Source organism: Sorghum bicolor, chromosome 3 (assembly GCF_000003195.3).
Source record: "Sorghum bicolor cultivar BTx623 chromosome 3, Sorghum_bicolor_NCBIv3, whole genome shotgun sequence".
Taxonomy (NCBI): Eukaryota; Viridiplantae; Streptophyta; class Magnoliopsida; order Poales; family Poaceae; genus Sorghum; species Sorghum bicolor.
This window is the reverse complement of record NC_012872.2, coordinates 71,605,310-71,665,275: the sequence shown is the minus strand read 5'-3', so window position 1 is coordinate 71,665,275 and position 59,966 is coordinate 71,605,310. Positions and strand designations below refer to the sequence as shown.

At 42.3% G+C, this 59,966-nt stretch overlaps 6 protein-coding genes and 1 pseudogene across 8 annotated transcripts in view; 2 read left to right on the top strand and 5 right to left on the bottom strand.

Annotated features, from left to right (window-relative positions):
* Positions 3,176–4,030, top strand: LOC8079823 (auxin-responsive protein SAUR50). Its single transcript, XM_002458962.2, has one exon. The coding sequence runs from the start codon at positions 3,261–3,263 to the stop codon at positions 3,735–3,737; it is 477 nt and encodes a 158-aa protein (XP_002459007.1). The 5' UTR covers positions 3,176–3,260; the 3' UTR covers positions 3,738–4,030.
* On the bottom strand, positions 9,350–11,096 carry LOC8059378 (omega-hydroxypalmitate O-feruloyl transferase). The gene is made up of 2 exons (XM_021456873.1): positions 10,940–11,096; positions 9,350–10,835 (listed from the first exon to the last, which is right to left on the bottom strand). The coding sequence occupies exons 1-2, from the start codon at positions 10,940–10,942 to the stop codon at positions 9,537–9,539; spliced, it is 1,302 nt and encodes a 433-aa protein (XP_021312548.1). The 5' UTR covers positions 10,943–11,096; the 3' UTR covers positions 9,350–9,536.
* Positions 11,789–18,260, bottom strand: LOC8079820 (protein DEK). Its single transcript, XM_002456828.2, has 11 exons — positions 17,770–18,260; positions 17,454–17,487; positions 16,014–16,093; positions 15,875–15,934; positions 15,400–15,507; positions 15,243–15,320; positions 14,996–15,055; positions 13,089–13,563; positions 12,632–12,729; positions 12,518–12,548; positions 11,789–12,389 (listed from the first exon to the last, which is right to left on the bottom strand). Exons 1-11 carry the CDS (start codon positions 18,091–18,093, stop codon positions 12,214–12,216), a joined length of 1,524 nt encoding a protein of 507 aa, XP_002456873.1. The 5' UTR covers positions 18,094–18,260; the 3' UTR covers positions 11,789–12,213.
* On the bottom strand, positions 21,478–22,049 carry LOC110433409 (annotated as a pseudogene).
* LOC8079822 lies at positions 25,307–32,160 on the top strand. 3 transcript variants are annotated; one of them, XM_002458959.2, is made up of 9 exons: positions 25,310–25,660; positions 25,812–25,883; positions 26,169–26,239; positions 26,349–27,206; positions 27,293–27,386; positions 27,510–28,361; positions 28,471–30,625; positions 31,040–31,179; positions 31,509–32,160. In XM_002458959.2, exons 1-9 carry the CDS (start codon positions 25,618–25,620, stop codon positions 31,826–31,828), a joined length of 4,605 nt encoding a protein of 1,534 aa, XP_002459004.2. In that variant the 5' UTR covers positions 25,310–25,617; the 3' UTR covers positions 31,829–32,160. The 3 variants fall into 3 exon arrangements, with proteins under 3 accessions (XP_021312972.1, XP_002459004.2, XP_021312971.1); XM_021457296.1 differs by having other exon boundaries at positions 28,474–30,625; positions 31,509–31,989; XM_021457297.1 differs by lacking the exon at positions 31,509–32,160 and having other exon boundaries at positions 25,307–25,660; positions 31,032–31,167.
* On the bottom strand, positions 32,663–37,869 carry LOC8079821 (beclin-1-like protein). Its single transcript, XM_002456829.2, has 10 exons — positions 37,502–37,869; positions 36,436–36,794; positions 36,053–36,223; positions 35,517–35,641; positions 35,274–35,322; positions 34,680–34,838; positions 34,518–34,603; positions 34,280–34,351; positions 33,948–34,097; positions 32,663–32,984 (listed from the first exon to the last, which is right to left on the bottom strand). The coding sequence occupies exons 1-10, from the start codon at positions 37,644–37,646 to the stop codon at positions 32,798–32,800; spliced, it is 1,503 nt and encodes a 500-aa protein (XP_002456874.1). The 5' UTR covers positions 37,647–37,869; the 3' UTR covers positions 32,663–32,797.
* The window catches only part of LOC8059375 (transcription factor TCP20), a 2,367-nt gene continuing 104 nt past the window's right edge, over positions 57,704–59,966 (bottom strand). Inside the window, exons 1-2 of the mRNA XM_002456827.2 lie at positions 58,011–59,966; positions 57,704–57,903 (exon numbers count right to left, since the gene is read on the bottom strand). The exon at positions 58,011–59,966 is cut by the window's right edge and continues 104 nt beyond it. Coding sequence (XP_002456872.1) covers positions 58,294–59,271 — 978 coding nt within the window. The 5' untranslated portion in view covers positions 59,272–59,966 and the 3' untranslated portion in view covers positions 57,704–57,903; positions 58,011–58,293. The remainder of the gene's footprint in view (positions 57,904–58,010) is intronic.

Here is a 59,966-nt window from a genome sequence, read left to right as displayed (position 1 = left end):
GCCTGCGCCAACGCCATTATTGAAAGTTGCTGACCTGGACTACTGTGGGTCGATGCATGGGTCAACGGTCATCATGGGCGCACACGCGTTGGCCCTCCAGCTCCGGCCGGCGACCCCACCGTGACCGTGGTGTGCCAGTGGACAGCAGGTCAAAGCTCATGCGCCACTTTTGGTGGACAACACACGCGCGTCAAGTCTAGCACAAGGAATTCTACTGTTCACGAGAAGAGCAGCACCCTCTGACTGTGGTCGTGGTTCCGATAGGGAGGCAAGACACGGTGAACCGTGCATTATTATTATATAATATACGTACATGCACACGCACATACTAGTAGTATGTTTTTTTCCGAGTAATACGTAATTGAATGCTTGCTTGGTTGATTTCTTTATTATACAATGTAATGTTATGTACGGTGGTTAGACCTCTTTGGAAGAGTATTCCGTGGCTTTTAGGTTTTTTGGTTGGGTTGAAGAGAAAAAAATCTCTTGCTATAGTGCAAAGCAATATTATTATTATTATTATTATATTTTGTAGAGAAAGGTAAATCTGTTGTGAGCGATGAGCTGCACAAAAGAAGGCTTCAATATAGAGGTACATATCAAAGTAAAGAGCAGTGGTTGCCTTTATTTTTCCTTCTTACTTTTGTTTTTAAGAAAATGTGAGGTAGTTCGTAGGCATACATGAGTCCGGACAAATTGAGATGCAAGCGCCAACCTTTTCAGTTAATGCATTCAGATAGTTCATCCCAATCATGTAGCTGCTTCGAAGAAGAAACCTCAGATGCTTTAATTCGGTTCTTATTCAAATTAACTTTGGATACATGTTCTCGAGCTCCTAATCTATGGTATACATGATCATCTCGAGCTCCTACTCTAAGGTTGTACTTTCAAGCTATAGATGCCTAGCTACCATGTCGACTTAGCACAGAAAATAGATAAATTAAATTAAATCCTTCTAACTTTGACCATGATTAACATCTACCATAATAAAAAAAAAACTTGACGCCCACGAGGTAAGACAACTCTCGAGCATTTCTGTTTCAGATAGAAGGTAATCATCTCACATAGATCCTGTCATTCTCCACACAGAAAGACAACTCTCGTTTGATTAAGAAAAAGTGTGTTATGCAAAACGTCAAACGAGAGTAAGCACTTGAAGAGTGCAATTTCAATTACCACAAAAGGTTAATTATTTTGCCTAGATTTTCTGGTGTTGCATATTGCAATAGCTCAACGTTGGATTATTTGCCTGTTTTAAAATAAATGTTTCACTGTTTGCCATTTATATGTCCATAAGGCCGTACCGAAATACCCAGCTCATCCTCTTAAATCTTAATGCAAAGATACTGAATATTCATTTCTTGTATTCTTGAAAAGATATATTAATTTGCACAATGATTTAAACTAGCACTTTGTGCGGATCTCAGAACTATATCTGGAATCTGGAATATATTAAGAGAATATTTTTATGGAAGAATGGATACTGTGAGTTTTCTAAATATGGGTTTTGTACGTGTTGTTTGTATGGTCGAGTAAACTGTGGTACTATAAAATAATTAATTGTCATTTCGATTCTTCAACAACCAAGATAACGGTGACATCTATCTATGAATCTATCAGTGTACGTCCAACTGCAATCAGTGTCCTCTTTCTGTCTCTAGAACAATTCAACACAAGGATAGACAAAGTGCATGCACCCAGAGCAGAGCTTTACTGGAACATAATAGCTTTATTATTGCACCCAGAGCAGAGCTTTACTGGAACATAATAGCTTTATTATTTTTCATCCTCCGTACGTTCCGATTTGCCCCATAGTATTTGAATTTGACTTTACTGTCATACCCGACGCAAATTCAAAGACGACGACGAGAATGCACACACAGTCACACACGCATGTATAGTACGATTCAAATCTACTAACTATTCAGCAGTATTTTTTTATAATAAATCAACTAACAGTATTTTCTAATTTATATACCAAACGAACAAGGCAGCCCTGCTGTCTACAGTTATACGGACGCATTATTCAACAGCTGTACGGACGCATTATTCAACAGTTGTACGTGCGCATTATTCAACGCAGGCCCTGCCTGCAAAGTACCAGCAGCTCTGCATGGCTAGCTTGAAAGTACCTATTCGCTGGTGTAAAAAATCGTAGCTAAAAATATTATTGATTTATTGGAAGAGAAAAATACTGTTGACTGAAAAAAAAAAAATAGACTTGCAAGCGAAAGGACCTGGCCGCCGCCAACTGCATCACCCTTCAAGAAGAAGAGCAAGGCTGATAGATGAACCCAATTCATCCACGCTGCCCGGCCGTTGGCATTCTCCAGTTTCCACAGGCCTCAACAAGTACAGTATACTTACAGTATTTAAATAAATTTCCAATAGGGGTTTTAACCCCTTCTATTTCATAAAAAAATATAATGGTTGCATTATACGCGATGGAGACACGCGGAGAAAACCTAGCAAATTACATACAGAATGCAGCGAGCTCTACAACTATTCCGAGAAATGATGGAGGGTCATGTCATTTTCTGGTCCTAATAAAAGGTCATGAATACGATCGAGGTTCTTATTCTGTCTTAATATATACACTGAATCTTTGAAAAGGCGGCTGATCCTATTCCTATTGCTAATGATCCCCTATACTATATAGATCCCCTGCTCATTCAAACTGAAAGCGAGGGGGAAGGAACTAATTAACCTAAAAATATGTTACATCTATAGCTTTTCATTCGCAATTTCTTACATGTATATACCGGCACTATACCGGTTCGTTTGTCTTATAAGCAGTACTTTTTCTGTCAGTCAACAGTTTTCTTATAATAAATAAGCGAACAGTATTTTTAGTCATTATTTTTCAAACCAGTAAACAGGCTTGCAAGTTAACCATTGTTTTCTTGGCGTACATCTGCCTTAATTTCATTCATCATACGGTCTCTCGTGTTTAATTTGTCCTTCGATTCTCTCTCATGTCGCTGGACTATCCTTCTTTCTTGCTCTCGTCGCAGCAGAGCTCACCATAACAGATGACACGTTGTGCTCCCAAGAAGTCAAGAAAAATCTGCGTCGATCCAGGACCATACAGGCTACCCTATAGAGATAGGCAGACAACCTAGATATACCTGTTGCTAACGGCTCCCTTATAATAACATGCATGGTCCTCGTCTGGGCTCAGCTCAGCTCTGTTCGAAGCAGCGGCAGCTTTTTGTTGCACTGTTCCATATAAGGGAGAAAAAGGTAGCTAGCTAGAGCCCATGGCGACGGTGGCCACGACGTCGATAGGCAAGGTCGGGAGGAAGAGCGGCCTGATTTTAAGAACCCTGCAGCGGTGCAAGTCCGGGCTGAGCGCCGGCGCCTCATCCGGCCGGTCGCCGTCGTCGCCGCCGGGGTGCTTCTCGGTGTACGTGGGCCCCGAGCGGGAGCGGTTCGTGGTGCGCGCCGAGTGCGCCAACCACCCGCTGTTCCGGCGCCTCCTGGACGATGCGGAGCGCGAGTACGGGTACGCGACGCAGGGCCCGCTCGCGCTGCCCGGCTGCGACGTCGACGCCTTCCTCGACGTGCTGTGGCAGATGGAGCGCGGCGACGACGCCGACGAAGGCGGCCACCAGCAAGTCGCCGGCTCTGCCTCCTCGCCGATATGCGGTCTGCACAGCGGCAGCAAGGGCCGCGCGGCCGGGTACAGGATGCTAAGCCCGCGGTCGTCGTCGCCGATAGTTGGCAGGAGGAGGTGAGCGAGAGAGCATGCACAAAGAAAAGATTAATCGATCGAGCTTTCATGAACTAATGATGATTAGCGAGCTAATGGTGTCATTCATAGCAGAGACTCGTTGGCTTTCTTCTGGCCATATAGACTTTCTTTCTTTGTTTGTTTTTGAACTTATATGTACAGTAATACCCATTTTCAGTGGTTAGCTTTTAGCTAGGCTAACTGGCGTCCTCAAAATATGCATGTGCATGTCCAGTTGGATCCATCTACTCTGTCGATCGTGTATATATAAAAAAATTGCTCGTTGTTTTAGTTTCAAGTAATTAATTAATACATGTTATTGTAGGTCAGAGCTTGATTTATTCTATCTCGAAAAAGTTTTAACTCTGTGTAGTACCATGCATGAAGAGAATCGACTTAGGTGCTGTTTAGATCCAAGGAGAATAGTTAGCTGATAATAATTACCTTTTTAGATCAAAACATGTCTAGCTAATACTTTAGTTAAGTATTAATTGAGTACATCACTAATAAATATTTGGTCATCCCCAACCATTTGGCAAATAGGCTTTGTATTTATGTATTTACAAAAAAATCTGAAAAACACCTATTCAACGGTTTGGCAATTGGGCTTTGCAATTTTTGTTAACTTGGCAAATATAGTGAAAGGATTCGCATATATATGCCAAGTTCCTCCGCGCTTGGCATCGCGTCCCTCGTACGAAATATGTCACCCCTGCACATGGTCACGTGATGACTACTCCCTCCTCTCGCAGCCAGATTTTCTTTTTTGCCAAGTGATTAATATCAAACCATTGAATATTACCTCTTTTCACTTTTGCCATATTTATTTGGACTTGGCAAACTTACTCATTTGTCAAACGAACTATGCAAAACGGTGAGGATGCTCAGCTAATATTGGCTGTAGAACAACGGTAATGTCTTTATCTATTAACTGAGTACACAACTAATAAATCTGAATCATTGATTTACCTTTTTTTTTAGTATTTTAGAGTGAATTCAGCGCATAGTTCCTTCCTTTTCATGCACACGCCATACGGCTCTTTCCTTTGGCTCAACGTGAATAGCCAGCTACTCTCTTTGTTTCTAAATAAATATAAATATATTTCTAGAGTTATATTATATAAAAAAATTAAACTTTGACAAAATTTTGAAAAAAAAAACTATCAAGATTTATGACAATAAATTAGTATCCTTAGATATATCATAGAATATATTTATAAAATATGTTCATTTTTGTTATAGATGTTGTTACACTTTTCCTATAAAGTTAGTCAAACTTAAAATAGTTTGACTTGCATGTATTTTAGGAAGTGATTTATTTAGGTACGGAGTGAGTATTTTAGTTTTGTTTTTTCTTCTAGTGTATGGATGATGTTATTTTTGTATATTCTATCTTATTTTGATATTTTGTCTTAAAATTGGTTGTTTTATAACTAGCAAACATGCTTGTGCATTGCAACGGAATCCAATACGTAGTGGAGTAAGATATTATATCATTATTGAACGAAAATGAGTTGTAGCATGGGTCATGTGTACGAGTCAAAAATTAAATTAACTTAGTGACAACAAATTTTTTGTTTCCTACGGACCCAAAAATTAAAGTACTGTGGTCTCTTATTTATTATTTGTTTTTACTCTTATTATACTTATTATGGAACAGAAAAACCCAGGTGGAGAAAAACATGAAAAAAAATAAAAAGAAAATCAGAAAAGTCGAGCAAGTGCCAAAAACAATCAGGAGAAGACAATCTGAACATACTCGAAGTCAAGTAGAAAACAATCATTGAAAATAGCCATGGAAAAAAATCAGAACATATTTGGAGCCAAGTGAAAAGCTTCCAAATCAGAACCTAGAGCTACATGTACTCGGAGCAAGTAAAAACGAACAAACCAGAAAAAAAAAGTGAAAAAAGAACATAAAAGAAACGAAACAAACAAATTCTACCCTTCTTTCTTGTTTTTAAGATTTCTATTCTTATAATTTTGCATTTGGATTAAGATTCCTATTCTAGTTACTCGGAGTCAAAGAGATCTGATTGGATTAAGATTCGTAGCTGGCCATATTATTATATTTTTTCTATTTGGGTTAAGATTCCTATTCATTCGAAATCGGAGAGATCTAATTGAATAAGGGTTCCTAGTTATATAAAGAGAAGGGCTGTAGGTGTTTTCCACGTTCACAAAATTAGTTATAGGATGGCCGGATCAAAAAAATTAGTGAAGAGAAATTTTACCTCTTTAATATTAGATATTGATATATAATGAGTTATGTTAAAACTCTACATGTTATATACTTAGTTTAAAAAAATATGTTCATAGATGAATAATTTTAACACATAATCCCTCAGTTCTAAATAGAGTGTGTTGTGACTTTTAAAATTTGTATTGAAATGCAATACAATCTACATAATGACCGTGTTTTGATTTTGCAAGGTTTGTTAAAAAGGAACCATGATTTAAGGAGAAACTCTATAATAATTGGAATAATGTATGGATACATGTGTCATTTGATTATTTTCTTAAGTCATCTTCAAAATTTTAAAACGCACTATATTACAGAGGGAGTAATTAACACATGAATCAAGCCGTGAACTTCGACAGTCTAAAATATGTTATTGTTTAATTAACTAAAGTTTTTTTTGGGAAAGTTTAATTAACTAAAGTTGTGTTTATCCAGTAATACTTGTTTTTACAGAGGAACTATACATGTACACCAAAAGATGTAGTCAACTGTTTCGCGGGAGGAGGGCAGGGTATGGTGGGCAAAAAGTAATGAGAGTTTCGTAATATCGTTGCTTCCTGTGGAGTCACCCCGCCCTTCGTATTCTTGTTTTGTGATATACTCTCTTTGTACCCAAAGTTCCTGACGTGTTTTAGGCAATATTGTCGTTTTTAATTACAAAGATTAACGTTTTGGGCTCCAGAGAAGAAAATTTGACACAATTGCCATCGAGAGTCAAGAATTTCGAATATGGAAAGACTATTCACGTAAAATCACGTCTGCTTGTGTTCCCGTATTCGGAGGTTATACCCATCCCTTCATATTCATCGACGGCCATCGGGCGTCCGAGATTGAGCCATTGAGGCACTTACTGACGGACGGTCGGCTGGCGAGCAGCAGCCACCCTGCATGCATGCATGCGACCGCGCGCCGCCGCCAATGCCATGACGTTCTTGACAGTAGTATATGGTCGTGGCATGACCACTGCTGCTAGCTTCCTTTTATTAATTTGTCAAAGATAGATGCTGCCCCAATTAACACGACTTGCGATCGAGCTCACTTTTCAGATGCGTGGACGCCATCATCATTAGTTGATATTATGATGCATGATGGTCAGCGTTTTCATTCAACGCTCATATACACATGCGGCTCCAGCTGCTGCCAGCATCGATCTCATGATGTCATACGAAAATTTGACGCGGAGAGCATGGAAATGAAATATAAATGTTTTTAAACATCACGTTCACCGGACTTGAAACTAGCGTATGGAGACAACCCCGCGACTTTCATTTATTGCACAAAAAAATGTTCCTGCAATTTTTCATTTTTGAAAAGAGGCAGAGTTATATCCATAACTTTAAAATATACTCCCTCGCTACTAGTGTTTTTTAAGCAGTAGTAAAACACTACCACTAGTATAGCACATGGGAATCTCACTAGGAGACATTTACTAGGAAAAATTTATACTAAATTTTGAATGTTAAAACATTAGAAAAAGTCCATCTCACTAAGAGAATTGAAAAAATCTGGTAGTGCTCTGTCAAGTGTCGTTTTTTTACTTTCAAAATTTTTATTTGATCGTTCATTTGATTTATTTTTTATACAAATAGTAAAATAAATAAATTATTGGTAAATATTTTAATTGGTAAAACAAGTCATAACAAAATAAATAATATTTATACAAAAATTGAATAAGACAAATGGTCAAATAAAAAGTCTAAAAGTAAAAAATGACATGGCGGAGGGAGTAATATTTTGCAAGACATAACTTATCACCATAATTTCTAATTATAATTTTTAAAATGTTTTTATAAAAATTTACCGACATCTTATCTTGACAACTTTTCAGTATGACCTTTGGAACCCAATGTTTCTGCAGCTATTTAGCGCCTGTGCTATCTGATTTGATAGTCCATCCTGTTTTCTCATTCTTTTACCCCTTTAATTTTTTATTTCCTTCCTTTCTCTTTTTTTATTTTTTATACTAACCTACCCATTTTTCTTTTATATACTATGGCCTTGTTTAGATCCAAAAACTTTTTGAATTTTGACATTGTAGCATTTTCGTTTTTATTTAGCAAACATTGTCCAATTATAGAGTAACTAGGCTTAAAAGATTCGTCTCGCGATTTACAAGCAAACTGTGCAATAAGTTTTTGTTTTCATCTATATTTAATGCTCCATGCATGTGCCGTAAGATTCGATGTGACAGGTTGAAAAGTTTTTGGTTTTTGAGGTGAACTAAACAAGGCCTATGAACAAATATTTTAGGTGGAGAAGTTATCCAAAACAAATTGTGTAAAAAAATGTGCTGCATAAATTGTGTATAATTTTTTTGAAAACAACAAAAAAAAGTTATGTATATAAGTTATGGTATTTGTAAAAATTATAATATAAAAGTATAGCTAGAGAATTTATATTCAGAAAATGGTAAATTCATCCGCTTGCAAAGGCCACGTAGAAATGTTGTCATGATAAGTTGCCTATAAAATTACATAAAAAATATATTCAAAATGTTATAAGAAGAGGTTGTGGTGATAAATTTTGTCTAGCAAAAAGTTATGCGCAAGAGTTATGAGTAAACTTTGTAACTTTCTAAAAATAAAAAGTTATGGAAACCCTTTTTCGAACAAAAAAAAAGGGGGGGCGGGCATAGAGCATACTATGATTTTGAATCTAGCGAATATTCGCTGATTAGTGGAGTCAGGCTGCATTGATGCACGAACCAACGAAACCGGCAACAGTCCCAACCTAAAAAGCATCTCATCACCGATCAACTGCGGAAGTTCTGCGAGAATCGACGGAAGCTCCGCATTCTTTCTAACTCGCTGCATAGGCCTTGTCTGATCCTTTCCGATCATTATTATCAAAAGATACTAAACTCAGAGGACCTGGTTATGCAACATCACCCATTCTACTGTCTATGCCATGAAATACAAGGTGTCCAAGGTTCAAACTTTGTCCTAAATTATAAGATGCTTTAGATTGCTCAACCTCATCCCATTCATATATGCCTTTTAAACCTCATCCATACATGCAAAATGAGTACTATAATTGATATCATTGATATGCATGACCTTTTAAAACTATGTGTTACTAGGAAATTAAGCAAGTTCAAAACCAAACTAACTAATTAGTGATGGACAAGTTTTTTTTTTTCAGTTTGGACTCTTTTCTTTGAGGCAGACTGCGGATTCGTCTCTCCTAAAAAACCAACTTCTTTGAGTTTGGATTCTTTTCTTTGTAGTATCTTTTATGGGCAATTTCTTCCTTCTCTTCCAAATCTTTTTGAACTGACTTCTCACCCATGATTGGCCTCTCGAAAGCAGGCAGGCCTAGGCCCTTAATCCATTTATGTTATGTAGCTCACAGAAGCTCCAAGCCCAATCGGGCTATTGCCAGACTCGAACGAGTATTGTGCGTTCATTAAAATGTCATCAATAACAAGGACGTGTTCACTAGAACATAGCACTGCCACCAGCAACACAAACAACAAGTTTTCAAAAAAAAAAACACACACACACACACACAAATGACACGCAGCAGTGGCGTATACATGCGGATTCGTCATCTTGTCGTCCTTCAGGCCGCGGTGACCTCCTCCACGAGCCGCTGGAACTCGGCCATGGCCGCGGGCGGCAGCCCGAGCAGGACGCGGACGCCGCCGCCTCCCTCCTCCCCGCACGACAGGAACAGCGCCACCTCCTTCTCGGGGAGCGCTGCAGGGCCGCACGCGGCGGGCGAGCCCCAGCCGAAGTCGGCCGCGCGGAACGGCAGCCTAGACCATGCCGTGATGAGCAGTGTCGACGCCAGCGACGGCCGCGCGCGCGTCGCCTCGAAGTAGTCCACCGCGGACCGCATGTAGACGTCCGTCACGGCCGCCGCGGCGCCGCGCACCAGCCGCACGGCGCGCGGCAGCGACGACGCCAGCTCCCCCGCGGGGCACGCCGCGCTGGTCAGCACGATGGCGTTGCCGAAGTACCCCGCGGGGAGCGGCGGCGAGAACCTCGGCCGCCCGTCCACCGCGAACAGCAGCTTGCTCCGGCGCGACGGGCGCATCCCCAGCGCCCGCGTGCGCGCGCTCCACACGAACCCGGCCAGCGCCTCGAACGTGGTGCACGCGCGCCGGCCCTCCTCCAGCGCCCCCACCGCCGCCTTGAGGCGCGCGATGGACGCCGGCGTGAACCGGAACGAGCGGTGCAGGAGTGGGTCCTCCTCGTCCTCCCCGTCGTCGTCGTCGTCGTCGTCGGTGATCTGCGTGAACTCGTGGTGCGGGAAGTCGACCTGCGGCGGGTCGCGCGCGCGGAGGACGGCGCGGTCGAGTGCCGGCGGGAGCGACAGCGGGAGGCCGCGCGCCGTCTCGCCCCACGAGTTGACGAACTGCATGGCGCCGACGCCGTCGAACATGCAGTGGTTGATGGCCAGCCCCAGCACGAAGCCGCCACACTTGAACTTGGTCACCTGGGCTGCAAGCAGCGGCATCTCGAGTATGTTCTTGGCGCCGGGGACGCTGTACACGAGCCTGCCGAGGACGGAGGGGTCGGGGTCGGTGACGTCGCCGATGTCCGCCATGGCGCAGTCCGCCTCGGCCTCCACGAACACGGCGCCGTCGCCGGTGCAGTCCACGACCAGTTTCCCATCGTCTGAGATCGCCAGCCGCCCAGCGAGCGGGTAGTAGTGGACGAGCACCTTCGCCAGCGACTCCCTCAGCACGTCGCAGGCGCCGCCGTCGTCAGCCGCCCTGAAGCAGTACACGGTCTGCACGATGACGGCGATGTTCTGGTCCAGGTTGGAGAGGTAGTAGAGGCCGGTTGGCGTCTCCTCCGCCGGTGGTACCAGCGACGGCTCCCCCTGCTGCTCGATGCGCAGCTCGAACACGCCCTGCAGTGCAGGAAAACCGTACGCACGCATGGTAGCTCCACCGTGTCAGAAACGGTGACGAACATGACGAGCGGCAAACTGGATGAATGAATGAACAATATTACCATATTGTCGGAGTCGGAGCAGCAACGGATCGGATCTGGACCTGGACGACTACAGCGTGCAAGAACTTGTAGAGGAGCAGATCGAGGGAGAAGGCGTATAAGAAGAGAGGTTTCTTGTGCGTGTGCACGGGCAAGGTGGTTAGGACATTTGGATTGAGTGAGCCGAGGAACGCAACCAGCATGCAATGCCCGCAGTAGTTCTCCAAGCAGGTGAGAATCGGGACGGCCTGTCCAATGCAGCGTCGTACCGTATTCCAATGATCGTGGCCAAACGGTTTAAGGGCACTGACTAGTGACTAACATGGTCGTATCGTATAATGTTGTGCAGAAACATGAAAGGTTGATAGGGGAAATGGCAAGCAGGCACAACAACAGCGTCAGAAAACCGGACGAATTAGCCATGCCATGTCGGTAGACCAACTAACATGGTATTCTAGATTTCAGAGAGCATCAAGTTTATTGACAAACTGTGTAATTAGTTATTTTTTATATATATTTAATGATCTATGCATGTTCCGTAAGATTCGATGTGATGAAGAATATGAAAAAAAAATTATAATTTTTTTTGCAAACTAAACAAGGCCTGACAAAAAAAGAATAATAGATGCATAGACTGTGACTGCAGCTGTGGCCAATGGTCATTACTATCATCAGAATTCAGAAGTATCTCATCTACGGACCATCCACCAGCAGCTCATCTGATCTTGCAGATGGCATACGTGCTTCCCTCAAAAAACACCAAACAGCAGCAGTGCACACATGGCGAACTGAAGCGTCTGAACTCATGAGACGAGGACTTGAAAACGCATAAGATCACACACAAAAAAAGGACCCAACAAAAATGCTCACATATCATAGAAACACACTGCTTACATTGCTATGGCAAGGTAAATAAGAAATACAATGAGCGGGAACGATTCAGGACTCAGATACAGAGTTTTACATGATAAATGGATGAAACAAGCCAAGAATTATTCTGCATATTACAGTCAGGCTAGCTACCTAAGCAACCAAACTATTAATCGCAAAGCTATCGTACATGACCAGCGACTAGACTACATTCACTACCAAGTCAAGCACAACTAGGTGTGTATGGCTGTGAAATGGTTAACAATCTTGTAACCAGTACCCAGGTCACCGGCTGTCTTGCGGTGCCCCAATTGTACAGAGCCAAACCTCCAAACAGGAGAACTGGCATGAAAATAGTCCAAGTTCAATCTAAACCACAGATTAACAAGAGACTGATCTCAACATGGCACATCCGGTCCACAGAATCACTTCTCTTCACCTCCATCGGGATCACTCTTTGACTTCTCCACCTTACCATTATCTTCTGCTTCATCTTCTGAATCTTCCTCACCTTCATCATCAGACATACTATTTATTACCTCTTCTATGATGCGCTTCACTTCTGCTTTTCGGTCCATGAGGTCCATTTCAAAATGGGTCCCTGGGTTTAACAAAAGAAACAAACGTGTCAGTACACTCGTCTGTTAGAAAACTAAGGTTTGAGTTGGTCTATCAACAATTTTTTTCATTTATCTAATTCAATGAAATTTAAGCAGCATAAAAAGGTACCTAATTGTCTGAGAATATCAGCCAAAGTTGCCTACATAAAAAAACATAACCAGTCAGAATACAAAGCACAATTGCTTACTGTGGACCATGTTCAAAACATAATCAATTGCTTACTGTGTTGAAGTCAACTTCCTTCAAAATGCTGCTAACAACAGCATGAAGCTGTTCAGTGGTTGGGGCAGTCCCAGCAGCTGCACCACCCTTGCCTTTTCCTGCAGAACATAGACAGAAAATAGCTTATTAGGGCTATGGCGGTCAAGCAAAGTATGCAAACTCATGTATGTCATCTCGAAAAACTAATCATTGGCAGTCAAGCAAGGTATGAAAACTCATGTATATGTCATCTCAAAATTACTAATGTATGATCACAGGTCACAAGCCTTTTAACTGAAACCAATTTTCGTATAATGTATAGAAGGAAAAAACTTGCAGTCTTAAATTAACCAGCGCAAATGAACTCAAAGCGGCACTAGGATAGCAATAATCAGAAATAATCAGATTGGTATGTGTATGGACCAAAACAATACCAATCAATAGACACTGCATGTAGTAAGCATTACCAAACTTATACCTTTATTCTTATTGGATGACCTGGCAGCTTTATTGTTTTGGGATTCTTTTCCATCGTCCTTTTTGGATTTAGAAACCTTCTTGTTTGACTTATTAGAATCTGGTGACACAACACTTTCTTTTGAACTCTTTGCTCTCTTGCCCACCTTTTTTACCTCTGCATCAGGCTCATTTTTACTGTTTTGAGAAGCCTTTGATGCACCTTTTGCAGGTTTCGTAGAACCCTTTTTTCCTGGTGTATCCTTTTCCTTTGCATCAGAACCTGTTTCTTTCTTAACCTGTTTAGCATCTGTAGACTTCTTCTTTGCTGGAGGCTCATCAAGTTCATCATCACTCACAGCATGATCATTTGCCTCAGAATCCCCATCAGCTTCCTCTCCTGTTGATGCATCCTCAGAACCAGCAGGATCAGCATCATCCGCATCATCATTCTCTTTACCATCTTCAGCTGCTTGTTTCTGGACTCTTTTCCTTTTCTGTTCAATAAGACAAGCAGATGCCAGGATTCCATTAATATCAGTAAAAAAGGAATGCTGTGACAAAAGTATAGATATTGCCCGTGTATGTTAATTTATTATCTAGACAGTAAGAAATAACTAGAGTACTAAAAAAGGAGAGCTCAAAGTGTACATAGTCAATTGTTGGGCGACAGTTCAAGAAAAGAGGCAGCAGTACCCTCAGTATAGGGGGGAAAAAAGACACCCGTGTTCAAGGAAACAAAAGTAAACATTCACCTAGGTGCTCTTAAGCGCAAGGCAGAGCCCTAACGCATTATATAGGCCATGGCCATCCAATTAAACACAGGGTGAACTGTCAGAACCCATGAATGTTGAAGAAAACAAGAGACAAGGTTAGAGTGGCAAAATGGTTCAAGGGAGGGGGGCAGTGCAGCTGCGTGAGAACAACGATTGGCTGCTGCAAAATGGAGGTAGTAGGTAGAGGCACAGGAGCAGGACATCAACGGGTGTTATGGTGTTTAGATGGGCTAGTCAACTTCCTGTATTCCTCCCAGATCTGAGTGGGCTGTCAAGACATTCCTCTTTCTTTATTATTTATTCTTGCAAAATTATGCAATTACATCTGTTGATATGTCATTCAATCTATGCTTCACTCTAGGCAATAGGAGGCGACTTTTTTTCACCACAGCAAAGCCAAATTTCATTACTTGATAGCAACGAGATTACAAGAGTTTGTAACTAAGAAAAAGCAAACTAAAACAAACCGCAAAAGGCCACGTTTGACTGAACAGAAAGGTTTCATCCAATTGGCGCAACCCGAACTACGACACCAGAAAGCATTAACCCACAACGTAAAGCGTTCATCGCAGCACAAAGCATCCAAAACCAGCACAACGTATCATATTATTACAACCCCAGATGGCTTTTAAACAGCTATATTTGACACATAAACAACCAATTCAATCAGCTATATAGCATTTTGATATCTATTTATTGATACCTAAAATAGACAACTCAGTCAGTTACATGTTTACATAGCCTTTTCAAATGGCTATTTCTTGATACCTAAATAGGCAACTCAATCAGCCATATCTGTTTACTCAAACAGCTATTTCTTAATATCCTTAAAGCCAATTCAATGAGCTATATACGACTTTTTAAATAGCCATTTGAAATAGCTACTTCTTAATACCTAAATACACGACTCAGTACACCAGGTCTACATTTTCTTAGACATGCATCAATAACTTTCTTGGTTCATTTTGTAGAAAAATCAAATAAACAATACTTAGCAAAAATGGAATAGGGAGACAGATTGTGTGATTTTGTAGAATCAAAGCACCTGGCTTCAAGGCACAGACCAATACGCTAAAGATAAATGATTGTTTCGGATTTGACAGGGCACAGGAAAGGAAAAGTTTTAGCTGCACCCAGCACCAGATATTATTACCTTCTCTGCAGAAGCACCTTCAGAAGTTGCCTTAGATTTCCTTCCACGTTTCTTCCCCTTCTGCAATGGCAGACAATTCAGTTCATGGTGCCAAGCTCAGCTAATAAGTGGAGTACTGCTAAGCGTACAGCACTGCCCTTAAGTGCCATAACCAGCCAATCACATTGCTTTAGATGGCCCCAGGCCAAGAAAAAAATAGGTCTATGACCAGAGAGTATTTTATGCATAGCAATTCCAAAAGTTGTACCTTTTTATCAGTGAGAACAACATCCCTGGTAACACAAGGAGACTCCAAAAACTCTAAGAGCTTGGCAGAAACTTCTTCCTGAATTTCAGCAAAACACCGACCATTAATAAAGATCCCACTGCTCATGAATAAACAAAGCTCAGCTCAGCCAACTAACCTTCTTTGTAGTTACTTTTACATTAATGTCCAGTACTTCACAAAAATCTAGCAACTTCTCCTTGTTAAATTTCTCAAGCTTTTCCTTTATTTTGTTCCTCTGCTTTTCCTGATGAACATAACACAGGCAGGGCAAACATGACCAACAACACACAAAGCCTAAATAATCCAAGCATAGTTGCAAAAAAAAAAAGGTCAGGCAATTCAAATAGTATAACAAAGCTGACAAGATTTCTATGATTGGATTAGTACAGGATATATACATGAGATAACCACAACTTAACCTATAAGAAATAAAACTTGACGCTGCTTAAAGCATTATATGCGGTATCATTATAGGCATTAGGCTAGTACAGTATACAGTATTACAACAAGCAGTGACTATTAACACAGGTGATCCACTAATAATAGAGCTAAGCACATAACATGGGGAAAAACTTCTTTTACATAATATGGTTGTCATGGAAAAAACTTACTTGATTGTCTGTCCAAACAAACCCAGAAAATTGAGATATGTTTCTCTTCAAGAAATGGTTCTGCAGAGAATCAACACAGTTTAACAAAGTAGATGAAATAAACCATACTCAAGCTACAAAAGACTTGTGGAAGCCTTACATTTGATTTTCTCCCATACAATACAGTATGAAGGCTCTGGAGATTCTCATCAACCTTTCTCTTTGATAGTTTGAATGAAACTGGTATTACACGTACAAGAATACAGATTAAGAATCTAACAGATAATAAAGCACTAATCAAAAGGCATGATCTGCTCATAAAATGTTTCCTGTTATTCAATGCAATTTTCTCTTTTCGCCTTTTTTGTCCAGAATATCAACATAATTTTTCACCAAACAGGAAAGTCAGTGATCATGATACTGAGACAATTCAATCAACATGTAGAATAGAGCAGTCCAAAGTTGCGCAACAATCTTTTCAAAATGACAGAATTGTAAAAAGTTTTTTATAATAAGAAGCAACAGAACTGTAAAAATAGTTACACAAGAATACCAACATAATTGGTACTCACAAACTACTTGCGATGTTAAACGTCATCTTTATTGAATAGTTAGTACCAGTCTAATATTTATTTCTGTCATATTTAAGTTTTAATAAGGGTTTCTCCAGTGTCCAGTGCATGGTCCAACATGGAGCTGATGAATTGATTCATCCTCACTGAAAAAGTGATTCTTTGGAAGAGACAGAATGAATTGACTCATCTTCAAGAGTCAAACTGTGCCAATTAAAATAAGAAAAGCAGAACCGCTAGCTTCTCCTTGTTAGGAAAAGGGATGGGAAAAGGCAAGCAGGAACTGTTTTTTTTTTAATTTGGCAATGGGAAGTAACGGCTGCATACGTCAGCAATATTTTTTTTTGCACATGGGTCCCACATAGCTAAGTTCAGTACAAGGATCAACTCGCTTGGAAGCGCACGTGGCTGACTCTCATGCATTGACTCACTGCAGGTGATGCCCTAAGGAACTTATCATGCTGGGCAGAGCAGCACATTGTCCATTACAGCCTATGGGAATAAGCTTGTGAAATGTATTGCAAGTTATTGATTCTTTTGCATTGTACCAACACCACACACATCAGTTTAAATTCCTAAAGCAAGAGCCAGTCACCTATAAACTATGAAGCCTAAAAAGCCATGCTGGACTTGTATATGTCACTGTTTAGCAGGTGAACACGTTGGACAAGAATATTACAGTTTAAATTCATCTCGTTAGGGAGTCCATCCCCAAACTCCATAGCTTTGGCTTCAGCAGCAGATACCTATCAGAACCAGTTTTATATTCTACAAAACTCTACCAGTTCATCAAAAACAGGGCAAACTGGTCTCTCGGGAGAATGGCCTGTTTTTTTTCTCCTAAATTATTTCGACCCCTGAGCGGAATGGACAGAGCATTAACTTGGCAAGACATCACGTTACATGGCTACATAGATCTTGTAGAGTCAGTCAACACTCAATGAATAATGAAATGCCACTAGCAAACAGATAACATCCATTCCAGTGAGACGAAAACAGTGGAACATATTTGAAGAGGCCGAGCTTACCATTGGGTATGTCCTTGAGCTTCGTTCCAGAGCCCTGCAGCACAAAAGCGGACAAAAAAAAAGATGAGTAACAATTGAACAGACCTCCAAATCAGAAACACAGACGGCAGTAATGGTAGCATGGAAAAGGGCGTGTTCCATCCCAAGAGGCAAAAACATCAAATGAAAGTAGCTATTTTTAGCAAGCTAGTAAGTACGACAGCAGCTGGGACGGACGCCGCGGGGAAAACAACAGATCAGGAGCGGGCGCGACACGCACGAGCGGGAGGGAGGGGGAGAGAGAGAGAGAGAGAGAGAGAGAGACGAGACGGCTCACCTGGACAATAGCGGGGGACTTCTTAGCGGGCGTGGCGCGCGGCGCGAGCTCCGCGTACCTCTCGACGGTCTTCCTCTCCCTGGACGGGCGCTCGACCGTGGGGCCGGCCGACTTCTTGGACGGCGGCGTCTTCTTCTCGGCCGCGGCGGCCTCGCCCTTCTTCCTCCGCCCGCCCCGCTTCTTCTCCGGCTGCTTCTGCGGCGTGGCCTCCTCCTTCTCCTTCTCCTCCACCGCGGGGGGCGCGGGGTCGGCGTCCATGGGGTCGTCGGCGGGCGGATCCGCGGCAGGCGGGGACGCGGGCTTGGCGGCGTCGGCGGAGGCCATGGGCGGGAACGGGACGGAGGATTGGATTAGCCGGCTAGGGTTTTAGGCAGAGGCCCGCGGGCGTGGTGCGGGGGGGCCGTGGGGAGGACGAAAAGGGGGGAAATTTTTGGGAGGCGGAGCGGGGCGGACGCGGACGGAGCGGGGCGGGGGCACGCAGCAGGGGAGGAGAGCGAGCTGGGGGCGGGGCCGCGTGGGAGTGCGCGTGTGAGCGTTCCGGACCGGCTCTCCGCTCGGCGCACGCGCCTGATAAATGGCAGGGTGACGTGTGACGCGATGGGATCGGGACAGGATGGATCTCGCGCGGGGGCGGGGGCGGATTGGATTGGGCCTTGTTTAGTTCCGAAAAGATTTTGCATTTCGGTACTGTAGCACTTTCGTTTGTTTGTGACAAATATTATTCAATTATAGACTAACTAGGATCAAAAGATTTGTTTCGCGATTTCCAGTTAAACTGTGTAATTAGTTTTTGATTTCGTCTATATTTAGTGCTTCATGCATGTGCCACAGGATTCGATATGACGGAGAATCTTGAAAACTTTTTGCTTTTTGGGTGAAGTCAACAAGGCCTTGGATTGGATCGGATCCCGCCCTCGCGCGCCAAGTCCCGCCGGAACCGCCTGCTTTTCGCGCGCGGTTTCCAGTTTTACCGTTTTGCCCTTGTCATCCTGTGTTTAGAATAGAACAATAGATCCATTTCGTCTGCTGGTTTTGGCTCGTGGTGAAAGGAAACTACTGCCGGCTGCCAGTAGCAACTTCCAAATCCCCTACGAACTCGCAGTTTCTTGCGAACACAACACGTGTGCTGTATGCATTCGTCGTGCTCGTCCAGAGCCCTCGGATTCGCTATTGCCGGTACAGAGTTGTCGGTAAAAAAGACACGCTACGTTTTGATACTGTAGGTGAGAACCCAGACGGCGTTTCAATAGTTGTGCCTTGTTTACTTCCAAAAAGTTTTGCAAAATAGGAATAGTAGCATTTTCGTTTGTATTTGACAAATATTATTCAATTATGGACTAACTAGGCTCAAAAGATTTGTCTCGTCAATTCCGACCAAACTGTGAAGTTAGTTTTAATTTTCATCTATATTTAATACTCCATGCATACATCTAAAGATTCGATGTGACGGAAAATCTAAAAAATTTTATAAAATTTTTCAGAAACTAAACAAGACCTTGTTTTTTCCCTTTTGCCAAACACACAAACTAGGGGGGCGCGTCGTTCAGGGGAAAGGAAAATCTTCAACAACGCACGGGGGCCGAATGGTAACTGGACATGGGCGAGGGGACCACAGGGCAGGGAGTGCCGCTGAAGCCTGCACCTTGGGCGGCAAGCGAAAATGGCAAATTCATGCGGCGGCGGGGCGCGACCTGCCGGCGGTTCAAAAATTTGGGGACGGGACGGGACTTGCAGCCCTCGCCGACGCGAGCCAAATTTTCCCCTCGCCGAACTTCCACATCCCGCCCGCCTGCCCGCCAAAACTGCCTCGTGTCATGTGCTTGTGCTCCCGTTTTATTTAGGCCCAAGGTGCCATGTCAATGGGCCCCTTGTTAAGCTGTGCCTCACAATGGGTTTTTTAACTTCGGGCCCAGTAAGGCGGTCACGTTGGGCTTAAAGCAAGTGTGTATCTCGTACTGATCAAAAAAAAAAAAGTGTGTATCTCGTAGTGCTTGGGAAGAAAATTCAATTTACCTCCTTAGCTATCGGCATGGTCCGATTTTGCTCTCTGAAGTCTGAACTATACATTTCTATAAAAAAACTGAACTATTTCTTGTTTATTCACTCTAGTTTTAAAACCATTTATCTTTTATATCTTGTGTGGTTTTGCTGATGTGGTGCCATGTTAGAGGGGCTACTAGCAATATTTTGAAAAAAGAAATCCACAAATTAGAAAACTAATTTTTCAAATGCAGTAGGAGACCTGGTCTTGGTTAGATCCAAAAAATCCTTTTCTATTTATAAGAAATTGAAAGGAAAAGATTGTGTTTAATTAACTGGCAACTTGATCCCCATTTGCGTTGGACTGACGTGGTGATTCCGCTGCAACTGCTAGATTCTCATTCGCTTTTGATACAAGCTCTTGACATGGTAATTCCGTTGAAACTACTGGGTTGTCATCAATTGAGTTGTTCGCTTCAACTTATCAGTCGAATTTGTCAGTTGTTCAGTAGTATTTTTCTCTCACATCAAATCAACGAACTATCATTGCTTATCAGCTAAAGGAACAAGGCGGCCAGATGGGTTTCCTCCTTTGGTGGGGAATAAAATTGGTATATATTTGTCATTAGCGGGGAGCATCAACTTTGTTTCAAGTTCTAGGGGTAAAATGAGCTCTGATTTGCATGCATTGCCACATCTAACATGACCAACTAAGGTTAAATATTTACCGTTTGGAGATTACCTCTTGTATTGTTGCAATAGTTTAAATAAACAATGATTGCAACTATGAACACAAACAAACTAGCAACACGAACAAGCAAAATCCAATCAACTTGAAATAGAGCACAAGTACTCTCATTCTCTCTCTCTCCAAGTAAACATGCAACAACGGGTTGCGTACCGGCAAATTTAGTTTACATTTGACCAAGTTTTTAGTGAATACTATCCACATTTATGACTCCAAAATAATTTATTAAGAAAATATATTTCATAATTAATCTAATATTTGCTCGATAACATGGATATTGATATTTTTTATCTATATTTAATCAAACTTAAGATACTAAAACATGACACTATGCTAGAATTGCATGTTTTTCCAGACGAAGACAGTACATAGTTTACATTTTTAGGGAAAATTTGATACCGGTTTCATGTTCTTTTTATTAACAAATCAGTTATAGATGTTTTAGATATTTAATTAAATTTTATTATTTAAAAAATTTAGGCAAAATCACGTTGGTTATATTACCAAAGTTGCCATATTTGATAGTTTGGCCCAAGATGCATGCGTGGTTTTTTCATGACAAACATGTTTAAGAGGATATTGATAAATTTTTGATAAATCTATTAAATCGGAAAAAAGATTGACTTCTCGAAAACAAGAGATGCAATTATTTCGAGACAAAGAGAGTACAACAAGAATACTTTTAAGAAAATCAGAATACAACATAGATCATCTAAAAAATAATACTATGCGAACAATCCAGTACAATGTGAAACATCTTATGAATTCTATAATTAAGATTAACATAACATAATTCAAAATAAAACTCATAAACACTACCAGGACAAATATTATGGTATAGATAGTAGAAACAATTCAAATGAATGTCACCATAAGATCTTAGATATATACACGAAAAAAAAAAGGCTACAAAACATGACAAATTACATGAACGTATACACAATCCAAATTCGTGCAAATATATATGGATACATATGCCACGCTTAAAGAAATTGGAAATCATATTGTCTCCCAGCCCCAAGCTGTTATAGGAAAGATCAGGGGGAACGAAATTGAGGAACCGGATAGTTGAGATCGGACAGTAAGTTGACGGCAGTTCTTATTTCCGGACGGTCTCGGCGGTGCTAGCTGTTGGACACACAAGAGTCCAACGAGCAGCACACGCTCCATCTGCCTCTCGTCGAAGTCGCCGTTGAGCCGCTCGTCGGCCATCTGGAGTAGTTCACCCTTGGCGTATGATTCCTGCACGGCGGAGATGAGGGTGTTGGAGAGGAGGCCTCCTGCGCCCTGCTGCTGCACCACCACCTCGGCCGGCTTCAGGCCGGTGGCGACCTCCAACAGCAGCACTCCGAAGCTGTACATGTCATGTCGGACGCCGTGCTCACCGTGTTGCTGCTCATGCATACGGGATCCATGTACATCCTGGTCCCGATCATGACGGTGTCCCTGAGCGACGAGCCCTGCCCGGGGTGGACGAGCCCGAAGTCGCCGAGCTTGGCCACGAGCTCGTCGCCGTCGAGCATCACGTTGCTGGGCTTGATGTCGCGGTGCAGGATGGGGTTGTCGTCGCTGCTGTGGAGGTACTCGACGGCGGAGCCGATGCCGCGCAAGATCATGTACCTCTCAGGCCATGTCAGCAGCCGCTCTGACCCGTGGAGGTGCTCGTCGAGGCTCCTGTTCGTCACTAGCTCGTACACGAGCAGCAGCTCGCCGTCGTCGTGGCACCAGCCGACGAGCTTCACGAGGTTCCGGTGGCTGATCCGGCCCAAGGTCATAATCTCCGTCTTGTAGTCCTTCTGGGTCCGCACCTCCATCTGCCTCATCAACCTCTTCACCGCCACTTGATGCGACATGAGCGGGCCAAGGAGCTCCCCTCTGTACACCTCCCCGAACTGGCCTGCGCCGAGCTTCCTGTCCTTGGAGAAGTTGTTGGTCGCCGAGGACAGCTCGTGGTACGAGAATTTCCTTGCAACTGCGATTTTAGTTTCCCACGAATAAAATCGTAGGATTATTGACATAAAATTTTCTTTACATTTGATTCTTAATTAACTACACTTATGTCAACTAGTGACGCTCGGTGGTGAATTTACCGTCTCAGATTAGTGACTAGTTTGACTTTGGCCTTTAATTTGGGAATTATGGTGTGAAATATCAGTATATAGGAGTATTGTGTATAATATATATATATATATATATATATATATATATATATATATATATATATATATATATATATATATATATATATATATATATATATATATATATAGTAGTATTTACCTTGCAACGCTATCTCAATCGATGGGGTGCGCGCGCGGCGCTGTCTGTGCACGATAACCTTCCAAAGTAGAGCAGACACTAAAGCGGCAAGTAACACACACGCACCAGTTAACAGTATTACGACCCAGAGTTCGAGCTTTGATGGATCTGTTAACGGTAGGCAATAATGGCTATTAGACAGTGAGACTTGAGCGACAGCAAGTACCATATATATTACTTGGACACCTTCAACTATAGAAAAACACATATCCCATCAACCAGCTTTTGTAAGTAACAAAAAGGATAGAAATATCTTGTCATCAAATTAGTAGACCATATAACAATCATAACTGATAATAAATAATTAGTATTTAGATCTATTTTGTTTTCCGAAAATTATTTATCTCTACAATTATGAAATATCTAAAGTAACATCTAAATTTTCATCTAATTTACGTATTGATTCTATTATGAAATATCAAAGCAACAACCTTCTAAACTATGAACAGAATTGGTTTATCCGTCGATGATTATGACAAGAGATCTCTTTCATTTTTTTACATAGTAACCCTCAACAGACGGTAGAGACAAATTTATTTAGATGAAATTATGAACAAACTGCTTATAAGGTTTTAATTCATGAATTAATTCGTTGAACCATTGACTAATTTTAATAAAATAAGTTTTGCTTCTAATCAAAACTACATCGTTAAATTGATGGTGAAAATTTGTATTTCTTAGAAAAAAAAAGGCAGATATAGATATATCCTTCTCCTCGTCATCATTTACTATAAACTTTTGATAGTTTTTAACTTTTCGTTGCAACATACGGACTTGTTTGTTAGCAGTTTTTACTATGCACTTTGATATACACTATATCTAAATATACGTAATAAAAACTAATATATCTAGAAAAACTAAAAATATATCGTAATATAGAACGAATAGATTAATTAACTAATTGCTATTATGATATAGATTAATTACCTGTTGATAGTACAAATTTAAACATATAAAATCTGTACTATGATAGTTAAAAAGATATTGGCTTAATTATAGGTTAAAGTTTTAAAAGTTTGTATATTGAAATGAGTGTGCGCCAGATAAAATAGAACATAGGTAGTATATATATCAAAATGTTAAGTTGTTTTATTTTTTCTACTCTCTTGTTCCAAACTGAAAGTTGTTCTGACTTTTATACATAACTTTTGTTATGTATCTAGGTATACATTATGTCTATATAGTAAAAATATGTATCTAGAAAAAGCTAGCGACTTATTATTTTGAAACAAAGTAAGTAAATACACTAATGTCTTATAATTTAGAACGTAGAAAGTAGCTAGTAGACATGTTTGATCTAGTTATGTCAGCCCATGCCAAGTCGTGCCCCCATGTTTACTCAGATTTAGGCCCCAACAAGAGTACACAAAAACCTACAAGCAATTAAACATTTTTGAGATATGCATCCTATGTGGTTGTAATTGTTTCCTTATCTAATCTAATCATATACGAGAAGCAATCTCCAAAACTTGTAAATAAATGTATCTCGAAAAGCCTTTATAAATCTCACTCTCTAAATCATCATTCGAAGAGACATTTACATAAAAATTGATTTCTATTTCTTTTCACTCTCCAACATTTTTTTTATATATGATGCACACTCTAGATTTGGCTAGCAAAAAGTCTGAAATAGAAGATGATTATATTTAGTTAACTATTTAGAGAAATTGTTGTAGGGTAGTTTTTTTACCAAAATATTTATTTCTAGTATTTAGGAAGGACATTGAGAGTTTTTTTAAGATGCTGTAAATATACGATTCTCCTTTGTCCTGTTGCAATGCATATGGATGGAGGATCTTTCTCTCCCTGAAAACAGAAAAGATCATCCAAAACCACGTGAAATTTTGATCTCATTCTTCATAAAAAAAATCAAATGTAATGATGGGTATAGACGAACTGATTTGATCGTGTCGTACGTATAACTTGTTTGTTTGGCACAACTCAACTTCACTAATAAAACTGTTTTTTTAGAAAATAGCTTTATGAGTTACTTTCTAGATGAAGCTGAGCTGTTTTGGAAAAAGTGTTTGGCAAAATAGCTTTCCAAACTACTTCATGCATACTTGAGAGAGAGAAATGAGAGAGAGCTGCAATAAGCTATTTTTTTCAGTTTCATCCCAACTTATGTCTTTGTGAGAGGAGGGAAAAAACAACTTCACCCATGAAGCTGTTTTGGAAAATAAGTGTTTGACAAAAAAAAAACAGCTCACAACGGCTCATGAAGCTGTTATGAGCTATACCAAACAGGCCCGAAATCAAGTCATCTTCACAGCAAATTGTTTTTTCCATACTGGAGCCACGACGCAGAAAACGTTCCTATCGTCATCAACTATAATAACTAATTAAATACGTACTATTTTGCCAGTACAAATAAAAAAAACAGAAATGAACAAATCTCGCGAGAGAAAAAGAGTTCGCTAAAAAACAAAGCTACGATTTATCTCTTGGCTGGCCCTCGTCATCTCTTCGCCTTCTCTCGCCCGCTCCACGCCCCCATCATCGAAACACAGCAGCCAAAAAAGCCCTCCCCAAAAAAACACACCAGAGCTCCCAGCCCCAGCCCCAACCCAACCCAACCCGGCCACCCTCCCTCTCCCTCTCCTGCTCCTCGCATCGCCGGTGACCTCGACGCCCTCGCTCGCTCGCTCGCTCGCAAAACCCTAGCTCTGGTTCCCCTCCCCCTCCGCCGCCTCGCACCGTTCGCTCGGATCGCGCTGCGGTAGCTGCTGCCCTCTCCCCGCTCTCCACCGGAAACCCTAGCTCACTCCCCCGCTCGCTCCATCGGATCCCGCAAGGCCGCGATGGCGGAGAGGAAGCTGGATCGACCCTCGGCGCTCGGCAAAGGTGAGCCGCCCGATCTGCGCGCTCCGCCCCGCCCCGTGGGAGATCCGATCTGCCGCCGCCGCCGCCCGCTGCCCTGGATTGGCCCTCGGCGCAGATCTGTGATTGGTTGGTGGGTGCCCCCGATTTGACGTCTGGTTGTTGCATCGCGCAGGTGGGCTGTCGCTTGGGATCGAGGAGGACAGGGCCGCCGCCGCCGCCATGGGGTTCGTCGACGATACCAAAGGTGCGGATTTCCTCACCCGAAACTACTCGCCTCTTGTTCCTCCCTGATTCATTTCGGATTGCCTGCTTAGCAGTTGAGAAATTTCTGTAGCGGGCGCCATGTATAAGTGTCTAGGGTTCGATTGGGGGATGCTAGCTCGTGTTCGCGTGGCGGTGCGGGTGCATGTGTTCGTGTGCTGTTGCTCTCCTCGGTCTTTGTGCTTAGGAGTGTGAGCTTATGCGTCAGTACCTTGCTGTGTGGATGATACGACCATGTTTTGCTGAACGTTGACCCTGTGCTATACAGATCAGCTGCACCTGGATAACAGCATTCCCCTGTCTCCTCAGTGGCTCTACACCAAACCTGCTGATGGAAAGGTTTGTGATCACTCCCCTGCCCTTCCCTCAGTGTTCGTTTTACTGTACTGTGATGTTGATTGACTGCTGGTAGAATTGATCGCTAACAATGCTGGGTGCTCATCTGCAGATCTCACTGCCTCATGTGTCCTCCCTAGAGCCTGCTGAGAAGGAAGTGAGGATGCTCGAAGGAACTGTTGATAGGAAAGAACGAAGGAGGAATGTATTTGATGCTGACACTGGTCTTCGTTGGCTTGAAGAGGAGAGGGAGACGAGCCTGCTTGGGAGGAGGGAGCGCAAGAAGGATGTGGACCGGGATGTCGACAATCGCAAGACCGATCGCCGATCTGACAATGTTTCTGCAAGGGACAACACTGATCCGCGTGCAGCTCCTGCATCTGAAAGGTGGAATGATGGTTCCACCCGAAGCATGGGGAATGAGGGACGCCGTGATGCAAAATGGTCATCAAGATGGGGACCTGATGACAAGGACAAGGACTCCAGGTCAGACAAGAAGGTTGATGCAGAGAAGGATGAAACCCATGCTGATAAACAGACATTCACAGGAAGGCTGCTGTCTGAGTCCGATTCCCGTGATAAATGGAGGCCTCGTCACCGGCAGGAAAGTCATTCTGTCGGAACAGCAACGTACCGTGCTGCTCCAGGCTTTGGATCTGAGAAAGGGCGTGTTAAGGACTCAGATATTGGTTTTGCTGCTGGAAGAGGCAGGGGAAACCCGAACTCAGTTGCATCCTTCAACCGGCCATCATCTGCAGGATCAATCGGTGCTCCATCTGTGCATGGGAAGTCTGCAAAAGCTGCTGTTAGTTTCTGCTACCCAAGAGGGAAGCTTCTTGATATATACAGGCAGAAAAATATGATGTCATCCTTTGATGATGCTGACATGAAACTGGAGGAAATTCCTTCCATCACACTCTCTACTGCTGCAAAACCCCTAGCCTTTGTTGCACCGGATAAAGTTGAAGAGGTAATACCTAGTTACATTCTTCCTATTATTTTTAACCTCTTCTGTCTCTTTTTTCTGTTTATTTTACTTGCTTGCCTTCTTTTCAGGCTCTCCTGGAAGATATTAGAAAGGGTAAAGTCATTAGCAGTGAAGGAATCAATGGGACTGGAAACAAAAAAGAGAGGGCAAAAGATCTCGAAGGTATATCTACACTGTGGGATGTTAGTTGTGCCATGATTTTTATAGATCTAAAAATGCAAATGTTACTGTCTATCCATGGCTTCTTATCCATTGGGTAGAGTCTAAATGCTATAATTGTTTCAGAACCAGCTTCTGGTATTGATGATGACAAGGGCAAAGTCAGTTTTGCAATTGCTGGGTTGGGTCAAGAAGGGTCTTCAGATTTAATCTCGGAGAAGGACGCCTTCTACGTTGAAGGGACACTTCCTACTGGCATCAGTACATCTCCGCCAATGAAAAGTCTGGAGGAAAATGCCAGCAGCAATCAATATGGGATTACTGACATTAGGGAAGGTTTGAAAACGGATGAAATCAAGTCAAGTGCTGATCATGATCTTGGCACTAAGCTACCTGATGATTCAAACACTCTGTTTGATGTACCATCCTTTGAGCATTCTTCGGAACCCCCTATGCCATACCAAAGCAGTGACATGGATATAAAAGTGAGTGGCCATGCTAATTATCCAGAAGAGTTGACATTATATTATCTGGATCCCCAAGGAGGTGTGCAAGGTCCATTTCTCGGTGCTGACATAATTTCCTGGTATGAAGATGGATACTTTGGTTTGGAGTTACCCGTACGTTTGTCTCAGGCTCCAGATGATGTTCCTTTCCGCCCACTTGTTGAAGTCATGCCCCACCTTGGGCAAAAACTGCAATCGCATATACCTCAACCCGGTGATGGAAGTGCTGAATCTCTGGAATCATCTCAAAGTAAATTTGAATCCACAGTTCCTACTGCTTCCTCTGGGAAGAGTGACCAAGTGTCTAATTGGAATTCTGAAAGCAATGCTGTTGATCCTAAAAGAGGTGATCATGAAGCATCAGTACCTTCTCATAGTGGTTGGTTATCTTCACTGGAAATGGGAAAGGATACAGCAAATACTACTAATCGCCAGCAGCACATTCCTGAATCAGTTAATCAGGATGCTGAAGGTTAGTTCTTTTGCTCAGAATTCCAATTTATCCTATTTATGTTTTTGCTGAGGTAATGTTCAGTTTTTTTTTTCATGTTTAATGTTCACTTTTTTCATGTTTATGACAGAAGTGTTGTACACTGGGAGGCCTAATAGCAGCATGGGTCAATCCCTACGGGACCTTGAGAATGACCGTGCAGATTTCCAGTTGGCACCACATGATCCTCATTCTGTGGTTGGACAAGCTAATTTGCCGCAGCATGATATCCCAAGGGAGAGTGATCTGAGTCCTCTTGGCTTACTTTGGTCTGAGCTGGAAGGGCATCCAAAACAACCTCTCTCATCAAACGTACTTGGTGTAAATGAGCGGAGAAATCCCAAGCCTACAGCACCCAAGGACATTCCACCTGTAAACATGAGACACGGGCCACTTAGCAGGATGAATGAAGTTTCAAGTGTGCGTGATGAGTGGCCTGCAAACTTTGGACGGCTAGACAATATGAATGATGCAAACATTTCCAGCAGAATCCCTCAGGTTGAAGCTGAGCATCATTTGAATTTTGAGGGGCAAATGCTGCTTCAACAGATCAGACGGGAGCAACAGCAATTGCAGCAGGAGCAACTGATGGCCCGCAACAATATGGAATTTTCTGGTGCATTTCCTGGGCAGGTGTTTGATTCTTTGCACCAACACCGCCAGCCTATGAATCAACCGCTTTCTGATGTGGAGCATCTTTTGAGAGTCCAGTTTGAAATTGAGCAACAGCAGCAACGCCGCCAGCTCCAACAAGAGCAGCACCAACGGCAGCTACAGCAGCAACGGCAAGCCCAGCTTTTGCAGCAACAGCAACAGCAGCAGCAGCAACAGCAACAGATGATCCTCGAGCAATTGTTGCAGCAGCAGCTTCAGGGTTCAAATTTTGGACCAACAAATATGGTTGATCAAGTCTTACTTCGTGAACATGTATTAAATGAACTGCACCAGCAACCTCACCATTTGCAAAGACAGCATGATGCGGCTATTGAACAACTCATTCAAGCAAAATTTGGTCATGGCCTTCATAGGGAGCATCATAATGATATGTTGGATGTTCTCTCACGTCCAAATCAGAGACAGATGCTTCCTTTAGAGCAGCAAATTCTTTTAGGCCTTCAGCATGAGCAGCAACTTCAGTCTCAACAATTGGCAAATGCTCTGCGGCAGGGCAGGGAGGAAGAAAGGCACTTAAGTGGGGTCTGGCCAATGGATGATCCTGCGCAGTTTATCCGTGCAGGGACCAGTCCAAATCAGAGACATGGTCGTTTCGATCTCCTGGAGAATCTTCAGAGATCGTCATCGTTTGATCACCATGAACATCTTGACCGCAGCTTATCCTTACATGAACGTTTGCATAGGGGAGGTCAAGGTATTCACTCCCTAGAGCGGTCTGGTTCTTTGCCTGGTGGTGGTCCTGGACCAAACCCAGATGTCATAAATGCCCTAGCACGCCATCATGGACTTGGTCAGTTGGAAACACATGGTGATATATACCCTTTAGGCCAAATGCCTATGCTTCCTTCAGGGGTTCATCCTCAGCAACATAGGCTTCAGGAACAGCTTCCTGGTTCTCACATAGGAAGGCTTGAAAGGCACTGGTCGGATGCCAATGGACAGTTGCAAAACAGTCTAATGGAATCTTCACGCATCAACCAGTTGCAGATTGAAGCGGAGAAGCAGAGAAGGAATGTGGAAATGAACCTTGCTGTTGACAACCCACATGCATGGGCAGCTCTTATGAACAAGGAGAGGAATGCAGAACAAGATTTGAGTGATATGATTCATAAGAAACTTGTCCTTCAATCGCAGCAGTCCCTGGGTTTCCCTGATGTTCCTGTTCCAGCACCATTTGGGCGTAAGGATCACTTTGCACAACCTGTTGCAGAGAATCCTCTAAGATCAGTGGACATGTTGTCATTTGAGGAGTCTCTTGCAGAAAGGTCACTTTATGCAAAGTCAGGGCAGTTGGCGCAAGAGGGATCAGCTAATCTGGGTACTTTGCCCAACAATATTGAGAACACTGGAAAATTTAACCTTAGATCAGGATCTGGATCAATGCTTGAGCAGAAGCATTTTCTTGGAATTGATGATGTTCAAAGGGACTTTCCAGACACCACAAGTGGTAGAACATCAGCCAATCAACTGGTTGGGAGTGTCAGTGAGTTAACAAGGGTTAAAAAGCAGGGTTCTAGTGCGAGTTTGGCTGGGGATGATCCTGATTTTGCTGAAGAAGCTGTTAGTAAATGGTATTACTCTAAACTTGTAGATGTGCTGCTCCATTATCTACTATCTTTCTCAAAAGGATATTCGCCCACACCACACTAAATTACCATTCTAATAATTCTTTTTGGCATGTTACTCAGTTTATTCTGATGTTGTCACATTAGGCCACTGGATAATTCTAATATGTACTTTTATTTCTTGTGAGACTTCGCTTTGCTGATAAATATACCTTAATGCAAAGTGTTGTTTCTGCACAAGAGTTTTGACTACATAATATTTGTTGCTAACGCATACATGTATATGATTCATTGATTCTAACTAGCTTTTCTATAGTGTTCATTGTATTGTTTTACATGCACAAGTTAATTTTCTTTAATGCTCACTTAGGTGAGTGCAAAGTTGGCTTTATATTGTATTGATAATATATAGATGTGCAGGTCTGATTCTGGCATGTCAAAAGGAAGCTCTCACTCCTTGCTAAAGCGCTCTACAAACCAACATACTACATCTCAGTCAGTTCCCGCAGATCTGTCTTCAGCAATCAGGCTGAAGAAAGCAGGCCTTGTGTCCTCTGATGGTATGTTTTTTCAAACTTTCTGGATTGTTGAATTTTGATATGGTTAATATTACTGAGGTTGTATACTAAAAATCAGCTGAATTTGCCTCACTTAAAACAAAGCTGGCAATTGCTAAAATAAAACTGTCTAGACTACAAACTGGATGGGGTAGTGTGAGTGTGGCTTATAGGTATGTTCTGTGATAGTTTGAACGAGCACAATGTTAGTGTGCAACCTGTTGCGCAATTATAGGCAACCTGAAGTGTTTTTTTGTTACCATGCTATTTATCCATGAAATTTTATGTCTGCTTTATATCAGATGTTTAATTTTGATGATCTTACTGTGCAGAGAATAAGATGGAATCAGGAGTGGCATCAGTAGCCCAGGGTATGGAAAGCAGTGTTCCTAGCAACAAAGAGCCAGGGGTGTATAGCATGCCATCAGCCACCAACAATCCAGATGCCTCTGGTCAGTCCTTCAGCGAAGCGCTGAAGAGCTCGAGGAAGCCTCCGTTGCAGTATGATGCCTCAGAATCTGCAGACGGTGGCCCAGGTGGTAAGGGCGCAAAGAAGAAGGCCAAGAAAGGAAAGCAGATTGACCCTTCTCTTCTTGGCTTCAAGGTCCACAGTAACCGGATCATGATGGGCGAGATTGTTCGAGATGATTAGCATGCAATGAGTGTACATACCCGGTAGGAGGTGGCCTTAGAATCATGATTGGCTTCAAGGTCCACAGTAAATCCTAAACTCTGTGTACATGCTCCCTCACCTCTTTGTAACTCCGCAGAAATTTTGTACCATGGCTTCATTTTTGCCCAGATCTTCTCTTAGCCATAGTCTTACCCGATTTCTCAGATTTAGAAATTAGGGAGCCTTTTTTTCTTCTTATCGGTGCCCCCAGGTTTACAGAAGTGTCATTTGTACAGAACAGCTAAGAGCATCATGTATTTTGTGCCATAGTTTTGATGATCTGTCGTAAACTGTGAAGATATCCTAGAACAGGGCATGGAGCGTTTGGTGTGCTTCTTTCTTTTTATTTTGATCGAAGTTTTTGCCATGCTGATGATATAAGGAAATGCTGTTTAAGGGTCACATGTAGGGAGAGGGGTGAAGGCAAGAGTCACATGTGGTGGTGAAGGTGAGGGTCACATGTAGGATACATGATGGTCTCGTGCTTCTTTGGTGCGACTCGCTGGCTGGTGCTGTGGGATCAGAAGAATCGGATATTATAGTTTTTACACGTAAAACTGGCACATGGCCGAGCCTCAGCACAGACCAACAAAGGAAGAAGCACCTCATGTGACATGGATTCCAGTTGATCTGTCATCTGTGCATAGTGCACTGGCCCAATTGTATGGGCCGGCTACTCTTCTGAAGTTCTGATCCCATCAGCTCAGCCTTCCATCCTGCTAAGCTGTGTGGACAAGCACGAGGGCCTTCCACCAACTCTGACCTAAGGGCGAAAATGGAGTTGCTGGGCTTAGTACAATAAACACATGCACGAGGGCCTCAAGACAACACGGTAGACTTCGAGCAATAAACACATGTACATCAAATGTGTCGTTATTGTCACTAGGGCTACATCCAGCGGCTAGGGAGTATATAAACTATGTACAGTCAACGAGAAAAAAAACAGCATCAACTCTTGTTCTTCAGAGATTGTGTGTGCAGCGATCCCGAGTGTGGTGCAAAACTTGTATTGCCAATAAACCAGTAGAGAACCCACTTCAGATTGCACAACATGTACTTTAGCGCCTTGGTCCAGTTTTCATTCTTATTGAAACTTAGGACGATCGTGTGGCTCCCTACTTTGTCACCATCAATCCTGTGAAATGAAGTGATCTTAATTAACAACAATGCAGATAACATGGAATGCATCAATATACAGGAAACTTTCCAATTTATTATCTACCGTCACCATAACAGGGCTCCTGCATGTATTCGACACCAACTACCACACTAACCAAAAAAGACGGTGCTTGGAACAAGACCTGACACATTTAATAAATTTCACCCCAGGTGAAGATATTCGTATTTCAAATATTCTTTAAAAATGATTGCAAATGAACACTAGGTCACAAGCATAAACACGAAATTCAAATGTCTGAATCATAGCTAACCAGACCAACCACCGGTTTGATTGCAAAAAACATGAACCTGAGCCTCTGCAGGGTCTGGCCTGGTCTACTTAAGCAATCAGCCTGTTATTACCCGCTCCAAAACAGTCGAACTGTCTGGCTTTGAATAAAAAAAAACCAGAAGAAAAAACAGCTTCTGAGCCACATGTGGGCATGGCGTGCAGCTTGAGTTGCACAAACTTGGTGTGGGGGGATGTCCGGAGGGCAGTGCACTTAACAAATCAACAAAAAAATGTGTCCCATGGGAGTTGATAACAAGACCTACGGCTAGGAGGCTTTCTCACACGCCACTGTGCTATCTGTTTGAGGCTGCTGGTTGTGTTTCCCTAGAATGCTGTATTTTGACTAAACCCCGCGAGGGAGCCTGGGAGATGGTTTCTTACTTCCCTCCCTTTTGTATCTTTTATTCTTCTTAATGAATGACACGCAGCTCTCCTGCCGTCCTGCATAGTTCGCAGGGGGGAAAGAGAAAGGTATACAATATTTAACTACTTTGAGCCAGTGGTCCGACAGTCCAATCAAACCATGAACCAGAAACCTCCCCAGTTCAATGCCTAGTTCAGTCTCAATAACTATGGCATGAATGACAAGATTAGCCAGGGCACATAAACATCAGGATTGTGAGACCAAAAGATTGCAAAAGGTCTTACTTGTAGGGAAGCTTCAGTGATTTTTCAGGTGGAACATTGTTCTCCTTATCCAAACTTATGGCAAACTCAGCGAACTCTTGCAGGCAAGTCAGAAACCATGTCATGGCTTTGTCAAATCGGGTGCTCCAGAACAAATTCACGGGACCAAACCTGAACATCAACAATGCGTCTTACTAACATCTCAAGCATGATTAATTTGCACTGCCTGATACAGTGCTAAGGCAAGAAGGTTTGCAAACGAAATAGAGCTATTATAAACCTAAGAAAGTGAGTACTAATAAACTATAGACAATCTTCAAGAGAAAAAGTACATCTGCCAGCAGAAAGCTTACAGTTCATATGTATTATTGTGGATGTCTGTGACTCTTGGATAGCTTCCCATAGGGTGAATCTTGATCCGGTATCTAGGAAAATGTTCAGGAACTCCATTGCAACATTTATTTCTTTAAGAATAAATTCTATTGTGCTTACTACTAAAATTCACAATTTATGCACTTCAATAAGTTAATATTGTAAGTAACACTATGCACTTATCAATGTTATAGCTACCGAGAGAAAACAAAAGGATACTGGAATTTTGGGGTGAAATACTGAGCCATGGTATGCAACAGCAGTGCAGCCTGACCCCAAGCAGCATTTATCTCATCCCACTCAACCTGTACATTATTTTCAGAAGCACTGAGTATAGTGACCCAAAATTGTATCTATGTATTTTGCAATCTGTATAATTACCTCTACATTAGAAAGGCGGCCGAGGCGGAAATTATTTATTGTTCCAATTACTCCATCATGTGAAATATAGAATGCATCATTAAGAACATTAGTACGCTTCAACAGTTCCAGATGAACCTGGGAAACTTCTATCTTGGCAAAAACTGCGTCTCTTTCTTCCTGAAAAGTGTGATATTTTCATATATATTAACAAAATGAATGTCATAGAGAATGATGGCAAACTATTCAAGCATAAGAAAATATTGCATAGAGATAAGTAATTAAAATTTGTGATAGTATATCCAAACATCAAGGCAGTTTTAAAAACAACACCACAGACAACATGCATGTAGCATATACTTTATTAGCTTTCTGTCAGCAAGTTTTTGATGCGAAATAAATACATGATCGCAGAAATCAACCACAGACTCGGTTAATATTGCTTTAGTTATTAGCCTGGAACTGATGTGGAACAAAATACATGTCTGTTTGAAAATAAAAATATATACAAGTCAGGGGGCAGCAAGAACACAAGTTCAAAGTATGACAACAATAAGTTGGTGCATTGTTATTCTGATAGGTAGGTATCCATAGGTTGGCCTGAAGTAAATTTACCTGGTGAGATGCCAACTGAAACTGAAAACTGTTGAATTCATGCCAGTACCTAATTAAGAAAAAAAAATGATAACATTAGTTATGTATGAAAGATATTTCAAGCATTATAAATGCAGAAGCCAAACAAAAGATGCAGATGGTGTTAAAACTTTGTATAATGTTGTACATAAACCGTGGTTCTGTGATAGAAATGATACAAATGATAAACATGAAAGAATAATGGCAAGGAGAAAAGATACTAACCGCTCTTCCAATTCCTCAAATTGTTTAGACTTTATTTCAAGATCTTTCATCTCAGAACTAACTTCTGAATATTGTTTTTCAGCTTCTTCAATAGCAGCTTTAAGTTTATTTTCCTCTTCTTCAATCTGAATTTGCAGAACACACAAATAAATAAAACGTAAGAGGTTTACACACACCAATAAGTATTTCTTGTACCTTTTGCAACAGAGTCAATAATATGCACTTGTTCCTGCAATCTACAAATTACGTGCCATAATTGAGTTGCGTTTATAGTTGACAGCTTATGCTCGATTATTTCACAATATTTCTGAAATATGCTTAGGCATAGGCACTAATATATGTTTAAATCACAATATAAGTATTCATATTGTGCAGCTTATCAGCTTGATATAACAGTTTCATAGTCAAAGGGATCACCACTTATATGTTGTGGGAGGCCTGCATCAAGCGTAGCAATTAAACAGTAAAATTTGCATCTTCTAACCTCAGTAACTAGTCAGTCATCAAGCCACACATATTTCAATAGGAACGGTCACCTTTTGTTTCTCCTTTTGGAAATCTGTTTCACTGAGGATGTTGTAGGGCTCCTGCTCCAAACGTTGAAGACAAGCCTCATAAGATTTAATATCAGCATTAACATCTTCAATCTCCTTATCCATCTTATCAGAAAGAACCCTCATACATTCCAGACAAAGTGGCTGTTCAACCTGCACACGCCATTAGAAAAAGCAGAAATGCATCATCGTTACTATATGTATAACTACAATGTTCTCTACGCTTGGAAAGAAAAAAAACATGCACATTTGATGCAATAACTGCTAAGGCACTGAAAATAGAAGATGAAACATTAAAGATAGGAGTATAAAATCCATGCATGCTCACACACTAGTATATGCACATAGTCAGCAATCAATCGTACCTGAGTCTGCGAGCTAGCAATCTCAAAAGCCCTTTTCAGCACAGTAACACTAGAGTGAAACCCAGAATTGTTTCCCTGAGAGGGGCTACTGGAGTTTACACCTGGTGCTGTGAGCTGCGCACCACCTCCTTCAGAGGCAGGTGTCTTGTATATGGAAGCGGCAGGAGGTGGAAGCACTATATATGACCCCTCTATCGCTCTTGTTGATTGGATGGGATCAGTATGCACCGCTGCTGCACTTGGTGGGCGTGGGGGAATTCTAGGACCCTGAGATTTGTTCTGCCTGGATAACACAACGTAAGAGTTGTCCATCTTGCTTGCACCCATAACACTGCCCTGAACAGAAGATGCATGATTACCTGCATGGATTGAATGGCATACTAGATAAGTGCCACCCGGTATCACAAACTTGCGTCTTGGGGGCGCTCAGTGGATAGTACTTGTGGAAAAAAAAGAATCCCAGGAAGCAAGGCAAATAGCCACATGCTAATCCTGGTCCCAGCACCAATGCAATAGAACAACATAATTGCAGAACCCAATTGGCAAGTACAAGTATGAAGCAACTCCAGCTTCTAGCACCAATGAAACTAATAATTTGGAAGCGCTGGAAACATTATTGACATAGCAATTATTTTTTAGTTATAACTCTACGGATGAGCATAGTCTAAGTACCACGAGAAGAATATTTTGCATAATCTTGGCCGAGAAAAGGGCTCAAACTGATGGAATACAACGGTTATGATAATACTCCCTCCCTCCGTCCCAAAAAGAATGCAATTCTAAATCTGAACCAAGTCAAATTTGCTCAAGTTTGATTGAGTTTATAGAAAATAGTTCAACATTTATGTCTCTAAATAAATAGGTTTACTATGAAAATATATTCCATGGTTAATCTAATTGATACTTATTCGGTATCATAAATATTAGTATGTTTTTATAGATATACTCAAACTTAAAACTGTTAATTACTTCTCGAAAAGCGAGTTATGTTATTTTTTTTTGTACGAAGGGAGTATATATATATGGGTAAAACAAAGGGGGAGAAGGGAGGGCGAGGCACGGGTACCGGGCGCGGCATGTGCGGGCAGCCTGTCGGCGTAGGAATCGACCCCGACGACGACGAGGGCGCGGCGGCACTCCTGGCACCTGAACCGCGGCAGGGAAGGGTCCACCGCGCCGCCCTTGCCGCTGCTGCCGGCCGGGGGCTTCATGCCGGCCCCCGCTTTTCGGCTCCAAGGAACCAAAGGGGCGATCTGAGGCCCGCGCGGCGCTCGCTCTGCTGCCGGCGGATCGTCCTCCGCCGGCGACTCGGCGAGAGGTGTGGGGAAGGAAGGCGGGATCGTGGAGGAGAGATGGAGTGTCCCCGCAGGCACGCAGCAGCGAGAAGCGAGACGGGGGAGAGTTTTTCTTATTCGAGGGAATTTCTTTTTTTTTTTGAGCAAATTTGAGGGAATTTCGTGTTTTTTTTTGAAAATGGGAATTTCGTGTTATCTACGTGCGTGTCGGATATTGGGCCGGGCCTAAGCTTGGACTTCGTTCAGTCTTCCTAAATCTTCTTCCGTTTGTACCTGGGCCGTGGTTCCATTCTTTTTCATGTGACCTTTTTTCGAAAGGTTTTTGCTAGGACTTTGAGCTGCTTGACAGCTTGAGTGAGTCACACTCACAGATTGCTTCATTCACATAGGAGAGAGGGGTTTGTTGCACCAGATCTGAGTGGCAAGTTGAAGCCATTTCATCTATCCATACACAAGAGCGAATGATTCGGAAAGTATCTCTCACCAAAAAAAACATTCACACCCACCTAAGAGCAACTCCAAGAGAGTCGATAAACATATAAATAGCTAAACTCGTGATTTAACCAACCTCTAAAATAGAACCCCACGCAAAAAAAAAAGAAAAAACTCCAACAACCTTTCCATTGCGGCGAGGCATATGGATAGCGGCACATGCGAGAACTCTAGGATAGGTGTCTTGCTATTTTGAAAAGCTAGATACAACAATTGTTGGACTATCTTTTCTTCCAAAATACTCAAGTACTATATATATTATGCAACATGGATAGGTCTTTCTACTAGTGGTGCTCTGACATTTCTCTATCTAGACGTGTTTTGAAAATCCAATATAATGTTTTTTTGGCTATGCATCTAAGAGTGGACCTAGGTATGAAGGATGAGAGAAGGAGCACACACACCTATGTGCTTGTGATCCAACATTATGCCAAGATATTTTATCGAAAAGTTTCCAACATTACAGTTGAACAGTCGTGACTTCCATGTCGTTGTAACGAGAGATGGAGGTTGAAGACAATTCTATCAGACGGCTAGAAACAATCACTAGAAGGAAAGCTATTTCCAACATCTAAAATTTAGTACTTCTCTTTATTTTTATTTTATTTATTACTTGGAGTGTAGCTATCCTATTTGACTTAGCGAGATCACAACAGGTGCGGATCTAGCACCGAGATAGTTTTGGGCTCAAGTATCGCTACTTGAAGCATGAAGCTCCTCCTAAGCCTCTCCTATAATTTAGTAAAGCTTGAAATGAGAGGATCAAGATGAAAGATAATGGAACAAGTTATCCTATCCTATTTTGCTACAGGTCGAGAAGTGGCACTAGCACAACACAAATAACACAACACCACCTGATGCTGCCTGAGCGCCTGGACGGTGAGGAGAAGTAGGGCCTTGTTTACTTCCCCAAAAATTTTGTAAAATTTTTCAGATTCTCCGTCACATCAAATCTTTAGACGTATGCATGAAGTATTAAATATAGATAAAAGTAAAAATTAATTGCACAGTTTGGTCGGAATTGACGAGACGAATCTTTTGAGTTTAGTTAGTCCATAATTGGACAATATTTATCAAATACAAACGAAAACGCTACTATTCATATTTTGCAAATTTTTTTGAAAGTAAACACGGCCTAGATGTTCATTTCAGATTGCAGCTTATGGATGCCGTTGCATCAGGCGTACTCTTACTAGAACCGGTTGATGGTTGAGCATGGCGTGGACTTTGTTCGCTTATTGCTGTGGATTAATATTTTTTTCCTTATAATAAATTAGTAAATAGTTTTGATTAATATTTTTTTTTCTTATAATAAATTAGTGAATAGTTTTGTAAATAAGTAAATCAATATCACGAGCGATTGGACCGAGCGGGGCAGAGGCTGCTGTCGCCTATTCTGTCGGAGGCATCATCCCATCCACGAGTCGCAGTCAATGCACTGCTGCTCCGGCAGCGGGAGCAGCACAGGGCACCGCACAGCACAGGAGGCCCGTGGGCCGGCCGCGTCCGCCGTGGTGACCCAGCACCATCAGCCACCGCCCCCACCAGCAGTGGTCTGGTTGGGCGATCGGGAACCAACCATGCCTTGCCGGTGCCCGTCAGTCGCATCGGAACTCGCATGCACATGGGTGGGCGTGGAGCGTGGACTCGGTCACTCGGAGTCGGAGTAGGGTAGGCAGGTAGGGGAGCCAGTCGTGGGTTGTTGTTTCGTTAGTGGTGTTAAAATTTAATATATATTAAAATATTTTTATTTATTTGATAATTAGTATTTAATTATAGATTAATTAGATTTAAAAAATTTGTCTTGTAAATTATTTTTAGTTTTATAAATAATATATATTTAGTACTTTGTATATATGTCCAAATATTTAACGTGTTGAGAGTTCAAAAATGAAAGGAAGCCAAACGTGGTGCCGGTCAAGCTAGAGAATAATTAGGACTTTGTTTAGTTCCAAAAATTTTTAGGAAATCGACGCTATAGCATTTTTGTTTGTATTTGATAAATATTATCTAATCATAGACTAACTAGGCTCAAAAGATTTGTATTGCCAATTCTGATCAAACTGTGCAATTAGTTTTTATTTTTGTCTATATTTAATACTCCATGCATATGTTTAAAGATTCGATGTGACGGGGATCTAAAAAATTTTGTAATTTTTTTTGGAAACTAAACAAGGCTTAGGACGAGCCTGTCAGCGTGGTCTTCATCAGCTCTGTTGTTATTTCTTGTTCACATTCTTCAGGTTCCCTTCAGGCCTTGTTTATTTCCACCCTCAAATCTAAGATCTCCCGTCACATCGAATCTTTAGACGCATACATAGAGTATTAAATATAAACAAAATAAAAACTAATTGCACAGTATGGTCGGAATTTAGAGTGAATATTTTGACCTTAGTTAGTCTACAATTGGACAATAATTACCCCAAACAAACGTAAGAGCTACCGTGTCGCGAAATTTTTTTTTCTTCGAGAACTGAACACGGCAACTCGCCAGTCAAGCTTGAGCTCCCGTTCCCGTGCCTTGAGTTCTTGCTTCCCGTCTCCTCGGCCCGTGCTACCATCCTAGGACGAACAAGAGGAGGTGAAGACGGAAGGAAGATGCTTCAAGTAAGGTTCAAAAGACGCGCGAGAAGGAAAAAAAAAAAGGCAGGGAGAAGATTGGACGAACGCAACCCCGATTAAAATGGCCACCAAGGAAGACAGATGCAGATGTTGGTATCTCGGTGCAGTGAAGCGCACACACCAGTTGCCACTACACCTTTTGTCGACTAAAGGAGACACCATACGATGATACAAATACCAGGGCGGTCACACGATGATGACAAGATATACTAACGAGGTTACATACACACAAGTGGTAGCAAAGAAGCTTTTGCCTCCCACTGGGCGTCGCGTTCTCTAATCCTGTTTTAGCATACACTCACGATCCAAAAGCAAAGCGGTGCCTGCTGGTATTTTAAGAGAGGCATGAACCGCATGACTGACAGTGAGTACACGTTCCCAATAAACAGTTGAGCTACTGAAATAGTTCGGTGGACTTAAGCGCCACTATTCTAATTTTTTTTCTTGCCCTCCATATCACTACCGTAAAATTAAGCTCTAACGATGTCAAACTACAGGTGTAAAAAGTCAAAAATACACTTAGATCTAACTATGCTATTAATTGTTTTTAGTATCTTCACGACTTCAAATGGAAAAACTCATTACTAGAAATTTGTAGATCTCGATTTTCATATAAAAATTATCTTCATTTAGTACAAAAAAGATATAACTTCTCTAAGATATATAATCATATCAAATCATATATTTTTTTTGCGAAATTAAATGAAGATAATTTTTATATAAAAATTGTTAAGATGCTAAAAAAATCAAGGACATATTTATACCTAAGGTTATTTTTTACTTTTCAGACCTGCAGTTTGGTATCGTTAGAGCCCAATCTAACGGCAATGTCAAGGGCAAAAAGATTTAGAGCAATGACGCTAAAATCCACCAAACCTTTTTAGTGGCTCAAAGAATTGTGATCTTTTATAATGACTCACAAGGAATTCTCTCTTAATTTATTCACCCGTTGGTACTACTTGGTGTCATCTACTCGTACAAATATGGGGTGCCAAAAAAAAGAAGGAAAAAAAAAGAGAAGAGGAGCGCAGGAGCGTTGACCCAATATGATCAAACGAAGTCCTATCCATAGATAATCAGAGCAAAAAACAAAGATGGTCTCAACTGAAAAGGCAATATAGAAACACCCCTGGCGGCAACCGTTGATGCCTTAGAAAGGCCATCAGAACCCTGGAAATAAGTGCACATTCACATCATGAAAAATAAAAGAGATGGACGACGACAACAACAAATTAGCACGTCACGTTTTTCACAATCAAACAGACCGACTCCACGCATCAGGTAGCATGGATGAGAATGGCAACGTCAGCTACCCTCAACAACACGCCAAATAAATGTGGCCAGGGTGGATAGAACCAATGAGGTCACTAGCGACCACAGCCACAGGAAAAATAAATGGGCTACTACATAAATGGAGCAACAGAAATCTGTTCTGTTTTATGGTTCTGGAACATTTCAGCATAGGACGATGCTGATGTGTAGTGGTGCTAGGGTACTACAACAACGGACCACCATTGACAGCCGACCATGTGCCCCTGACGATATCAAAGTACCACATAAGGTTTCGGTTTCATACCTAACAGGTACTACCAAACAGAAATATGATTTGAATCTCACTTGTGAGGAACATCATCTCATAAATGGATGTGGCAAGGACTAAAACATGTGTGAACATGAACGAAATCCATGCAAAGAGAAGAACAAACAAAAATGCAGACAGCATGAGATTCTATTCGTTCCACACTTGCAGTTGTGATAAGCAAGCTCGGCATAAACTAGTAGAATACATTGAGCAACTACACTTGCCTACACAATCATGATACCCACATAGAAAAAAGTCATCTTTTGTGCACTCTCAGCAACTTTACTGAACATGCTGCCGTCCAGGTTAAAGTTGGCTTGATCTCGATGTTGTCTTCAGCAAGTTGTTTAAAGTGAAAAGATCCACAACAAGTACTGTTCAGATGATATGGATGTTCTTAAAAAAATGACACATCCCTGATGCTACACGTCTAAAGCATAGAAATGGAAGCATTCACCAAGACAAACGATCAGGAAATAAAATAACAGCTTGTACTAGAAGATCGGCAGGGGATATTTGACATCACCTGAATAGAAGAATGTGACTGGGAGGTTTATAGTTATCATTAGTTGTTTCTAAAACATCGTGCAAGATGCAAGGTGATTGTAGTTGTGGTAGTATAAATTTTGTGATTTTGGGTTACAGAGCACACCTTTTCATGGCAAAATATCCCGAAGTTTTGACATGCCAGGTCACGCTTTTGCTAATTGCATGGTAAAATTGTTTTCACTTTTTCCAAACAAATCGAACTCAAGAATGCAAACTTTCCAGGAAATATTCATTGGCAACAAAGCACTAGTTTCTATGATGGACCAAGTCTAATCCTTAATTCCTTATATTTTTGCTTCTGAATAAGGCGTCATGCGGCCTTCTACTACTGTATTCTGTTCTGCACATGCATATATAGCTGTGCCACCATCTATAGCTATCATACCAATAAAACCTCTTGATCCTTTCCCTAGTAAAATGTAGTAATAGACAGTTCTCCTAAGTACAAATATACTGAAACAATAACAGATGATTCAAGGAAACTACTAGGATGTGCATGTTTCATCACACAAAAGAAGAAGAAAACTTGTCAGAAACAGATCACAGGCATATCAGAGAAGGAAAAAAGAGGTCTGTGTGATCATGGGCTAGAAATGTATACTCCCTCCGTCTCCGTCCCTAAATGTATGTCATTTTCGCTTCCCGACAAACAACTTGGACTAAATATATATTAAAAAATATACAATATCTATGATACACAATTAGTATCATTGGATAGATATTTGAATCTAATTTTTTAATAAATTTATTTGGAGATAAAAATGTGTAACACTCTGGTGTTAAGCGAACTAAAATATGACATGTCATCATGAGCATTTCATAATAGGTTGTTAAGCACACGCTAATGCATTTGACTTAAAATAAGTTTAATTTGAATGAATGTGTTTAGGAAGCCTAAGTGTGTTTATTTTATGTTTGGATGCTTGTTTTGGAGTTTAAAAACCTTGGGTGCAAGTTTTCCGAAAAACTTAGGGGGGAAAAACCCTAGTTTGCAAAACCCTAGATTTACCCCCTTTTGTGCAATTCAAAAACCAAGCAAAATTTGAAGTTGAGTTTAAAAGCAAAGTGGTAGATCTTGTCAAGATGTACAACTTTGGTGTTTTGAGTTTTTGAAGTTTCAGTACAAAATTCAAAGTAATTTTGAAAATACAAATTTCCAGAAAGTGTCCCCTTTTCAAACTTAAATCTCCAATTCAAAATCTGTTTGGAATTTTGAAAAATGGTCAACATGAGAGTTGTAGGGCTTGAAAAGTTGAACAACTTTCATGTTGGAAGTTTTTCAAGTTGTTATGCAAAATCAAAAGTAATTTTGGAAACTCTGTTTTGTCCCAATTCAAAAATTTGGAATTGAGATTGAATTTCAAAACTGTTTTGGCAAAATCACTAGTTTCCACTCAGAATCAGTTTGGGACACCTAAATATGTTTTGTAGCTCACAAAATTTTGCACAAGTTTCTTTTTGATGAAATTTCGACTTCTATTCAAAGTTTGGTTGCATTTCACAAAAAGACAGAAAGGGTATTTTGGGGAAGAGAGGGTTAAGCTCGGTCCCTGTTCATGGCGGTGGACCGCCGAGCTGGGATCGGCGTTGCCAGCGCGTGAGCCGCTGTTTCATCCCGTCCAAGCGCGTGTTCACGTCCGTGACAATGTGGAGCAGCTGCTGGCAACCAGAGGCGCGACGTGCCCTTCTCTGCTGCGCTCACCGACGTCGATTGCCACCGGAGCACCGACGGGCAGCTCTCCACTCCAATCCAAAATTCACCGCCACGGTTGATCCATATCCAAATTCACCGCGGGCATATCTTCATCACTTCCTTGCGCATCTCCAGAACCCACCTTTCTTCTCTCTTTCGCACCAGAGCACCGGGATTCACCATTCTCCTTTCCGCCGGCGACAGAGCGCCACCGTGGTCAAACTCGTCGTGGTCAGCCCATCCGGGCAACTTTCTGTTCTCTCTTTCTCTCGTCTTTGCTTCGCCATGACCTTGTGATGCTCATCGACTCGCTCTTTTCTCCGTTGCTTCACAGCTGTCCCCGGAACGTCGGTTTCTTCGTCGGAGCTCGCCGCCGGAGTCACTGGTCGCGTGGACGAACAACACCCGACTGTTCTCCGCTCCTTCTCTCTGCGTCAGCACACTCAGGGTGAGACACCGATGCTTCCTGGCCTCTCCATTCTTTCTCTACTAGCCTAGAGCCACCGGCGTAAGCACCGCCGCGGCCATGTCCGCCGCCGCTCGTGGCCAGAGCTCGCTAGAGCAGTAGAGTGCGAGTTTGCTAGCTTGTTCGGTTGCGGGTTGTTTGCTCGTGCTCGTGCTCGTCTCAGTTTGGCTCGGGGTGACCGGAGTTGGCCGGCGTAACCCACGCCACCGCGCTCTGTCACGCTCTGGACGGCCGCGTGCATCGGGGACCTCGCAGTTGTAAAGACGAGAAGAGGGAGGGGTTCGGTTGCAAAGCCGTAGACTCATGTGAATAGTAGCCTGGTCTGCGGGTTGGTTGCTAAGAAAGCCGAGGGCTTTTCTGCAAAACTGCCAGCGCGCGCGGGGGAAGGCCGGCTGGGCCAAGTTTCACGCGAGCTGGGCCGAGCTTCTGGGCCGCAGTAGCACAGTAGCGTTTCCTTTTTCTTTTTCTGCAGTTTTTGAGTTATGTTTGATTTTGTATAATAAATCTTTTGCTGATCCAAAAATTGTGAAAATTTTTGTATAGCTTATATAAAATGGATAGAGTCTAAGAAAAATGTTAGGTTCGATTTTCTGATAATTTTCATGTATACATAAATTGCCTTTGTTTATTAATGAATAAACCTTCCATGATTTTTAGTAAATTATGGGTATATCCAAAAATCATGAAATTTAATATGTGATCTTGTGTTAATATTATTTAGCTTCATGATTAATTTCAGCTCTGTTTGATAAAGTATGCTCTGTCTCTTAATAAAGCTATTTAAAAATAATTATAAAACAAATAGAAATAATTAATCCTTTTAGGATTTGGGTGCTATTTTGGATTGTTTGACAACCAGTAGTCACTTAGCATAACATGCTCCCTGGTTATGGTTTATGTTCATATAAATAATCTTTGTGATTTAATAGGGTCACAACATTGCTTAATAAAGATGATAAAACTTGTTTAGAAATAATCTATGTTTTTGGGTAGCTAAATTAATTTGTTTCTTTACCATGAAGGTAAAGTGTACTCGAGATAATCATAGTTTGTTGTTGTCATCCAAGAACATGTAACCTGTCTTTATCATATCATGAGCATCTTATTAATCATGCATATGCACTTTTACGTATAGAATACGCTCCGGAAGAATCTGATTCCCAGTGGGTTTCTTCCGAGTTTGTGGATCCTTCGAGTGTTGTTGAGTTGCCGAACGTCCCTTCCGGTCAAGGCAAGCCCCGGACATTAAACCCTATCCTTGTATTTTCATAAAGTTATTTATATCACTTGAGTTAATATGATGCATTAGGTGAATAGGAGTTGAGTGAATCCTATTTGCTGCATTATCTACCTTGATGATTTCCATATTAACCTTGATACCTGCTTTATGAAAATGCTTAAGTATGCTTAGTCCTGCTTATTAGATAAGTTTTCAAATGAGAACGTTTGAAGGGTTGTTGTGGAATACTTTTATGGTCAATAATGTTTCAACTTGAGACCGGTCGGTGGACTTGCTTTAAGAATGGAGTCTTAAAGTAGTGTCTCCAACTGAGTCGATTAAGGACCGTACCGTTGATTGGCCTGTTGTGATTGAGAACTTTGAGTACAGCCCACATGCGCTGGTAAGCCTTACCTATAGCTATTCCGATACTTGAGAACGGCTAACCGCGTACTGGGAGTGGAGAGATGGCGAGAGTAGCGTGTACCCACCTTACGGATCTGAGATGACCGGGAAACATCTAGGTTGGCTGTAGGATGGTGGTGTACTGTACTCTCGGGTGACGCTGGACCCGTTCTTGTATGGGAGGATCTATAGAAAAGGTTGACATATGCAAGATTAAGTTCTACATATGTCGTGTGGTACTGAATCCCCAGCTGGGTTTAATCGATTCGAATCGCCGTGTTTCCTCGGATATGGAGCCTCAATCCTCGTACCATCATCGTAGTAATAAGTGAATCTTTGGTATAAGAAAGAGGTGTTTTGCTTATGAAAGTTGGATAATGATCTTGGCTAGCAATAAGTGATAATCTTGAGTTAAAATCTTGAAAGTAAGCTTTATTCTTAGTAAGCTTTTATGCAAAAGAAATACTTGATCTTGATAAAGCTTTACCTTGAATCCCTATAGCCTGCATACCTGAGTCTTCATCTCTTTTATAGTCGGTTAAGTCTTGTGGAGTACTTGTGTACTCAGGGTTTCTTAACCCATGTTGCAGGTGAGTCTGTTGATAATCCTTTTGATGGTCATGGTTATTTTACTCTCGTGGAGGAGAGTGATGATGATGAACCTGATGTGTGACCTTGGGCAAGTAAAAGTTGTTGTGTGAACCTATGGTTTATGTAATATAAAGTTCCGAAGCTTTTATGTATTAAATGCTTATGGTTTGTAAACCTTGAACTTAAGTTTTAATCTATGTTATGTAACCTTTCCGCTTTTACTCTGATTTATCTTATCTATGGAATGGTGTAATACTGTGATGCTTGATGAGGGAATTCCTGAAAAGAAAGTTACGTGGATGATTCGGGTTTCCCGAGGACACCCGACAGACTTCTTGAGTCATTTGGAACTCGTGCACGACGATCAGAAGTCTTTGGGACAATGATGTGTGCATGTGGGCCACTTAATTCAGGAGGTTCTGCCACAGCTGGTATCAGAGCAGGTCTCCCTTAGAAAGTATAGCAGTATTCGATTTTAAAAACTTCAAAAGCTTTTGAGTCAAACTAAATTTCAAATTAGTTTGAGTCCAAACTGCTTCTAAGCTTGTCTTATGCTTCTAACTTGTCTCAGTTCATTCTTTAGACTTATCCTTCTATCTAAATGGATATGTTCTTAGTATAATTATGGTGATATTTATATATAAGGAACAATGCTTATAATGTTATAATATTGCCCTATTTATGAAAAGAACGTTTATGCGCTTTTATATCAAGTGCCTAACTTAAAGTTAATTATTTGTTTGATGTATGCTTTGTTCGTAAGTACGTTTCATGCATCATCGTTGAAAACATGTAATTAACTTTCCTCCTTAAAGTTGTTAATAATTAGAAGTAATATGTCCATCTAATTGTAAAACTCTATCCTTTAACCTTGGAACATATATAGTTCTAATATTCAAAATAAAAATATTTTGACAGATGGCTCGTACCCGCCTAACCGCTCGCAAGTCAACCGGAGGTCGTGTTCCCAGGCACCAGCTGGCACCAAGGGATCCGCCACCCTCCGATAGTAGTGACAGCAGCTCTGACAACTCCAGCGATGGAAACGGAAGTGACACCAGCGGAGGTCCTCCTTCGCCAAGGACCTACAGGCTTATGAAGAATGATCTGCGCCTGATGCTCACTGACAACATCAATATGGAGGTTCAGCTGTACCATATGGCAGGGTATGTGGTCACTCTTGAGGCTTATGCCAACACCCTCCATGAGGAAGTGCACCAGCTGCAGGATGCCCTCAATCCACCCGAGGCCCCTGAAGCAGCCGAGGAAGGACCAGTTGTCATCCAAGTGGATAGTGATACTTCTGAGGATGAAGCAGAGGAGCCAGGAACCCCCACTCCAGATAAGGGTGTTACCACCAGTGAGTCGGAGATGGATGACGACTAGGTGTTGAGAAGGCAAGAAGTATGACCGAGTGTGATCTTCTGACTTTGTAACTTAGTTAGTCAGAAAATCTCTAGTATGGGAAGTGTGTAAGATAGTGGTTTCGGAAGTCCTGCCCAGGAGCGGACTTGTATGATAAATAAGATGAACTGTTTGTGCTATGTAAGCCATGATGTATGATGTTTAAGTAAGTATGTTAATTAAAGTGTGAGGTGTTTTTAAACAGATGTCTGCTAACAACCATGGAGCTAGTTCTTCCCAGGGTGGGGATGATTTTCCTAATGCACCACCAGTTCCACCCTCTTTGGCTGATGCAATTGCAGCATTGGTCAATGCAACAACTCTGTTAGCACAAAATCAGAATGCTGGTCAGCGTGGCCGTGGTCGCCATAACAGAGAAGAAACCACATATGTTGACTTCACAGATACTCGTCCCCCAGTATTCACAAAAGCCGATGAACCTCTTGAAGCTGAGGATTGGCTTCGCACTATGGAACAAAAGTTCAGTCTCATCAACTGTACTGAAACTCAGAAGCCAGCTTTTGCCGCTCAGCAGCTGAGAGGAGCAGCAGGAGTTTGGTGGGAAAATTTACTGGCTGTTCAACCAGCCCGCCACCGGATCACTTGGGGAGAATTCAAAGAAGCCTTCAGGGCTCATTACATTCCCAAGGGAGTTATGAAAATGAAGCTCGAAGAGTTCTTAGCTCTCCGTCAGGGGGATGACTCAGTTATACAGTATATTGGAAAGTTTAATCATCTGTCCCAATATGCAATTGAGCAAGTCAATACTGATGAAAAGAAGAAGGATTGTTTCATGAGAGGCTTGAATACAAAGCTTCAACTGATGATGGCATCATGTGGCAATATATCTTATCATGAGGCAGTGAACATTGCTATCTCCAGTGAAGAAAAGAATCGCAAACATAAGGAGGCTAAGAAGAAGAAGGGGTTTGTCTCAGGGTCTGGATCATCTGGCGGCAACAAGAAGCGTCAGAGGCTTGTTTATCACCCAGCTCAGCAGTTCCGCTCATCTTATCGCCCTCCTTATCAGCCGCCTCAGCAGCAGAATATGCAGAGGAATTTTGCAAGGCCGACAATGCCATTCAATGCTCAACGTCAGCCAAATGCTCCTGCTATTCGTCCGCCAATGCCACAAGTTGCCAACAACCCTTGTTACAATTGTGGGAAGAGTGGACATTTTTCTCGTGAATGTCCATATCCAAGGCAAAATATTCCAAATGCCAATGTACCAAGACCAGTGGGAAATCAGCAAGCAAATCAGAACAAGGGTCATGCCCAGAATCAGCAGAAGGGTAAGAGTACTCAGAAAACAGGAAGGGTTTTCCATACTCAAGTTGAAGCTATACCTGAGGGAGAGCCAGTGATGCTTGGTATGTTCCCTGTTGCCCAACACCCAGCACTTATACTTTTTGATTCTGGAGCATCACATACTTTCATGAATAGAGCATTTGCGGAAAAGTATAATATACCTATTGGTGCAACCAAAGATGAGTTTTTTATACAGTCACCTGGGGGTCGACTATGCACTAAGGAAATGGTACGTCAGGTGCCAATAGACTTGGGTGGATATATATTTCCAACATCCATGATAGTGTTAAAAGATCCAAGTATAGATGTGATCTTGGGTATGAACTGGATGAGCCAGAGAGGTGCAGTTATAGACACCTTAAATAGAACTATCAGGGTCAACTTACCTAATAGCAAGTCTCAACTTCTTATCCATCTTCCTACCCTTAAGAGAGCAGTTGAGCAAGTGTGTGCTATCTCTGTTAAGGAAATCAAGGATATTCCAGTGGTCTGTGAGTTTCCTGATGTGTTTCCAGAAGATTTACCTGGTTTGCCACCGGATCGTGATGTGGAGTTTGAAATAGAGCTCAAGCCAGGGACAGCACCGATATCTAGAAGAGCTTATAGAATGCCACCAAAAGAGTTAGCAGAATTAAAAACTCAGTTGCAAGAATTGATGGATAAAGGTTTTATTCGACCTAGTTCATCACCCTGGGGTTGTCCGGCAATCTTTGTGAAGAAAAAGGACCATACCTTAAGGCTATGTGTAGACTATCGTCCTTTGAATGAGGTAACAATCAAAAATAAGTATCCTTTGCCCCGTATTGATCTTCTCTTTGATCAACTATCTGGTGCTAAGGTATTTTCAAAGATAGATTTGAGATCGGGGTATCATCAAATTAAGATCAAGCCAAAAGATGTTCCGAAAACAGCATTTACTACCAGATATGGTTTGTATGAATATCTGGTCATGTCTTTTGGTCTGACAAATGCCCCAGCACATTTTATGTATTTGATGAATTCAGTGTTTATGCCAGAGTTAGATAAGTTCGTGGTGGTATTCATTGATGACATTCTCATCTATTCCAAAACTAAAGAAGAGCATGAAGAGCATCTCAGGATAGTGTTGACTCGCCTGAGAGAACATCAGTTATATGCTAAGTTTAGCAAGTGTGAATTTTGGATAGATGAAGTTCAATTTTTGGGTCATGTCCTGTCAGCTGAAGGTGTTGCAGTAGATCCAAGCAAAGTTCAGGAAGTTCTTGACTGGAAGTCACCAACTTCAGTACATCAAGTTCGGAGTTTCTTAGGATTAGCAGGGTATTATCGCAGGTTTATCCCTGACTTCTCCAAGATCTCTAAACCAATGACAACACTGCTAAAGAATGATACCAAGTTTGTGTGGTCATCCGAGTGTGAAGAAGCTTTTCGGACCTTGAAAAAGTTGTTAACCACTGCACCAGTGCTAGCTCAACCTGATATTGAAAAATCTTTTGATGTGTATTGTGATGCTTCAGGCAAAGGCATTGGGTGCGTACTAATGCAAGAAGGAAGAGTCATTGCATATGCTTCACGACAACTTAAGCGTCATGAAGAGCATTATCCAACCCATGATTTAGAGTTGGCAGCTGTAGTCCATGCTCTGAAGATTTGGCGACACTATCTGTTGGGCAATACTTGTCACATATATACTGATCATAAGAGTTTGAAATACATCTTCACTCAGTCAGAATTGAATATGCGTCAGAGAAGATGGTTAGAACTGATAAAAGATTATGATATTGAAGTACACTATCACCCAGGCAAGGCCAATGTAGTGGCAGATGCTCTCAGTCGAAAGAGTCATTGCAATTGTCTGGAAGTTAAGCCGATAAACCTTACCTTGTGTTATGAATTTGAGAAGTTAAGTCTTGAAATGATTCCACAAGGAAGTTTGACAAATATGACAGTTCAGTCATCTATCAAAGATCAGATTATTACAGCCCAGCAAGAAAATAAGGGTATAATCTTTTTGAAAAGAAAGGTTCAGTCTGAACCAAATTCCAAGTTCAGGATAGATGAAGCTGGAGTAGTTTGGTTCAAGGATCGTTTAGTGGTTCCAAAAGTTCCTGAACTTAGAAAACAAATTCTTGAGGAAGCTCATGCAACAAGACTTTCAATCCATCCAGGCAGTAATAAGATGTATCATGATTTGAAACAAAGATTCTGGTGGACTAAGATGAAGCTTGAAATTGCTAGTTATGTGGCTAGATGTGATACTTGTCAAAAAGTAAAAGCAGTTCATCTTAGGTCTGCTGGAGAATTGCAACCGTTGCCAATTCCATCTTGGAAATGGGATGACATTAGTATGGACTTCATAGTGGGTCTACCCAGAACATCGAGAGGGTTTGATTCCATATGGGTCATTGTTGATCGTCTGACCAAATCAGCTCATTTCATTCCAGTAAGAAAAGATTATCGAGCTTCTGACTATGCTAAGATATACTTTAACAGAATTGTGAGTCTACATGGTGTTCCAAAGACTATTGTATCTGATAGAGGGACACAATTTGTGAATGCTTTCTGGAAGCATCTGCATAAGTCCTTGGGTACCAAACTTTTGCATAGTACAGCTTATCATCCACAGACTGGAGGTCAGACTGAAAGAGTCAATCAGATCTTAGAAGATATGTTAAGATCTTGTGTGCTCAGTTATTCAGAGAAGTGGCACGAATGTTTGCCTTTAGCAGAATTCTCTTATAATAATAGTTATCAAGAGAGCATTAAGATGGCACCATTCGAAGCTCTGTATGGCAGAAGGTGTAGGACACCTTTGAATTGGTCAGAACCTGGAGAACATAGTCTCTTCGGGGTTGACTTAGTCAAAGAAACCGAAGAAAAAGTCAGGCTCATTCGAGAGAACATGAAGATAGCCCAGTCCAGGCAAAAGAGTTATGCTGATAAGAGACGTCGATCTCTTACCTTTGAGGCAGGTGATTATGTATACCTCAAAGTGTCACCTATGAAAGGAGTCACTCGTTTTGGAGTAAAAGGAAAGTTGGCACCTCGATATATAGGTCCATATCAAATCCTTGAAAGATGTGGGAAGGTGGCATATCGTCTAGATTTACCACCACAATTGTTATCAGTACACAATGTGTTCCATGTCTCTCAGTTGAAGAAATGTCTTAGAGTGCCTGATCATATCATTCATGTTGAAGAAATTGAGTTAAAACCTGATCTGACATATTCAGAATATCCTATCAAGATTTTGGATCAAAAAGATCGAGTCACTCGTAGAAGAACTATCAAATTTTACAAGGTGCAATGGAATCAACATACTGAAGATGAAGCCACGTGGGAATCCGAAGAGTTTCTCTTAGGAAGTTTTCCTGAGTTTCTTTCTTCAGTCTTACCCTTGTAATCTATAGTGTTATAATCTACCCCTGTTTTTGTAAAGGTTGGTTTTGGAAGTCCTTGACAAACTTCCTTTTCCATTAGTTAGACTTTAAGGTAAATCTCGGGACGAGATTTCTTTAAGGGGGAAAGAGCTGTAACACTCTGGTGTTAAGCGAACTAAAATATGACATGTCATCATGAGCATTTCATAATAGGTTGTTAAGCACACGCTAATGCATTTGACTTAAAATAAGTTTAATTTGAATGAATGTGTTTAGGAAGCCTAAGTGTGTTTATTTTATGTTTGGATGCTTGTTTTGGAGTTTAAAAACCTTGGGTGCAAGTTTTCCGAAAAACTTAGGGGGGAAAAACCCTAGTTTGCAAAACCCTAGATTTACCCCCTTTTGTGCAATTCAAAAACCAAGCAAAATTTGAAGTTGAGTTTAAAAGCAAAGTGGTAGATCTTGTCAAGATGTACAACTTTGGTGTTTTGAGTTTTTGAAGTTTCAGTACAAAATTCAAAGTAATTTTGAAAATACAAATTTCCAGAAAGTGTCCCCTTTTCAAACTTAAATCTCCAATTCAAAATCTGTTTGGAATTTTGAAAAATGGTCAACATGAGAGTTGTAGGGCTTGAAAAGTTGAACAACTTTCATGTTGGAAGTTTTTCAAGTTGTTATGCAAAATCAAAAGTAATTTTGGAAACTCTGTTTTGTCCCAATTCAAAAATTTGGAATTGAGATTGAATTTCAAAACTGTTTTGGCAAAATCACTAGTTTCCACTCAGAATCAGTTTGGGACACCTAAATATGTTTTGTAGCTCACAAAATTTTGCACAAGTTTCTTTTTGATGAAATTTCGACTTCTATTCAAAGTTTGGTTGCATTTCACAAAAAGACAGAAAGGGTATTTTGGGGAAGAGAGGGTTAAGCTCGGTCCCTGTTCATGGCGGTGGACCGCCGAGCTGGGATCGGCGTTGCCAGCGCGTGAGCCGCTGTTTCATCCCGTCCAAGCGCGTGTTCACGTCCGTGACAATGTGGAGCAGCTGCTGGCAACCAGAGGCGCGACGTGCCCTTCTCTGCTGCGCTCACCGACGTCGATTGCCACCGGAGCACCGACGGGCAGCTCTCCACTCCAATCCAAAATTCACCGCCACGGTTGATCCATATCCAAATTCACCGCGGGCATATCTTCATCACTTCCTTGCGCATCTCCAGAACCCACCTTTCTTCTCTCTTTCGCACCAGAGCACCGGGATTCACCATTCTCCTTTCCGCCGGCGACAGAGCGCCACCGTGGTCAAACTCGTCGTGGTCAGCCCATCCGGGCAACTTTCTGTTCTCTCTTTCTCTCGTCTTTGCTTCGCCATGACCTTGTGATGCTCATCGACTCGCTCTTTTCTCCGTTGCTTCACAGCTGTCCCCGGAACGTCGGTTTCTTCGTCGGAGCTCGCCGCCGGAGTCACTGGTCGCGTGGACGAACAACACCCGACTGTTCTCCGCTCCTTCTCTCTGCGTCAGCACACTCAGGGTGAGACACCGATGCTTCCTGGCCTCTCCATTCTTTCTCTACTAGCCTAGAGCCACCGGCGTAAGCACCGCCGCGGCCATGTCCGCCGCCGCTCGTGGCCAGAGCTCGCTAGAGCAGTAGAGTGCGAGTTTGCTAGCTTGTTCGGTTGCGGGTTGTTTGCTCGTGCTCGTGCTCGTCTCAGTTTGGCTCGGGGTGACCGGAGTTGGCCGGCGTAACCCACGCCACCGCGCTCTGTCACGCTCTGGACGGCCGCGTGCATCGGGGACCTCGCAGTTGTAAAGACGAGAAGAGGGAGGGGTTCGGTTGCAAAGCCGTAGACTCATGTGAATAGTAGCCTGGTCTGCGGGTTGGTTGCTAAGAAAGCCGAGGGCTTTTCTGCAAAACTGCCAGCGCGCGCGGGGGAAGGCCGGTTGGGCCAAGTTTCACGCGAGCTGGGCCGAGCTTCTGGGCCGCAGTAGCACAGTAGCGTTTCCTTTTTCTTTTTCTGCAGTTTTTGAGTTATGTTTGATTTTGTATAATAAATCTTTTGCTGATCCAAAAATTGTGAAAATTTTTGTATAGCTTATATAAAATGGATAGAGTCTAAGAAAAATGTTAGGTTCGATTTTCTGATAATTTTCATGTATACATAAATTGCCTTTGTTTATTAATGAATAAACCTTCCATGATTTTTAGTAAATTATGGGTATATCCAAAAATCATGAAATTTAATATGTGATCTTGTGTTAATATTATTTAGCTTCATGATTAATTTCAGCTCTGTTTGATAAAGTATGCTCTGTCTCTTAATAAAGCTATTTAAAAATAATTATAAAACAAATAGAAATAATTAATCCTTTTAGGATTTGGGTGCTATTTTGGATTGTTTGACAACCAGTAGTCACTTAGCATAACATGCTCCCTGGTTATGGTTTATGTTCATATAAATAATCTTTGTGATTTAATAGGGTCACAACATTGCTTAATAAAGATGATAAAACTTGTTTAGAAATAATCTATGTTTTTGGGTAGCTAAATTAATTTGTTTCTTTACCATGAAGGTAAAGTGTACTCGAGATAATCATAGTTTGTTGTTGTCATCCAAGAACATGTAACCTGTCTTTATCATATCATGAGCATCTTATTAATCATGCATATGCACTTTTACGTATAGAATACGCTCCGGAAGAATCTGATTCCCAGTGGGTTTCTTCCGAGTTTGTGGATCCTTCGAGTGTTGTTGAGTTGCCGAACGTCCCTTCCGGTCAAGGCAAGCCCCGGACATTAAACCCTATCCTTGTATTTTCATAAAGTTATTTATATCACTTGAGTTAATATGATGCATTAGGTGAATAGGAGTTGAGTGAATCCTATTTGCTGCATTATCTACCTTGATGATTTCCATATTAACCTTGATACCTGCTTTATGAAAATGCTTAAGTATGCTTAGTCCTGCTTATTAGATAAGTTTTCAAATGAGAACGTTTGAAGGGTTGTTGTGGAATACTTTTATGGTCAATAATGTTTCAACTTGAGACCGGTCGGTGGACTTGCTTTAAGAATGGAGTCTTAAAGTAGTGTCTCCAACTGAGTCGATTAAGGACCGTACCGTTGATTGGCCTGTTGTGATTGAGAACTTTGAGTACAGCCCACATGCGCTGGTAAGCCTTACCTATAGCTATTCCGATACTTGAGAACGGCTAACCGCGTACTGGGAGTGGAGAGATGGCGAGAGTAGCGTGTACCCACCTTACGGATCTGAGATGACCGGGAAACATCTAGGTTGGCTGTAGGATGGTGGTGTACTGTACTCTCGGGTGACGCTGGACCCGTTCTTGTATGGGAGGATCTATAGAAAAGGTTGACATATGCAAGATTAAGTTCTACATATGTCGTGTGGTACTGAATCCCCAGCTGGGTTTAATCGATTCGAATCGCCGTGTTTCCTCGGATATGGAGCCTCAATCCTCGTACCATCATCGTAGTAATAAGTGAATCTTTGGTATAAGAAAGAGGTGTTTTGCTTATGAAAGTTGGATAATGATCTTGGCTAGCAATAAGTGATAATCTTGAGTTAAAATCTTGAAAGTAAGCTTTATTCTTAGTAAGCTTTTATGCAAAAGAAATACTTGATCTTGATAAAGCTTTACCTTGAATCCCTATAGCCTGCATACCTGAGTCTTCATCTCTTTTATAGTCGGTTAAGTCTTGTGGAGTACTTGTGTACTCAGGGTTTCTTAACCCATGTTGCAGGTGAGTCTGTTGATAATCCTTTTGATGGTCATGGTTATTTTACTCTCGTGGAGGAGAGTGATGATGATGAACCTGATGTGTGACCTTGGGCAAGTAAAAGTTGTTGTGTGAACCTATGGTTTATGTAATATAAAGTTCCGAAGCTTTTATGTATTAAATGCTTATGGTTTGTAAACCTTGAACTTAAGTTTTAATCTATGTTATGTAACCTTTCCGCTTTTACTCTGATTTATCTTATCTATGGAATGGTGTAATACTGTGATGCTTGATGAGGGAATTCCTGAAAAGAAAGTTACGTGGATGATTCGGGTTTCCCGAGGACACCCGACAGACTTCTTGAGTCATTTGGAACTCGTGCACGACGATCAGAAGTCTTTGGGACAATGATGTGTGCATGTGGGCCACTTAATTCAGGAGGTTCTGCCACAAAATGTTGCACGCATTTTCTATAAATCAAGTCAAAGTTGTCGACACGCATGGCGACAAACATTTAGGGACAGAGGGAGTATATATCATATTTGCGTTGCATAAACAGCCTGTGGAGGAGGATCAAATTGCTGGCGAATACCTTGATTGTTTTAAAACATGGATCATTACTCCAATAAAAAGAACACCTCTCTAACTGCAAAATTACCTGAATATCTACACACTTTGCAATAACAAATAAAGCACTCACTCAAGGGCAATTGATCCAATCCATCAAGTTTTTCAGCTATTATACACCTGCAGGATGAGCATACCGACATATAGGATCACAGTCAACCAAACCATATAATTCCTTAAAAACATACCCGATGTGACATACCGAATGCAAATAATGAAAAAATTACCTGGAAGTCGGAGAGAAGGCTGTGGCGATCATCCACCCCATGAGATTGTGGGAAGAACTGAGGATGATCTCGAGGCGGCAAGTCCTCAGAGCAAGAGAGGCCTCCGTTGAGTTTGGATACCACACGAGAAAAAAATGAAGATAAAAATCCATCACAACTCGACGAACAACAATCCAAGAGTAGCAGAAGCATCCCGTGGCTGCACGCATACACTTTTCTCTCCTTCCCCTCCTTGACTTGAGGAAAGACCCAGAAAACGCAAGGTTGAAGTTGAACAACTACACTACTGCCCAGACTCGTCATCGGACTCGCCGTCCTCGCGGTCGTCCTCCCCGTCCTCCTGCTGCTGATGATGGTGATGCTGGTGGCCGTGCGGGTGCTGCATCTGGCCGCTGCCGCCAGCAGCACCCACTTGGTGGTAGAACTGGCTGATCGACTGCGCTGCGAGCACGCCGATGTGGCCGTCCTGCGAGAGGCCGAGCTCGAGCCCCGGCATGGCCGCGGCGTGTCCAGCGAACATGGGCGCAAAGCCGATGTGGCCGCCAGCGCCGAGGGTGCCTCCAGCGGCGCCGCCTCCCGGCAGCTCGAGACCCGCGGGGATCCCCATCCGCTGCATGAGTCCGCCGATACCAGCGGCGTCTCCCGTGCCCGCGGCGGCGGAATTGAGGAAGGAGGGCGAGGAGAAACCCGCGGACGCGGCGGACGGCGCCCACATGTGGTGCGGGTGGTGGTGGTGGTGCGGCCTGGCGAGCCCGGAGGTGGGCGACGGGAGCGAGGGCGCGACGGATGCGAGCGCGGACGCCGGTATGGTGCCGGTGCCGGTGGCGGCGACGATGGCCGGCTCGGCCTGCTGCAGCAGCCACTGCACGGTCTCGCCGTCGGACTTGTGGCCGAGTTCCCGCGTGAGCTGGAAGATCCGCGCGGCGCACAGCGCGGGCATCCGGATCCGGCGGCCCCTGCCGTCGACCTTGGTGTGGCGGTCCTTGTTGGAGCTCCGCTTGGGCGCGAGCGCCTGCTGCCTCCGCTCCCCGGGCTGCGCCACCACCTGCAGCTGCTGCTCCTTGCCTCCGTCCTGCTGCTGCTGCTGCTGCGGCGGCGGCTGGTGGATTTGGATTTGCAGGTGGTGCTGCTGCGCCGGCTGCTGGTAGTCCTTAGGATCCAGCTGCTGCTGCTGCTGCTGCGCGGTCGAGGTGGTGGTGGTCGTCGCGGTGGTGGGCTCCGTTTTGTTTAGCGGTGGGGGTGTGGGGAACTTGGGGTCCATCTCCACACACACAGAGACACAGAGGCACGCCTACAAACTGCACCAACTCCCCTCCTCTCGGCAACCAAAAGCAAATCAAATCAGGCTTCCGTGCTCTCGCCTCCTTCTTCCGCTTCCCCTCCCCTGCCCTGAGGAGGGAGAAGACCAAGTGCGGCAAAGGGGGATGGGGAGAGATGGTGACCGTGGTGGGGGTGGGAGAGGAGACGAGAGGCGAGGCGAGGGGACGGACGGAGGAAGGAGAGAGAATAGAAGGAGAGAGAAGGGGGGAATAAGAAAATCTAGGGAAAGATACCACACCCACTTTCTAGATTTACTACTCTGCTATTTGGACTTTCCTTTTCATCTGCTCCTCCCTTTACAATTTCCCCCCTCTCTCACATCATTTTTTTTGGGGGGTTTCACTTTTACCTGCTGTCAAAGTGATGCTGTGATGGTTAGCATGATGCTTTTGCTAGTTCTTTACTAATTACTGCTCCTCTTTTGGAGTTCACCTGAGGTTGGTACAAGTCACTGCAAAAGGGAAGAGGAAAAGAAAGTGAAAGTTGCCCAGGGCACCAGCAGCAAGATGACCGAGGAAGAATTCGTTTTGTTACGTCCACTTGGAACGGTCGCCACGACGATGCTAATCAGACTGTCACGGCTGTGTTAGTATCCTATCATTATCACCAGATGCAGCGGAACAGTACACTATGATC

Coding starts and splice junctions, on each gene's coding strand:
- LOC8079823 (XM_002458962.2), top strand. CDS start 3,261: ATGGCGACGGTGGCCACGACGTCGATAGGCAAGGTCGGGAGGAAGAGC.
- LOC8079820 (XM_002456828.2), bottom strand. CDS start 18,093: ATGGCCTCCGCCGACGCCGCCAAGCCCGCGTCCCCGCCTGCCGCGGAT. Junction 15,508..15,874: donor TTGTTTGGACAGACAATCAA/GTAAGTTTTTTC, acceptor TATGTTCATCAG/GAAAAGCAGAGGAACAAAAT. Junction 12,549..12,631: donor AGGAAGTTGACTTCAACACA/GTAAGCAATTGA, acceptor TTTTTTATGTAG/GCAACTTTGGCTGATATTCT.
- LOC8079822 (XM_002458959.2), top strand. CDS start 25,618: ATGGCGGAGAGGAAGCTGGATCGACCCTCGGCGCTCGGCAAAG. Junction 25,661..25,811: donor ACCCTCGGCGCTCGGCAAAG/GTGAGCCGCCCG, acceptor TGCATCGCGCAG/GTGGGCTGTCGCTTGGGATC. Junction 31,180..31,508: donor AGGCCTTGTGTCCTCTGATG/GTATGTTTTTTC, acceptor CTTACTGTGCAG/AGAATAAGATGGAATCAGGA.
- LOC8079821 (XM_002456829.2), bottom strand. CDS start 37,646: ATGAAGCCCCCGGCCGGCAGCAGCGGCAAGGGCGGCGCGGTGGACCCT. Junction 36,224..36,435: donor TTGCTAGCTCGCAGACTCAG/GTACGATTGATT, acceptor TGGCGTGTGCAG/GTTGAACAGCCACTTTGTCT. Junction 32,985..33,947: donor TCACTGAAGCTTCCCTACAA/GTAAGACCTTTT, acceptor TTCATTTCACAG/GATTGATGGTGACAAAGTAG.